The 72,089-nt window shown below is 25.6% G+C and overlaps 3 protein-coding genes across 3 annotated transcripts; 2 read left to right on the forward strand and 1 right to left on the reverse strand.

Moving 5' to 3' along the window:
* Positions 1 to 8,955: 8,955 nt before the first annotated feature.
* Positions 8,956 to 15,834, reverse strand: LOC105364153 (carbohydrate sulfotransferase 11). The gene is made up of 5 exons (XM_011502017.1): positions 15,514 to 15,834; positions 11,210 to 11,584; positions 10,119 to 10,406; positions 9,525 to 9,760; positions 8,956 to 9,202 (listed from the first exon to the last, which is right to left on the reverse strand). Exons 2-5 carry the CDS (start codon positions 11,531 to 11,533, stop codon positions 9,037 to 9,039), a joined length of 1,014 nt encoding a protein of 337 aa, XP_011500319.1. The 5' UTR covers positions 11,534 to 11,584; positions 15,514 to 15,834; the 3' UTR covers positions 8,956 to 9,036.
* Positions 15,835 to 29,995: 14,161 nt separating this feature from the next.
* LOC105364154 (inactive hydroxysteroid dehydrogenase-like protein 1) lies at positions 29,996 to 35,104 on the forward strand. The gene is made up of 4 exons (XM_011502018.1): positions 29,996 to 30,201; positions 32,907 to 33,143; positions 33,862 to 34,205; positions 34,780 to 35,104. The coding sequence occupies exons 1-4, from the start codon at positions 30,042 to 30,044 to the stop codon at positions 34,984 to 34,986; spliced, it is 948 nt and encodes a 315-aa protein (XP_011500320.1). The 5' UTR covers positions 29,996 to 30,041; the 3' UTR covers positions 34,987 to 35,104.
* A 7,235-nt stretch (positions 35,105 to 42,339) lies between these two features.
* On the forward strand, positions 42,340 to 45,745 carry LOC105364240 (hydroxysteroid dehydrogenase-like protein 1). The gene is made up of 5 exons (XM_011502126.1): positions 42,340 to 42,353; positions 43,266 to 43,330; positions 43,423 to 43,659; positions 45,046 to 45,389; positions 45,533 to 45,745. Exons 1-5 carry the CDS (start codon positions 42,340 to 42,342, stop codon positions 45,743 to 45,745), a joined length of 873 nt encoding a protein of 290 aa, XP_011500428.1.
* The last annotated feature ends 26,344 nt before the right edge of the window (positions 45,746 to 72,089 follow it).

Here is a 72,089-nt window from a genome sequence, read left to right on the forward strand (position 1 = left end):
GCGGCAGCTCGATTTTCGATTTTTACCGAGGACGCATTTTCATTATAATATTAAAATTTATTAAAAAATGTTTGTAAACATATTTCCTTATTTAAAATGTATATTTTCAGAGCTTGTTTTGCATTTAAGACTTTATATAGTATTTTACTATTAAAAATTAAATAAATGAAATCTTCCCTTATCTGTATTTTTTTAGTATTGTGAATATAAACGAATTGTAGCCTAAGTTACTCCAAAAATTTTCTTATTGAATATTAATGATCTTTATTATTGCTTATTTTATGTACATAGGATTCAGAATATTATTTAGGATCAATGGACAAATATATAAGTACAATGTAGTAACTAAATGTTTAATATTAGGGGTTGATTGTTACTCGTGTGATTAATTGCGAAAATATGAAAATTGGAGGGAAACGATACTCAATCGCTCCAAAGGAGTGAAATATTCGGTATAAACCCAAATATGGAACTCTGAGGAACAGAATGAGAGAATATACTTGATAGATTTTGGATGGATTGAAATTATATTTCCAGCCATTTATAATGTTTATCTATTTCCATCTAGCTTTCCTTAATATCAAATGTATAAAAATTATCACGTTTATAATTATTATATGGTATTTTATCATAAAAACGGGATGTTCGTCAATTAATTGAGTTGAGAAGAAAATTTCAAGATAATTAGCCACACTCGCAATGCCATCAAACGTACCATATTAATCATAGACTAAGTTCGCATTAGATAGTAATTCAAATGTTGTCGTTATTCTCTATCGCGAGTAGTAAAGAATACGAATACAAATTCTAAAGTAAATTGAAATGTTTACGATTTTATCGAGAAAAGTCGCAAGACATATCATTGAAATAAACCCTAGAGACAAATAAAGAATTTGGCATTCTGAATCAAAGATTATAAACTGATGACAATATTTGTCCGGCAAAGGATATACCGGAAATTTTTACTGATCTCATTGGCACTGGACCAGTTAAAGCTGCAATCATCGTCCAATAAGTACTCATTTTCCCATATCATTTTTTCTACTGATTGGAAATCACTAATTTTACGAGTATGATCATTGACAGACCAGCCGTGCACAAAAACATTTATTAGAAACGTAGATTTTCAGTCTAATTGTTACTTACTTAAATTACTTAAAAAAAAAAAAAAAAAAAAAATGCAAAAAAAAAAATAAATAAATAAATATGCACACAATTAATAAAATATACTGAATAATGATAGGGTTACAAGGTTAATTATCATCAAATAATATATAGCCTTGGACTAAAGAAATATAATTTTTGCCTTTTTGATTTAACATAATAATATAACATATATTTTTATATATTTTTACATACAAATATATCAGTAAGAATAATACATTTTCAGATTTATATTATGTCGTATATACAATAAACATAAAGTGAATCTTAATTAATTTATAATACTATTTAAAAAATTAATATAAATTATTTATTACAATTTTATAAATTTATCTTTTGCTCCATTAATTTTTGTTAGTTTAGCTAAAAATTCTTGTTTAGAATTTGGCAGTCTGTTGTTTAATTGTCACAGATACTATTGTTTATTGAATACCAAATTGATAAAAGTCAGATTTTACCCATATTGTCGCATATTTAAAAGAGAGTGTTAGCTATTTTTCCAATAAGTTAGGTTATTTATCTCTCAAAAATGATTCAAAAACGAGTTTATTATTAAATAACGAGTAAATATTTATAAGGTGATGCACATTTATTGTAGAGCATAAGTTTAAATTTTAATATCTGAAATACATAGGGTAAATATATATTTATTATATATTTTTCATCTTTTAATGTATACAATTATTTTTAATTGTAATATTTCTATTAAAATTGAACGACAATTTAATACGTCTAAATTACGATTAAATGTATTTTAATATTTGTTAAGTAACATTTGAATGTATAACAATTTAATTCATTAAAAATTCCTGTCTCATACTATATACGAAAATAGTTAATTATGACGATTATGTTTAATTTTTAGAGATTGTTGTTTTATTGTACAACTGTGTATATATATATATTATTGTAATGTAACTGTGTATATATATATTATTGTAACTGTATATATATATATATATATATATATTATTTGTTAATAATATGAAGTAGATATTACATAAATTTTTGTATTAACTTTTTACATAGTACACAAATTGAAAAAAAAAATTTTTTTGTCTATTGAAATAGATCATTATTACTAATCTTTATGATACTGATAATTAAATTTTTTATTTACAATTAATTTTAGAAGTAACGTAAAAATATATATTAATTGAAATATAACAAATTAAACATTGTAATAAAATTTGATAAAATTTGAACAAAGAATAGTAGATCTATACATATTGATAACATCGATATTATCAAATACATGAACATTTTCATAGTTGAGAAATAGCAGATATAACTACATGCGTTTATTTATTTACCTTACGACGGTTCTATTTCAAACTATTTATGATATAAGAGTTTTTTTTTTCGACGTTTTGCAGTTTTTAATCCTCTATATCCGTAGAGTGTATTTACGAAGAAGTAAAATTAAAACGAAACTGAAGAAGTTAAATTTACGAATAAATAATGTAATTCACTGATTGTTAAATTATTATTAATGAATTAATTAATGAATTATATACAGTGAAATTTATCAGTTAATACTTACAAATATGCTGTAATTTATACTGTATACAGTTTCAAAAAATTTAAAATATTCACATTAAATATTAGTACGACATAGATTAAGGATATTTATTATAAATATGCGTAGAAAGAAATTGTTTCTTATTTTTAATACATACAACATATATATTTAACGTCGTTAGAAACAAAAAATTAATAAATCGAATAAAATATTAATGAAAATTTATAATATAACGTTGCTATTAATAATAAAAATTTGTACATAATAGTCTACTAACATTATGAGGATAATAAAATCATTTATAAATTGAATTACTAAGATCTCATACATACACACTCAATCATCCACGCAGTCTAACATTTACTAAGATAGAATAGTTTATTTCAAATCATTTAGGTGTTGCTAGATATATATTGTTATTATATAATGATGTTTAGATAAGAATATGAGATGTCGGAAGACAAAAGTGGAGAAGGAAAAATGAAAGATGGGGGGGGGGGAGTGAGAACAACATTTTCAGTTTCTTAAACGAATTCCACTAAATGAAATTTAATTTGTAATTGTTAAATAAAGTTTTTATCAAATAATTCTTTATTTGACAATCGACATTAATTCAAATCAGAACTTGTAAATTTACATGTGCGAGAATATTATTTTTGTAATAGACAATTTTATCTGCATAAATTAAGAAACAATCGTTTTTGCAATTAATTTTTAATTATTATAATTAGTTGTAATATTTATTTTAATGTTATTTCAACGCGTAATTCTATGTAATGCAATGATGCAAGTACATTTCTAAACTTCATTTATAACTTTGTAAAATTTATAATTTCAGTTATAAAATTTTGAAATAAGAGATAATAAATTTTTTAAAAATTATAATTTTTTTTATTAAAATCTCATAAAATATGCATTAAAATGTAGTCTCAAAGCATTTATGACAATATTTGAAAGTAATAATAAAAAGGAATGCAAATAATAATTATTTTTTTATTTTTTAAAATATAGTTACTATGTTGGTGGCGCCAATAACCACTTCATTGTTGTTAAAATTACTAATTTTTTTGAGTAGCAAATTGACGGTAAATAACATGCACCATGCATCCATGCACGAGGAAAATAAAGACAATGTTTTATCAACTACTTGGATGTCAAAAACAATAATAAAAGCACAAGTCTAAGTGAAATATGGAGGACAGATATGTTTTTTTTTTTTTTTAATTTTGTTATTTGAAGTATTTAGTGTTACAAATACAGGAGACTCATAAATAAGCTGGGTTAATGGCTTGTCAAACATGAATTTAAAAAAAAAAACTTCTGATTAATTGATTGAGTTATTCGGTTCAATGTATTTTTGGAAATAAATAATACTAAACTACAAGTTATTAATTAATGAAAAAATTCCAAGATTTTATAAAAACATAACCTTTGATGGATTTTGGGCTTATAATTATAAACGTTTGTAATATTTACAAATTTCATTTCAGTCTCGTATTTTAAAGTAAAGGGATACATAATGAAAAATCCAGTCTTACATGCCAGTAGCTTTATATAATCCTAGTGTTTCCATATTATTTATTATATAAATATATTTTATAATTTATTGATATTAATTGTGCAGTAGAATATATTTTCGCCGAGTTAACACAATAGAAGACTATAATTTTAAATGAATGAAGTATTATAATGAAGTATTATTATTCTATCCATAGAGTCAAATGTACCATGAAATAGATTAATTATATTATTAAATAATAATTTATCATCAAATATTCATAATAATCGTATTAAATATATATTTATATGATTTATAGAAACATAATTTACAGAAAGTTTTTCAATTTTTTATAAAAAAAAAAATTGTGATATTAATTGTGATATAAATTAATTATAAAATTTTATATACATATACACATATATACTTGTATTGCTTATTACTACATACTATATATAATGAATTCTACGTACTATAATTTTTAATTCCTGAAAAATATGATAATTCATGTACGTATAATATATTTATAATGAATTTTATGTTTCATTTCTATATAGAACAACATATTGATACCACATAAATCAAGGAAAATATAATTTTTTTTAATTCCTTATATTCGTAATATGATATATTTTTAGTAGTTTCTCACTATATGAAAAATAAAGCACATTGTAACAAAATGCTATTAACAATTTATGCTATTAATCATTATGCTATTAACAATTTTTTACTTTTATAACATACATAAAAGATTGATAATTGCTGTATTCAAGAATAATACTTAGAAAATATAAAATTTATATTTAATAAATTAATATAGGTATATGTTAACAGACGAATTTTTTTCTTTTTCATTATTTTTTTTTTAATAAAACTATTGATATATTTATTCATATTAATTTATATACTTGCATATATGAGATACATATTTTATGTAAAAGTTTGCTAAAAGTATTTAATTAGCGCAATATATATGTTATGTAGAATCAAATAGTGTATTAAAAATAAAAAAAATTAAACTACCTTTTTGAAGAAAATCTATAAAATCTATTATAATTATTTGAATATAAAATTATTATAATCTATGTTATTTATATTTCTTACTATAAAATGACTTAATTTTATTCTATTTTCAATCAATTTTCTTTACTAACTACGCTATTTTATTAAAAATATTTCTCTTTTGTAGAGAGGAGTTACTTATGTGCTTAGTTTAATATAAAAAATAAGTAGCTTTAGTATAATAAAATTTCCATTATATGAAATTAAAATATAATAAAGAAATATCGTGAAATTTAATAATTAAATAATACTTGCATTAAAATTACAATGTATGAATAAAGCGTAAAGAATTATTTATTTCATACATACAGAAACTATGTAAATACTTTGTGAAGTAAGAATTTAAAAAATATATTCTAATTGATTCTGCGCAAAAAATTAAAAAAAAAAAAAATTCTTTATTTTTCAACTAGGTAATTCAACTGTGATTAATGAAGATTTTGAATTAGAATTGAAACATGTATTATATAATTCAATATAAACAATATAATCATATTAACGGAGCCTATTGATGAACTCTGTTTCGTTAATTTGAAATGCTGTACATATAATTATAAACACGAGCAATTTATTTAACATATACAAACGTTCGATAATTTGTAATTACACTTTGTCGATTGTCTTGAATATTGATTTGAAATTGTATTAAAATTTAAAAATAAGAGAAAAAACTTGGATATATTTTGATAGAACTGTTAATGCAGTCTCTAATAATAATAAAATACTCACTTTAAGCACCCATTATTAGATTCTAATCGCTGAATAAGAAAATCATTCCTAGGAATAAAACAAAAATTCATTATTTATTTCCAAAATAAATCTGATGAGGTTGTTAGAATTCGGTGCACTCCTCTTTTTTAGATTTTGAAAGATCAAACAAAGAAAGGCTCAGGAAATATGTTGCATAATTACGAATTCCAACATGTTATAGGATATAAGGAAAATAGCTGGCGCCATTGCCGATGACGGGCTACACCCCCGCCATTTGCTAAACTCCGACTAAATGCGAATTTTAGTCGGTGAATTCAAGTCGTGCGACCTTCGGAGAGAATTTCACAACGGCGTACATTTGCAATTCGCGAACTTAGGAGGCGTCTTTCAACGGCCGTGACGTTAGCGCTTCCGCACTCGAACAATAAATAAGTTCAATCGACGTACTTGCCACAGCTGGTGTTCATTTTGAAATCGAAAGCACGTTTGTATAACCATCTAAATTGATGGATGATGGACCGACGTAGGAGCACGTGCTCGTCTTTTATTTCGGTTCTGCCTCGGTTATTTACTCTCTCTCTCTCTCTCTCTCTCTCTCTCTCTCTCTTCCGCTCTGGTTTACTCCATGTCATTCTCGTAATAGTGAAAATTTAGGTTGGCTCATGGTTAGATACGTATACACACGTCATTTGCTATCTTCACCTTAGTGCTATTAACGTCCATCGTTCTCAGTCGCTGCATTCGGTTTTTCAAATAATTTCACGCTCGTGGATTCCTTGTTCGAATTCGCGATCGTTAGTACATCGGTACTTCCTTGGAAATATTGGAATTTCATGCGAATAATTTAAATTTTCGTGGCAGCTGTGCCTCTAAAACCATATCATATCGCTTGAAATTGGCTAACAGGAGTATGATATCGCCATTGAATATTCAATATTTCAATATTTTTATATTCATTTCAATATGTAAGTCAAGTCAAGTTCCGTAAGAATTTATCTCCGTTATTTCTCTTATATTTAATAGATCGCAGTATTTTTGAAATTACGCAAAATTTTTTCTTTCAATGTTATTACGTTTTCTCCGTATTCTTCTCTTGCTAAAAGCTAAGAATCCATTTACATTAGACGTTATTTAACCACTGCGAACTAATTTTAGTGAAACGATCTCATATAAATATTCGACATTTTATTCTAATTCTGCAATACTTGCTTAAAATTAAATATAAAATATTCATTGCATGTACTAATTTTTGTTGTCCAAACATAAAAACACTATCAATTACTTTTTACCGCATTTTATTCGAAAATTAATGGCACTTATATGAGGCAGAATTTCGGAATGTTAGTATCGATAATTATGTAAATATTAGTTTAAAATTGAATAAAAAATAAATAAAATTCATTAATCAATTAGAGATTCTTTATTATACTTATTTTCATTCATAATGAAGCAATAATACATTTATCTAATAAATTGTAAATTATACTAACTGAATAAAAGTCTCAAAGTATTTGTAATATATTAACATAAAGATTTTATCGCTTAATGACTAAAGTGATTGTTTTGACTGGATGTATAAAATAAATTTTCACACATTTATGCGCACGTTTTCATTTTACAAACTATAAAGTAATTCAAGTAAGTTATAAATTCTGTCGGGCGTAATGCTGTACGTACGTCCTAATCACACTTAGGAATACAATAGCGATTTGTGGGAAAGTTTTCGAGAATCTCAAATTCAAAATTGAGGAAGCGAAGATACAGATCTTGGATTTTAAGTATGAATATCCTGTTACTTCACTTCTACTGAATACGGCTACTTTACTAATTTCATACCTGGATTTAATTCGTACTCAATTATTTTATGTTTTTTTTTTTTTAAACAATAAAATTTTGTTAATTTTAACTGTATTAAACAAAATTCTTTGGATGTTAAAATATTAAACATTATCTCTTATTACTAATCTTTTATATTACTAATCTTTTGATACTTTTAACATACTTGGAAATTATATAGTATAGTGATAAAATATGTAGAAATAATAAAAAATACACTAATAATCTTTAACCTAATCGTCAAATCAGATGTGTAATTACATAATGACGGTAGAAATTGTTGATTAAAAAACCTACAAACTTGCCAATAACAAACTTTAATGCTTAAAATTCATTTCCCATATTAATTTGTAGTAACATTGAGAAAATCTCATTCCAAAATAAAATGAATGCTGAAAATGAATGAAAGAATAAAATGAATAAAATGAATATATATATATATAAATAAAAATAATGAAAATTTATTCTGAATTATATAGTTCTATATGATTCTTATCTTATATAAATAATGCATATAGAATTAAATAATCATAATAAAATTAATTGAGCTAATCATATAAAATCATTAGCTACACAGAAATGAATAAATAATTTTTAATACAAATCCTAATTTAAAAATGAAGTTATTAATTTAAATATCAAATTGATAAAAATTAAATATAAAATTATTATTTATTCATTACTTATGAATTGTTTGAATTTGTATTAGTAATTTAATAAGAAAAAAAAAAAGAAGGAAATAATCTCAAAATTGCTTAAAAACTGCACGATTGTTGTAAATTTAATAAATTAACATACAATAGGCAATTATTCAATTATTTATTAAAATTTTGTACAATGATCATAAATATTATACAATTTTATATCTAAATTATGAAGTAGTATATTAAGTCATTGACCTTTCCGTAATATTTAATTCTAATGAATTGTCTTTCACATAAAACAGTAATATTTCCTTTCGGTATATTCATTTAAGTAATAAAATCTGCAATAGACTATTCAGTTAAATACATTATGACTAGTTTTAATCTGTAAACAGATAGTAATGTGAGCTTATGCATATATCGTTATTTTTTGTAATTAAAAAAAAAAAAGAAAGAAGGAATTACATTTGAAATTTAATTTTGACTTTCATATAATCAATAAATGATGTATGAAATAAGTATACGCGCGCGCACGCACACACGCACACGCGCAAGCACATATAAATATATTCTTAAGCAAAGTTGACTGCATATTTGCTTTAAGCTATTGAAAAGCCGAGAACATCTTCTAAAGAATAATCAAATAAATAAAAATCTAACCGATAAAACTTAGATAAATTACGTAATTGGTTCAAACTTAATGTTGAATAATACTTGTCCAATATTTTTGCCGTTGGTTCACTATTCTGTGGTCGTATCGGAAATCTGTCAATAAAATCATGTAATGTATAGTATTTTCTTCATATTATTTATGAGATATTTACTTAAAAAATATATTTTACAATATTAATACTTATCGTTAGTTAATTAGTATTTATTTACCAATTTCACACTTAACATATAAGTCTTAATTATAGTAAAAAGTACAATAAATTTTTCTTTTCATATAATTAACATGTTTAAACATGAGATATTTCTTAGATAAATAATAGCAATCGAAAAATCAATAGCTACGATTATTTTACTACGAAATTTCGTCCGATTGCAATATTATTAGTAAACAACAAATATTACATTTTTTACTTACAATATTGAACTTGCGTTAATTCGTTCCAAAATTTCCGTTGCATCTTCCATTAAAGTTTCGTATTTACTAACAAGATTATAATTTACAAGACAAGGATGGCACAATTCCGAAATAGATTTCCAATGTTCATTTCGTATAAAATTTTCATTATTATCCGTTATGAAATCAATAAATTCTCCAAATGTAACATCGTCTCCTTTTAGTAATGATTCTTCAGTGGCATTGTTTCTATATTTCTATAAGTAATTGTAAAATTAATAATATTAATATTGCATTATAAATCATAAATATGGCAATAATAATTGAATGTAGTCGCCCATCTATTTCCTGCATTACCATTTTATTTTTTATTTATTTTTTTTTTTTTTATAAATTATCAATTTAATGTTAATCGATTTCATTTCATTTAAAATGAAATTCGAATTTTTGATCTTTTATTGGCGCAATAAGCATTTCATCCAACGAAATTTCCAAATAAAGTAACAAATCATCAATTAGAAAATTAACTTTCATTCGAGTAAGGCAATTACTTCAATTATTATTCTTGCGAATAAAAGAATATATTATATGAAAATAATAAATATAAGACGAAACCTTAATTATTTTTCTGCCGAAACGCGACTGAAAGTACATGGAGCTCTTTTCATTTTTAGCTTCAAATTTATTCCTGTAAGCGGAAACGAGTCGTTCTAGTGGATGTCTAACAACTATGAGTTTATTGTATGCTATCAGTTTTTTTTCTATCTCCGGCATTGTGTAGTTGCTTAGGCGTTTGAAAGTTCCCGAGGAATGAGCCAAATCTGCTGGAATATCCAATGGTGAACTTCCTTTCCATATGCCTGTTGCGACCATTAATACACGCTTCCAGTTTGTGCAGGCCACCTGTAACAGGGCCGGTTTAATAAATTAGTCATAGTATTGCATAAAACGAGAGAAAGTTAATTTGAAAAGTTAAATATTACTTTTTGACGATATTAGATTGGAATTTAGGAGAGTAAAATAATGTTATTTGCATGGCCAACATATTTTCATTCACAAGCTATTATTATATTATTGAACGTACCCGTTGTAGAGTTTATTTCTTAAACATTTTGTTTGCCCAATATATTTAACAATCAATGTATTTGTTAACATAGTGAATGAAATATAAATATTTATGATTTGAGGTGAGGCTAAGTTATATTTGCTTATTAATTTTAAGTTCTTTAAAATATGTGTTAAATATGTGTGATCTATTTATTTACGGACATTACGTTTCTCGATGGGGAATAAGTGCGTCGCAACTCTTTAATAATAACGCATCAAATGTTAATGTAATCTTATTTTTATATATTACTATGAATAAATAACAATTAATAGCGATTAGGTTTTTTCATTAAACAAATGATTTGGCGTGAATTATAATAATTTTCAATACGATACTATCAATAAATGTATAAATAATCAAGGAATAATGTAATTTACTAAAATTATTTTGAAATAATTTTCTCGTTGATTATTTATTTAACAATAATGAACTGCGTATTATCGAATGAATGTAATTTATCGCTGAATTGCATCTGAACTTCATAAACCCTTAAAGTTCCTAATCTGAAAATCTGCAATTTTATCCAATGAAGAATAATAGATTGGATTAATAGTACAAGCTCGCGAGACATTTAAAGCAACATTTCGCAACCAAATACCTTTGGTACGTAACAATAAAGTAATTTATGCTTCTCATCGACTAGAAGATTACGGAATGCTTCGGGATCTTGGATCTTTTCCAGTATCTTATCCTTCGTCATTTGATCACATTTATACTGGAGCTGCTCTTGGCGTTCGAGTAGTGTTGATCTAGCCAATGCATTAGGTCCAGACCAAGAGTAAAACGATTCATCGAGAATCGATTTATCGGCTGCCTCTGTATCACCGCCATTTCCAATGGCGTTCCAGACTTTCTGAGCAGAGACACCCGTGAACCATAGGAGGACGCAGATCGCGATAACCGCACGAATCCATCCTTTCATCCTTGAATGCCGTTCAATATGGTCATTGAGGCTAATTTGTTTGAAGGAAATCTGCAAGAATAGAAATTAATTTACGACACATTTAAATCTGCATTCTATCAATTATTCATTATTAGAAAATATTTAAATAGGAGATGGGCTACGTGTTTGTTATTCGTATCGGAAACTCTATTTTCAACGTGTTACTTTAACCAAATGCCTTCAATACGACAAGCTTCTAAAAATTAATATTACAACTTGTTAACTATTAATTGATTTAATATGGATTCGCGAAGGAAAATAATCTCATATTATTGAATTGAGAAGTAACGTTAGAAAGAACGTGCAAAAGGAATTGCTTGGATTCGGCACAATGTACAATTTACAATTCCATTGTTAATTTTCATTATATTTGCCAAAAATTGGAAGATAATTCAAAAGATCCAATATCTTGGACAATTGAATTTTCGATAAAATTAATAATCAATGATTTATATTAAAATTAAAGTCAAATAATTGTGAATTTCATGGAGAAAAAAGATTTACTACTCTATTTCTTTTCTTATCCATTATTTTTGCCCTCATCGTTCAACCAATTTTCTTGGATTATAGAAAAAAACATGCATTAAAATGTTTTTATTCTTCAAACTAGTAAATAAAATAATTCTTCTAAATCAGTAGAAATGGTAAAAAAAAAAAAAAAAGAAAAATTATTTTATGCCCTAACATTAATACGCCTTGCCCAATAATTTGAAATTTGTAAAAGTTTTTCACTTATAACTTCATAAATACACAAAATATATTCACATTATTATATATTTCATTATATACTTAATATTATAATTATAAATAAGATCAAGATATTTGATAGTAGTATTATTTTAATTTTAAACTCACTTATGAATAATGAAATATTTTTACGAATTGTCAAAATTTAAAAACATACTTCTAACAATCTTGCTTATTATAAAAATAGTAAAGTAGTAACAGGGTTTTTTTTTTCTTTTTTTTTTCTTTACCTAATGAGTGTTACTATATTATACTTCTTCCGTGACAGTATTTTATATTTTATTTTATTATTTTGTCATTGTATATGCTCAACCATTCGAGAAATCATAAACCGCGAATTTTAATTAATGAGGGTCACCAAAGTTTGGATAGAGACATCCCATTAAGAACATCCGTCTTCTAAAAACACACTGGACTTGACTTAAAGAAGTGGGTCGACAGTTACTTGTCGACATTTGTAGAATAACATCGTTTTGCCTCGTATTATTTACTTCGTTTAATAATAAAATGCCAGGTATTTTTGAAATAATACATTGAATTTTATGATCAGCAAAAAAATCTTTCTTAATTTATATATCAGTACAAGTATTAAACAAAATCATGTACATTTAGAGATGATTACATACGACTAATTATGTATTAAATATCATGATATTTTCAAATCATACTCCTAAATATAAATATTTAATATACAGTTTTCTTAGTTTGAAACAAAAAATTTGACATTCTAATAAATATTCTATATTATACCGTATTATCATATAAACAGTGCATTTAAAGTTAATAAAGTTGCATTACTTTCAATAGAAAATACTTCTAATAACTATTGATAAATATAATTTGTCGGTAATCATTTAGTCATATTATATATGTATTATAAACAGATGCACCTATAGTTATTATATTTGTTTAAATTAATAAGCAATTTTTGAAATTTTTAATTTGAAAGCGTATATTCTAATATAATAGATACATGAATATACAATATTATTAAGGAGATAATAATTATGTATTAATTTATACTTATTATTATAACCAAATTTTTAGCATGAAACTAAAATTTTGTAGTAAAATGATAATTAAAAATGTATTAAAAAATTCACTACATGTACATTTATATATTGACACATTCAGTATTTAATAGTCATACGTATATTATTGCCTGACCTAATTATATTTAGAAAATACTAATTATAAAGTATAATTCGTATAATGTGACTATTAAATCAATGTATGCATTGGCATTCGTAAACTAATTTAATAAAATGAATATCTTCGTACGTAGGCCTAAATCGGTTTATTTTCTTAATTAAGTATACAGGCACACACACGCGCACACGCTTATATATATATATATATATATATATATATATATATGAGTATTCTATGATAATCAATTCTTAGTTATGAATATTATTTAAATATTTTAAAAGCTATAATGTTTTTTAAAAAGATATATTATATGTGACGTTGTATCATTTCAGGTTACTTCAACCTTAAACGTATGGATACATAAAAAATGCATAAACTTATATTTATCCGAACATACGGTAACGATTCGTTTAACTGCACATGATACATACAAAGTTTGTGATCGCCTAGTGCAAAGAAATTAGCAAATAAAAATCATAAGTCAAAATATTTATAATTTGCATAAGCAAGAAACGTGACAGAAGACAATATGTATATGCATGGATGTGATGGTGGATGTAAAATATTTATAATTTTTGTATAAATTTCTAAATATATATATATATATATATATATATATATATATGTATACACATGGTAAATAAAAGAAGCATTTTATGTTGAAATTTTAGAATTCAATATGCGAGCTACCACCGTTGTCATAAACAAGACTATTCTAATATACTATTGAAATTTCAATTAATTTGTCGCAATATCATGTTGGGAATACTTAATTATGTAATTTAATTAAATTGCTAGAAAATATAAAATTTGTATGAGAATTTTTTAATATTATGAGTAATTTAATAAAATAGATATTATCGTTCAAAATATCAAGAGTTGTACGAAATATCATGTTAAACTTTATGTTTTTGTCAATTTTCCAATTTTATTATTTTTAGATTTAAAACATAAAACATTTTTTCAATATGAGAAAAAAAATATGAAAAACTAAACTTGGCTTTACGATGTCTTATATAAACGTCATTATATTAAAATTTTACTTGTGAATTCATACAGTTTAAAAGAGTATATATATATTTATAATATGAAAGAAACAATATTGAAGAATTAAAATTTTTTTATTGTTCCAGCTATTGTTATGCTAAAAATTTCAATATATTATTGTAAATATTTATAGCTTTTCAACATTTTACGTATTTTAAGCAAATAATAATGAATAATTGATCGGCTCATTGAAGTGAATTATAACAGTTGTTAAATTATCAATTAGTGATAATTATTAATATTTAACATATTAATTAGATATTAATATTTAAATTATTGAAATTTTTCGTCTAATGGGATAATTTTTGATATTGTAAAATTGAATATCCTCTGATACGGAATTTTCATGACAAATTAAGCATTCGATTATGCTTATCATATAATATAAATAATCTACAGGGCTACCTGTAATCCCTTGACGGAGCAACAATTACTTATATTAAATTTTACATATAAAAATATTAAACGTGCATGCTTTTCATGTCATTCTCTGTATTTGGAATTTTTCCTAATAAATATATTAAATAAAGCATATAATATTGGAAAGAAAATTTTTTTATTTTATTCGGTAATTACGTATTTAGAATTACGGGTATTTTAGAACCGTTTTTAATAGCTATTTGTGTTGTTGTAATATGTATAAAGTTCAGAAAGAAATGAACTTGTGATATTAAAAAAAAAAAAAAAAAAACAATATTTTACATATCACGCTAGTAATGCTTATTACGCTCATTGTCAGATTCCATTAGTAACGTATTAAGTATAATTTTTAATCTATTATATCTTTTAATTCGTGCACTACTGATTGCTAAATTTTCGATTCTCTGAATTTAAAATACGAGCTTCAGCGCCTCATTAGGACAGTATTAAGACATTATCTTCGTATGTAATTCTCATAAGAAATCGCTGGAAAATGTCCGAGAGATAACGTGAAAAGCTCTCACACGCTTTTGCACACATATTTCTAATGCAGCCTGCCAATGGGTAGGCAAAGGTGTATCGGCGTTACTTACCTTGAACTTGGAATGCGGCGGCCAGAACTGTCAGATATTTCAAACACTTCCAAGGCGCAGCGGTCGGACAATCATCCGTGCGCCGCTATTCGGCAGTTTATCGGCTCGACCTGGCATTCCGCCAGCGCTCGAGCCTCCCGTCGGACGACAAGCGCATCCTCGTCTATTTGCATTCGGACGCGACGCGCGTGACGGCGCCTCGTAAAAGCGCGCAAGCTCTTGTCGCTCGAGTAGCGAGAAAAGGACGAAGGCGCAACGGGCGATTTAAATGCGTGCGAGATGAGGAGAGCGGCGACTCGGTCAGCAGAGCGGTCGACGATCGTCTTGCCAGGAGGACATTGATGCGAGGCTGCGAGAAAAGGTGTGCGCAACCAACCCCTCCCTCCTGCCTCCGCGTTCTTGCCTCCTTCCTCTCGCTGCCGTTAGCGCGCTCGCTCGTTCCCGCGCACACACACTCGCTCACTCGCGCTCTCTCTCTCTCTCTATATATATATATATCTCTCTCTCTCTCTCTCTCTCTCACTCGCACGCTCTCGCTTCATGTACAAGTGTCTCCCTCCAGCTTGCAGTGAATCAACGACTTCGCGACGTTGCCGTCGACTCCTTCACTCGGGCCTCGAGAGGCGAGGCCTCGTTTACGATGCGCTTGGCGCGTGCTCCGAGACCCTGGCCCTGATCCTGTGCTCGTCGCGATAAGAGCGAGCTGCTGTTATTTCGCGAGCCTGCCTTTTTACGAGTCCTCCAAGCATCCAAGCATCGGCCCGAGCTTTCCTTTAGAAAGTACAGTTCCTCGCGCGCTCCGTTTTTATCCCTTTTTCTCCCGGTTTTTTTTTTCGAGGAAACCAGCTGAGCCAACAGCGCCAAGTTCTTCCTATGATTTCGTCCTTGGATATTGCAGCCGACGGCGGAAATGCGCTTTCGGCTTTTTCATAGCGAGCATCACACGACCTTCGCACGTTTACGCTACGAAAATAGCGTTTTATCGTGGTCGCGAGAGAGACGCGGGATTCGCCCAGTTCGACGAACAACATTGGAAAAGGTTTTTACACGGCGACAATATTATTCCTCGAGCTCTTTTCATCTTTTGCAAGATGTTTGCGATACTCGCGCAATACACTTAGTATACCATACGTTTGTGTCATGAAAATATTCAAGCTCATCACTTGCCACTAGCCTCCCCCCATTCCCTAACGAAACAAATTCTCAATAAGAACGATTAAATTTTACGGACAAGATCTATAATATTGATATTTATATCGTATGATGCGTCAGATATTTTTTCAACGATGTTATTTGCAAACTGTGCTTGCGTGGTGAGATATTTTCTTTGAATAAATGACCCAATTATAATTATAAAATAAGGTAGGACATTTTGGTTATTTTAATGAATTTTACTTAAAGTATTTCAAAAGTGAATAGAACCGAGATACGGTATGTACATAGAACCCATATATATATATATATATATATATATATATATATATATATATATATATAATAAAAAAAAAAATATATATATAATACACCATCTATTAAAATAATATTCTTAATCACAAAATAATTCAGAACATATGTGATTACATAAGAGTAACGATTCTTTCAATGGAGTGCCACTACAAACATTGCAAATTATTGCAATGTGAATGATATCTTTTGTTACATAGGAATCGTAAATAATAGTTTAGTAAAAACGATTTTTTCATTCAAATAATCTAGTTTGGTATTCTTATTTACTTACTTACGAAGCAGAAACAGTTATTTTCAATGAACCATTAATTTATTTTAATTATGTCAATCCTTCTTATATGTTTTACTTAATTAATATTATTATTATCAGATTTATTCAATTTTGATTATTTATAAAATGTAAGAGAAATACTATTACAATATATTTATCTAGAATAATAGCTCATGTCTTACAATTTATAATTTAATTATAAATTTATAAACCCTACGATTACAATAAATTATATCAAAATTTATTACTCTTTCTCGAAAGTATTTTTATTGGTATTTATGTAGACATATATATATATATGTATTTTTTCATTTATTTATTTCATAAAATATGTTCAATATTAATGCAACAAATCCTTATGACAAATCATACCTGAAAAATCAAAGTATCATAATCATATCAAATATTTCACAACTTGATAATAGGTTTACTATTAGACTAATAATAATTTCTTTAATATATAAGAATTAATAATACCTTTTAAAAAAGGATATCGTTGTATGTATTTGATCATATATATTTTAAAAAACATATTTTATATTTATTAAAAACTCCCACAAGACTAGATAATAAATTCTCAATAATATGGTAAAACGTAATTTATTTTTTTTTTTTAATGTAATTATAAATTTTATTAATCTAATATATAACTAATATGTGATTTATATAGATTCATTAAATATGATTAATATTGTATGTTATTAAATTGTATTTTGATTATTATATGCATTAATTGATTATGAAATTATGCTCATTCGCATATATAAATTCGCATAAATAAATCTCATATAAACATCAGTTCTATATATCGTATAGCAATTGTATAAACATTATTTTTTTGTCATATCGTGTTGAAATAATTTGTTAATTTTTTATAAAATATAAAATATCTTATTATAAATAACAATAAAGAAATTTTATTATTAAACAGAAAATTACTAGATTTCATGTATATTGAACATTGAAATAATTATTTATATATTTAGTAATTTGTTATATTACCTTAAAACTCTTCATATGCTTTATATGTATCTTTTTCATATTAGAGATCGTGAAAAATAGAATAATTAGGACAGCAAACTCATGAAAAGTCATAATAGCATTTGCAAATTTAATTGTATTTCTTCGGTCTACGTGTGGTGGTATAATTACCTAAGCCAAACCGTACTCAATTTTATTCTAGTAAAGCAATGCGCTATCTAAGTGTCAATTTTGTGGTCAGAATTATAATAAATATGAATTTTCATCCATCGAAGATAATCTTCGACACTGTATTAAATTTTAAATATTTGGAAAATCAACAGTTTTTCTGTCATCGTGATTTTTGAGTCGTTAGGGGTTAATGAAGCGTTGTACAATAATTTATGAGAATTTATTTTACATTCAATAAATTATTATGTAGATTACAATTTTATAATGCAGGCACATAATCTGCACCACAAGTTTCTATTTAATTTATCTTATAATATAAAGAAATAGAAAAAATTAAAATTAAATTAGGAATTATGAAAGTTGATTTCGTATAATAACACGAGTAGTGATTATATTTAAACTTGATTAAAATTGATGAAATATGCAATAAGCTAAACTACAAAATATATATATATATATATATGTGTGTGTGTGTGTGTGTGTGTGTGATATTATATATATTTATATATGCAAGAAAGCATTATACCATTATTAAAAAATAATTCTAAATAAATTTATATAGTGAAAAATATTTACAAACTTTTTTTCTAAATTTAATATAAATATTTTTTATTTTCTTGTTTAAAATATCGATTAAATTTTAAAGATATGGAATCATATAAATACGTGTGAATATATTGTCAAAATATCGGCAAGTTTCTTGTTTTATTTTAATCATGTTAAATATATTTCATTTATACTGAGTAAATGCAGAAGCGATCTTTTTGAATGTTATTTACACTATAAATAATAACTATTATTTAATATGTATAATTAATTTATAAATGAATGTCGATTGAATATAACATTATAACTTTTAGATAAAAAATACCTTATTTTATAAGAATAATATTTGTAAAAGATAATAAACAATAAAATATTAGATACAAGTATAATAATTTATTAAAGCACATTTAAAAAAATAATATATCATATGAAAAATATTTTGTCATATATTTCAAATAACAAATGACAATTTAACATCATTCAGCAGGGAATCATTTAATAAAAGTGGAATCTGTTCTACATCAATACATTTTGGAAATATAATAAATTTTTCAGTATTATTGAATATTGTAAAATCTTCAAATTTGGAAAAATTTTTTTATTTTATTACTGTTATGAGCGTTAAATTTAAGAAATTGGGAAAAATAATTTTTTGTAGTTTAATGAAAATATTAAAGAAAATATTTTCTAATAATAATACGTATTGATTTTTATACTATTTCCTTTTTTAATTTATTCAATATTTCCATCACAATACAAAAATTACTGTACAATTTAAAATTAAAAGCAGCAATCATAATTTAAAAATTCTAACAGATTATTCGATATTTATTTATATATTTATTAATAAATTATATTATATAAAAAGATATTAACTACTGTATAATTTATAATTTTATAATTTATAATATTATTTATAATAGAAAGTAGATTCGTTTTAAATTTAATATCATAATGAACTTTTATTGAATTTAATACTTTTTTTTTTACTATCCGAAGGATATAAACGTTTACATGTTTGCGTAAAGAATACTTTTAATAAAAAATGACTCTTAGAACAGGTTTAATGGGTACGTAGGTATAATATACGGATAAATGTAAATATATCGATTGTTTCATATACTTTTGAAATTAAATTATATTATATTGATCAAACATTATGACAAAATAATTATAAAAGTATATTTTATCATTGACAATATGTAATTATACCTCGGTACTTACAGTATCATATAATGAATTATTTGCAAATAAATTATTTTTATTACTTTTTCTCCTTTATTATATGGTATAAATAAAGTCTAAATAATATATTTCAAAGTTGAATTTTGTTATTTTAATTTTATTTAAATGTAAATATCAAAACCAACATTAAGATGTCACTGTTTTAAAATAAAAATTTTAAATATATTTATAATCCTATACGTTAAATATAAAAATAACAAAATTATTAAAATTTTTCATCATATTTATATTGACAGAATAATGTATTAAAATATTAGTTTAAAATAATTGTATTTATTAAATGTATCTGAATTTAATATAATTTTTTAAATAAAAAAAAATAGATATTGATTTAAAATTGAAAAAAAAAACACTTATAATTTACATAATATAATTTGAACAAAATCTATTTTCTTCTCGAAGTTTTAGTTAAATATATTTACTAAGCAATAATAAAAATATTTAAAGTTTTAAAAATTCAGAAAAATATTTCAATATCTTCGAATATTTAACAGTGGCATGTAGTGTATTTTCTATAATATTTAATTGATTTCGTTGCAACTTTGGTATAATCATATGTTTATCTTAATAAGCGACCGAAAATGTACGAAAAAATTGTATGTATTCATGGCAATTCGTTCGGTTAATAAGATTTTTAATGAGAAATCAGGTGTATGTTGGATTAATGTCGCTCAAGGACAAAATAAAAAGTGGAGTAAAGTTAATTTTTACGTCGTATAAACACGTTTTGAAACACATAACTTGTTTTTCGTCAGTGCAACGATCATTTTTAAAAGACAGAAGAAGGAAAAAAATCTTTTCTGGTGCATAGAGCATCACGAATAGAGTTCATCATGCACTATATTCGGTGATAAATCATTCCTACGATTTTTCGATATCATCGCTTAAAACTACTTGTACAATACTTAATCTCGTTGCTCTTTCATCATACAATTAATGATCCATGACTTGCAGTTTTGAGTTACATAACTATCAGTTGCTGTTAGATAGTTGAAAGTAGCAAGACTTGAAATTAATTAGCATTCCGTATATGTACTTTGTTTATTTTTATGATTCCATTATTATATAAAACCTGTCGTTAAACTATTCAATAAAACAATTAATAATGAAATTATATTAAACCCTATAGAAAATATTTTAATATATACAAGCATAATTAATAAAACCTGTTAGATAATCTATTTTGACTCCTCAACTGTTACTACTAATTATTATTTTAAAATTACATCCTTGCTATAACAAATATTATAAATGTACTTTTAGCTATTACATTATTATTTAGTTAATATACTTTAAAATTATATTTCAAAGAATTTCACAACAACAATTTTCATTAGATTATTTATATTTGTAGATGTAAAGATAAACTACGTATCAGAAACAGGCTTGTTATAATTTTTTGTTTTCATATAAATTTTTGTTCATATAATAGCAAAACTTGCTTAGATAATTATTAAGCACAGTATTTTTAGCAGACAAGCGTATAGATTTTTCGTAGTAAATTTGATACCGATTTACTAGTCGATACACAGTTGCTATATAAATATAAATATAAAAAATGTTTGTTACCTTAACTTGATTGTAATTAAATTCTATTGAATTTCAAATAAATATTCGAATAATTTTATTTTCATTACGTAAGAGAACCGTTTATTCTTATCCAGGATTAAATGTAATTATTTTATCGTTCGTTAATTAGTAGCATTGATTTTAAATATTTTTCCAAATTAAAATTCAAAGCATTTCAATGCGTAAAACCTATTTTTGCGATACTCAGCTACGAAAATAACCTATTAATATCATTATATTCTAATTTTATTTCTATATAAATTTAATAAAGTTTTATTTTTATATCGTATTATTGTAATTTATTTATAGAGAAGTCAGAATAAACTTTAATACGAGAGAATGCCACGCATATTTGGAGGTAAATATGATGATCTAATAATAATAGTTTTAGACAAATTTGACTTTCGTAAATGGAAAACGAAAAAGGTCAAAATTTTGTATCAAATAAGGATAATACAATTTAATTTAATTTATTCCTTTAATAAAGAAAATACTTTAAGTTGCAGTAAATGTTACAACAAATATAAATAAATAAATATAAAATATAAACAAATATAAATATAAATATAAATATAAATCTATATATATATATCTATAATATAAATATAAATAAAATATAAATATAAATCTAATGTAAAATAAGTATAAATAAATAAATAATAATAACAAATTTAATAAAGAATAGTACATTAAATTTCATTGATAAAAAGAAAATTAGAAATATGTATGAAAAATATTTGAATTATAAACACATAAGAAAAGAATTTTGTCATTCGTTCTATTATTAACCATTTATTGACATACTATTATAGAAAATTCTAATTCTAATGTAGATTTCAAGTACATTTTAAAGCTACTGACAAAATATAAAAAGAATGTAGTGAATCTTGCATACATTTGGAGGAGCATTATTTTCTCAAAGTATATCATTGGGCAAAGATGGAAGAGTTAAGAAATTAAAAAAATCTTAGCTGTTATCTATACATAACGCAAATTAACTCTCGTTGGCGTAAATGTAAATTTTTCTATAAAAAAAAAATATCGCATTGATATATAATATAAAGTATATTGTGGATTAAATGAAAGATTTTACAAAATCTGAAAAAACGTTTTTATTTACAGAGTTAAGTGAATAGAGTTTTAAAATAAACAATACTTGAAGGTCATAATACTTTTCACATTACTTAGAACCGATATTATTGATGTAATAATATCAATACTTAATCCAAGTTTAAATTACATAAAAACATAGTTTAATTATTTAATGAATAATAAATAATTTCAACTATTTGTAAAACGATACTGTAAAGTAAATAATTTAGTTTATATCGACGATAGGGTGTGTAATTTTTAATAAATCCTTATAAAAACTGAATTCACTCGTGTAATTTTAATAATTAAAGAGAGTAATTTATAAAGTGATGAAATTTTTTATCTATAGAAAAAATTATTAATCAATAGAAAATATATGCATTGTACAAATATAAGCAATATATGCTATTTATATTCAGCGGAGAATATAAATAGTAATCTTAAAAGAGAGATAGAATCAGAGAAATATTAAACCAGCGTATATATGTGTATGCATAAGTGAATGCATAAAATATTTTTTAATCTCTTTCAAGCACTTATCACTTAACATTTTTCAAGCAAAAATAAAAAAGTTGCTAAATCAAAATCAAATGAAGGTACTGTATGCAGTAGAAGGAAAATTTATAATTGATCTTAAGGTACTAGAAAATTGAATGTATTAAATTAATCTCCATACTTCTATATATCATAAAGTATCGTAACAATTTAGGAAATGTATCATAAACGAAAAATTTATATGAAGGTAATAAGATCTAATAGTATGTTTATATCCATAAATACTGTAGAAGAAGAAGACAAAAAGAATATTGAATGGGAAAAGATAGGGATAAATAAATAATGCGAATGAAGAGAGAAATGATTCCCGTTTCAGAAGCCCGTAATGTCCGCATGGACTTTTTGTTACCGCTGTGGACCTTCTCTGCAATCTTCTTTTTACGGTAACGGCAATTAACGCATTATCTCGGTCACTTGCTCAAGTGACTCTCTTGGTTATTCCCTGTTGGTACCCAACCCATGCTATTCTCTCTATTTATTATTTACTGTTTATTTTTCGTCTTCTTTCTACCTTCCGCCGCTTATTTTCACGCTTATACGTTGCGCCCCATTCATATTACTCTACTAATCATTATCCGATGATTGACAGATTTTCCGACAACTCGTCAAACTTATTGGTAAAATAACTAAGGGTTATAGAATATTGTAACATTATTTCGTAAATTGTATAAGCCAATATAATACGTAAAAGATTAGAATAATAGTGACAAAATTAATAATTATTATAGATTTAAATTAAAAGCTGGATAGCATCTTATATACATTTTTTATTTATTATGTATCATTCGACTTTTCTTATAAAAATAAAATAATAATACAGTTGGAAAATAATGATTATCTATGAAATTGAAAAAATTCACTTTATTATTAATTCTTAGCATAATTAGTAGAAAAATAAATGATTACGCATAATATACTGTTTTGAAAGTTGCTATTACGTCTAACGAACATCACATACTTGATAATTACGTTAGATTTTAAAACTAATCAAGTTAAATAAAATTGAAAGTTAGGTAATGAAGTGTCGTTAAATTCTAATTGTATATATTTGTCAGATTAATAATAATACGTCCATCTGAAATTGAAAATATGTAACGCACAAAATATACTATTTTAATCTCGATTAAATGTTATATATATATATATATATATATATATAATAATTAATGAATAATGAAATGGGAATAAACATTTCATCCATTTATGTCATAATTCAGTTACTTTTATTTATTAGATAATTCTGTCAAGGAAATAAACTTATCAATAAAGATAACTCGAATAAGGGGGTTAAATATTTTTAAAAATGTAAAGTGTCATGTTAAGTTTACTTCTTTTTACATAATTACATGCAGTCTGAAATAAACTTCTCTTTTAAAATTTATATAGTTTTTCTTTTGTTTAAAGCAATTGCTGATATTTGCATGAATGGTAAATCAAATTAGTTGTTTATCTAATAATTAATATCATTTAATAACGAAATATTTAAGCTAAAAATAATTTACATTAAAAACAGCAATGATTAATTTATTTTATCAGGGTTTTTTTTCGAATTTTATTTAGTCACTTTTCATTTTCTTCTCTTCTCCTGCTCGAATACTATATTATTATACCTGATTATAGAAAATTTTAATATTTTTGTTCTCTAGCTTATATAATATGGAATAGCGTGTATAATCATTCACCTGAATTATAATTACATTGACATTCGTTATTTGAAATAATATTGTATCGATAATCTTCAGATTCTTCAATTTAACTAATATAAATTTAAATAAATATTGTATATTACAAGTGTGTAGATATATGCGAATAATCATAAATTTGATAAAAATTAAAAAACTCTAAGTTGAAAAATATATGATTTTTTTTTCTAGATCAAAATGTCGATTAATTTATGGTATCAGATTATTTATAAATATAAATAAATTTTTCTGAAAAATTATTTACCGTTTTGAAATGGAAATATTAAATCATTTAATGTATTATTTAAAGTTATATTGAAAATAAATAAATGAATTAAGTAAATTATATTACGCATTTATACTATTTATAAATCTTATTATGCTTAATGATTTAAATATTTTCTGTATCTTATCTATCATTTTAATCTAGATCAACGTTGCTTAAACTAGATAGATTATTTTCTATAAACCTATTTTTATGTTATTCGATACTTTTCACGTCAATATTTACCGGACTTTTCAGTGTTTTTTCTATAACCACTTACTTTTCCGATTAATGTATTAAAAAATCCGTGATTAATAATTAAATGTACGATTTAAAAAATGAAATTGTTTTTATTTTGTTTTTGTTTCAAGGAAATAGCAAAATTTATTATTATTTCATCTGATTCTATTATATATAATTATTAGGCCAGTTATAATTGTAAATTTTTATAAATTTTTATACAAGTAAAATTTACCCTTAAATTAATTCAAATATAGAATTAAAGGCAAAAATTTATAATACGTTTTGACATTAAATAATATCATTCTGCTCATTATGATGAGGAAAATCGTTATTATTACTATATCACATATTCACGTATTGCTAAAATTAAAAACTCGAGCAATTTATAGATATTGTTATCAATTTTATTATCATGACAGGTTGATCAACAGTGATTATATACCAATAATTTACTAAATTAAATATATGACAATCAACATTACATAACTTAGATATTCAAATTATTTAAACTTTTTTTTTTTTTTTTTTGAATTTAAATTATTGAATTCTCTCTATTAATACTAATTTCAATCATCAAATTGTACACGAAATTAAATAAGTCATCATATTTGTCTAACTTTAGACAATTATTTGTACTTGCGCGTTTTGATACAAGACAGATTCATCTGCAGAGTACAGATGTAATCGCTTTAGCCTCCTCTCATGTACAAGATCAGTGTCGACTGATTTTAAGCTAAAGCTACGTAACGATTCCCGGACATATTTATTGAGAAATTAATTATATTCCATAGGGAATAGTTATTATATTATACGTATTTTATAAATAAATAATAATTTTAAAATAGATTAATAAATTATATTTTAATTAGGTTATTTAACCAATACTATATTTGTCAATATTATTAAAATATTTATAATTTTTATAAAATGATAAAATCGTATGTTACTTACATTACAGTAGTAAGTTAACTGAACGATGTTTATAATGTCTATAGTAAATCCTGTAATGCATCTTCTATAATAATAAATTATATTAAATTTTCCTATTAAACGCCGTAATTTTCATAATTAAAGAAAGTTCCTTGAAAACAGGAATAGTCTAATTAGTTTGTTTTAATAACAATTGCCAATAATTTTCTTCATTCAATTTTAATTTAAATATCTATTTATTACAACTTATATTTAACATATTTTTCATTAGATTCGATTGATTATTATAATTTTTACTATTGTAATCTTCGTAAGAAATTAATGATTATTTTTGCGTCAGTAAACGCTAGAAATGAAAATAACCCAAGATGGAGCGAATTTGAAGAATCTCAAACACAACTTTATTTACATCATATTTATTAATCTAACAATCAATTTTATTAAAGGTACATCTTTTGGTGCAAATTTATCGTTGTATTTGAATATTTAATTTGTTAATTATGTTAATTACAACTTATATTAAAAGTGAATTATATTAATTAAAAAAATTGAAATTTATAATATGCATCTGTATGTGGTAACAACCTTCCAAGTTTTTTTTTTTTTTTTTTTTTTTGCAATTTATACAGAAAATTTAATACATTAAGTAAGGTAAATTTTAGTTATCAAATGAAAAGTTACGAGTTATGTTAAAGTTAACTTTAATATGAATGTCTATTTATTTGAATACCAAATTATAGAATATATTTAATCAAATGATGTAATATTTTAGTAATAAATAAGTTTTTTTTATATTTAAGGAAACTCTTCGATAAAATTTAGTAAATATTGTTTGTTAATTAATTATTATTACTAATGCGTTGAATCATCAATTATTATCTGTCTGAATTATATATAAATTAGCATATTTTTTAATGCTCTTTATAATCTTAAAATGGTTTATAAATATATTATAAGACAACATGAAAATTATTTATGAACTTATAATGCTCGTCTCTTAAAGATAGAATAATTAATTTTTTATTATTATAATTAATGGCATTGTAAATATTATTCATTCAGTCTAATTAAATAATTGCAATATAATTTTTTATTATATTTTTAATTGCACTTCATTTTAAAATAATTAACAGATATAGGGAATAAAATATGATAAATAATTTAATATATGATTAAGACGAATATGTAAAATTTTTATTATGAAATTATTTCGAGAAACGAAATTAGATTATATCATAAAATATATATTAGATGCAATATTGTATATTTTAACGATGGGACTTCCTGTAATTTTAACAATATTATGCACTTTGTAATAAAAATGGGATCATCCATCCCATCAAAGAGATATGAAATCGCATTATAAATAATATTACGAAAAAAATGTTCAATCGCTGAAGTAGGAACGGATATCATATAAATCGTCATCTAGCTTTAAAATAAATTTATCATTGAATGATTTCATTGAAATATTGGTATGTATTAAATGTTCAAGCATTGCAACTCAAAGAGATGGATGGCGCAATCGAGCCGTTTGACGGCTCACCAATATATACAAGAGTTAATCTCTGAAAAACAAGTTAGGTGATGATCCAAAATATGCGATAGTCAAGGAGACAAAATATATTCCCCCTTGCTTAAATTAATACATTATTATACTGACTTTTTATTTGGTGATATGCAAAATAATATGTTATATGTTTTTTATGTGAAATACTCGATAAGTATTTAAATATATATCTGGTTTTGTACATATAATATTATAATACTATCATAACAAATAAATTTGTTCATAACATAAAACATAGCAAGTAGATATGTAATATTATATTGGAGATTTCTATTTGTCTTTGACGAATCTTAATAAAAACCGAATTTAAAATTTGCATGTTTCGTTTGAAATTTACTAATTTACGTCACATTATAAAAACAATAGCATAAACAGCATTGCATAATAAATATAAATTCATATATACTTAAATTATAATACTACGGCTCGTGTAAAAAAATATTTTTTTCACATATCAGGTTTTTTGAATGTAATAATTTCTGATCAGACACATTAGAAGGAATCATTTTTACTAAAGGACTGCAATACTTAAAAATCAGTTTCATGAATAATGGATTCGCTTTCTTCCAAGCCCATTCAAAACTTTGAATCTTAACATAGCTGCATTGGATTTAGAAAGGTAAGCATATCCGTCAATATAAAAAGTTGCTTATCTTAGAGGCAGTTTAAATATTTCATTTTATGTGTATTTTAACTATATTATTATTATTATTTAGTTATTATTATTGTTGCTGCTGCTGTTGTTGTTGTTGTTGTTGTTGTTGTTGTTGTTGTTGTTATTATTTGTTTTTTATATTAATCACAGGATTAATTAATTGCAATGTTTAATTTCAACGGAAAAAGCATGTCTATTTGTTACTTTCAATTATTACTTTATTCGTTAAATATTACGTCTTATCGTTAGTAGTTGGATTCGTTCAATATATAAACCGTGTCGTTACATAAATAAATAAATAAATAAATTTTACAACCATAAATTGCAATTACTTATTTGAATTTTTGTTCATTAATGTCAAAAATATATTTCAACGAAAATCGAAACGCACATGTATACCTAAATTATTTAATATTGCACTAATTAATCTGCAATTTCTATAACAGTAAACAGATCTTCATTCCGCACAAGGTTCACGAACGAGAGATGCTCACTTCCACGTATAACTGAATGCCCTTTATAAATATCACTACTCATGCAGTATCGTCAACTAGACCGATACCTAGCAATGATCTTCATAAGAGCATAATGCATAAACGCGGTACGAGCAACGAAAGCGTCCAGACCTTTCGTTAAATATTGAAGGAAATTGATCGGTGAGTCGGTGCTCTGAAGCAACACGTGTCTTTCATCCGATTTCCTCAATCGATTCCAGCGGTCGCTTTCCCCCTTCGTCGGTCAGGAGCGTAAACGTGAAAAGAGCTTTGAACGGGCACACGACACGCGCGCCCGAATGCGCGGCCGAATGGCCTTTTAGCTGCGGAGCCCTGGACGGCGAACGCAGCGGCACACTCTCGAAGGAAGTGGCACGCGCGCGAGAAAGTGACTCGCCTTCGTGCTGTCGTCACTTGGCTCTCGTGGCGTACTGGAATCGCCGACCTCCGTCGGCCAATCGGCAAAATCGTAGCTCCCGGCCCCGTAGGCCGAGAGGGTCCAAGGCCCGAACTACGTGGAGCGATCTCGCGCCCGTCGATTACTCGCTGCGAGAGGTCACGACGACGACGTCGCGCACTTGCTCGCACACTTGTATTCATTCGCTCCGCTCCACTGATCCATCGGGGCTGCAGCTTACCAGCCTCGAGGAGACGAATTTTCTTTCGACTCGCATCTCGCGCTTCTCCTCCTTTCACTCGCTGCACCTGACTCGCATTCACGAGCGCCCGTGCCATGGAGCACTACTAATGCGCGCTGTCGGTGGTGCCGAGGTTGTGATATCCCTGTGAAACATGTGGCTGGAAGTTATACTGTGGTTGATATGTGGACTGATCGTTGTCTGGGCGCTGCTGGATCCAATCAGCCGAGTTGCGAGTGCTGCTTGGGAAATACTCGTTCCGATTGTCAATTCGAAACCGGTGGACTTACGGAGCGAGTTTGGAGACTGGGCTGGTAAATATTATTTTTTCTTCACGAAACGTACCAAAGTCCCCCCCCCCTCTCTCTCTCACTCTCACTCTCACTCTATCTCTCTCTCTCTCTCTCTCTCTATCTCTCTCTCTCTCTATCTCTCTATCTCTCTGTCTCTCTGTCTCTCTCTCTCTCTCCTCTCTCTCTCTCTCCTTTCTCTCTCTATGTCTCCTCTCTCTCTCTCTCTCTCTCCTCTCTCTCTCTCTCCTTTCTCTCTCTATGTCTCCTCTCTCTCTCTCTCTCTCTCCTCTCTCTCTCTCTCCTTTCTCTCTCTATGTCTCCTCTCTCTCTCTCTCTCTCTCCTCTCTCTCTCTCTCCTTTCTCTCTCTATGTCTCCTCTCTCTCTCTCTCTCTCTCCTCTCTCTCTCTCTCCTTTCTCTCTCTATGTCTCCTCTCTCTCTCTCTCTCTCTCTCCTCTCTCTCTCTCTCCTTTCTCTCTCTATGTCTCCTCTCTCTCTCTCTCTCTCTCTCCTCTCTCTCTCTCTCCTTTCTCTCTCTATGTCTCCTCTCTCTCTCTCTCTCTCTCTCCTCTCTCTCTCTCTCCTTTCTCTCTCTATGTCTCCTCTCTCTCTCTCTCTCTCTCTCCTCTCTCTCTCTCTCCTTTCTCTCTCTATGTCTCCTCTCTCTCTCTCTCTCTCTCTCCTCTCTCTCTCTCTCCTTTCTCTCTCTATGTCTCCTCTCTCTCTCTCTCTCTCTCTCCTCTCTCTCTCTCTCCTTTCTCTCTCTATGTCTCCTCTCTCTCTCTCTCTCTCTCTCCTCTCTCTCTCTCTCCTTTCTCTCTCTATGTCTCCTCTCTCTCTCTCTCTCTCTCTCCTCTCTCTCTCTCTCCTTTCTCTCTCTATGTCTCCTCTCTCTCTCTCTCTCTCTCTCCTCTCTCTCTCTCTGTCTCATCCTCGTCGTCGTCCTCCCGATATGACTCGGTGACTCTTCAAGTGCTATTTTATCATTATCTCATTTTTCATTATAAAATTATTTCTAAAGATGAGTAAAAATTATTTTATCTTGCAAGCTGCGCGCAATGGAAATTTAAAGTTATATGATTTTTGTATTTTACAAAGGCTCTGTCGGAATGTCATGAATGTCATTTATGCACGCGAGCCCATTAGGCTCTCTGCAACTCTAGCGAAGAATATTATTTAGCAAATATGTTTATTTCAAGGAATGATGCATTTCTCAAATATTACTCCGCTGTGTTTAAATGTTGTTTAAAAGATAGTCGATGTTGAATAAATGTTAGGGGACTATTATTATTTATTTGGCTATTATTACCAGCATACTTTTGTACGCTAATTAATTTATTGAATTTTGTATAAGACATAATATATATCATTGCAATATTTATATATGGTTTATCGACTATTTCCAAAATAAATTTAACCAGTAAATATCGTACTTACTAGCACTATCGAACTTATATTATACTTAAACATTATATTTAAAAGAAATATCATATGTTTCGTCATCAAATATTTAAATTAAAATAATATAACAATCTTTTGGAATTGCCTATTATGTAATATTAATGTTTAATAATAATATTATAATAATTAATATTATATAATAATATAATATTTTACTACATTTTTAGCTTTATTACTATAAAGTGCAAATATTATCTCGATTTTGAATACCAATTTCACATTTATAGGAAGAAATGTTAATGTATTTTTATGCAACTAATAAGAGAGCGTTATTTAATATTTTGCTTATAAATGTTTTAAGTATTTTATATACGAGTCGACACTTTATTGAAATATGAGATAGGTATTACAATTACAGAATTTTTAGTTATATATTATGTTTGAAATGTTAATCTCGAGTTGCAAGATATATTTTTAAAAATTTATTTAAAAAAAATTTTTCTATGCCTCTAAAATGATTATTGTAAGTAAAAAATTTTAACGAATAAATAATAATTCATTAATTTAAACTTATCGTTAATGCTGTTACTTAATTATGAAATTACAGTAAAATGAAAAATACGCCATAAAAATTTTAAAGTACAATATTTATTAATTTTGCATTGTAATGAAAGATAATTAAAGATTATTGTCGAGATCATTTTAAGAGAATGATTTTTTAAAAAAAAAAAAAAAAGACGAAATTAATTGACATAATGACATTATACACAAAAAAAAAGAATGCAAATTATTTTTTAATTTAGTTATTTTTTCATATTCTTGTGATATAATAAAAATATATTTAATATCATATTTAACTGAATTGAATGATCCACCTAATGTACGAATACTTGGATATAAGTAAGATGATACCATGCAATCACAACCATTAAGATAGCAATCGTATTGGGTTATTAAAATAACTAAAGTGATAAATATGATGAATTGAAAAACAAATTTTATTGAAAAATACGACCTCGCCAGAATATAAAGTAAAGTGTTCGCAATATAATTATTATTATATTCCAATTATTGCTTATGCGGAACGATAATATTGTTTCTATTACTTTATGGTTACTTAATACTTATTTTATACCGAAACATTTTACAGAGTTAATACGTTAAATTAGCCATGCGAAAATATTCAGTTACAATTTCAAATAAATTGTTATATTAATCAAATTAGCAGATATACATGAGAAATTAATTGATAAATTTTAAATCAACAAGATCTTTCTCGTCATTTACATGTCCTATGTTATTGATTATAAAAGTTTATTGTTGTAGTGGTAACCGGTTCTACCGATGGTATTGGCAAAGCTTATGCTAATGAATTAGCATCAAGAAACATTAATTTGATTCTTATAAGCAGAACATTGGAAAAGCTGGAAGCAACAAAAAAGGAAATTTTACAAATTAATCCAAATATCCAAGTAAAAATTATTGTTGCCGATTTCAGTAAAGGAAAAGAGAGTTTATGCAATATTGAGACTGAATTAAAAGATTTTCCAATTGGTATATTAGGTAAGCAGAATGTAATTCAACAATTTTTTTTCATTTACTGTTGAAAAATTATATGTTTTCTATATTACTTTATCGAATTAAGAAGAGAAACAGTATTATTATATAAATAAATGACGGTTATTATAATGATATTATTATTGCTAATTGCATATAACATTTCAAACAAAAATTTCAAGTGCTTAGTGATTTTTATCTATATATATATATATATATATATATATATATATATATGTATATATTTCAAATACTTTCGATATCTTAAAATAAATATACATATAAAGAATTTACTATTAATTAATTTCATCCACGTTTCTATTATTAAAAAAATATCATAAAGTAATATATATTATTGAATAATTATTATAAAATTTATTTTGGACTTTACATCGTTGTATATATTTAATCAAATGGAAAAAATTGTGTTTTTTATTAAGTACGACCCGCGGACTAATAGAAATACTAGATGGAGGATAAAAAAATATATCAAATTTTAATTTAAATTTTAGTTTACGATAAATTATGGTTTTATAGCACAAGTATTTAGGTATTGTTGCACCGATTTGCACTGAGTCTCTGCTGTATTATAATTAATACGTCTATTCGACATGATTAACAATTGATTAGAGAAGGAATCTTAATTCAATTTATTCAATCAATCCTTTAAGCCTGATGACATAGTATGAAAAGGGCTCTAAAGGACTATAACGGATCGTTTCAGTTAATAATGTCGGCAAGCAATATGAGTATCCAATGTATTTGGGGGAAGTACCGGAAAACGAGCTCTGGGACATCATTAACGTGAATGTCGGGGCGACGACGCTGATGACGCGTCTCGTGATCAACGGCATGAAGAACCGTGGCAAGGGCGCCGTCGTGAATATATCGTCGGGTTCGGAGCTTCAGCCTCTACCTCTGATGACCGTCTACGCGGCTACCAAAGTCTACGTGGGCAGCTTCTCCGAGGCTTTGCGCGCCGAATATTCGAAATTCGGCCTCACTATTCAGCACCTCACGCCGCTCTTTGTCAATACGAAAATGAACGCATTTAGCCAGCGACTTCAGGTAAGTCGAGAAAGCTCACTTTTGCCGACAACAAAGAAATCAGGGTTGGTCCCAATGGCCTTGCTTTGTTGTTTCAGCGTTCAAACGTTGCTCTGAACAAAATAACAAAATAAGCCCATCGGTACATTTCCATTTCCATTGGAAATTCTTTTAATTTTTGAGCGAATAGCCACACTACAATTGAATTTATTAACTGATAATGTAATTTCACTAATCGTAATTTAAGAGCTTAAACGTATGACTAATTTAATTGCCCGATAAATTTAAGTAAGAGTTAATAAATATGATTCTATTTTATCTTTTAATTTATACATGTTTTTCTCTCTCCCCCCCCCCTCATTAATTTATCGTATTATGTAAATCCAAAGTAAATAAAAGGAGACCATAACTTTTCGATTTTAGTACTTGAGACTATTATTATGTTAATCGTCGAGCACTATGTTTTATCATAGCTGCTTATTTTTTGGTTGATATCCCATTAAACAAAAATATTCCTACTACATAATTTATGTAATATATTTTATAAGAAAGAAATTTTCAAATAAGGAAATTGCAAAATTAATTAACTTTTAAGGTGTCGACGATCTTTGTTCCAAATGCAGCTACCTATGCTAAAAATGCCATTTCAACGCTGGGTAAAGTAAATACAAGTACAGGTTATTGGGCCCATGGCATACAGAATTTTTTTACCTTGATACCACCGGTTTGGATACGTATGAAGATTGGCCAGATTATGAATCAAATTCTGCGAAACGATTATTTCAAAGAGAAAAAGCAATAAAAATACTATTTCTACCTAATATGTAATATGCTTTTGCTTTGATTAATTTAATCAATACACATATGCAACAATATGTTATGAATTATGACAATAAATATAATTATTATGCATTCTATAATCAATTTTTATTTTTTTATTTTTTTTCATTTTTATGATTGGACAATTTTAGTGTCCAAATCTTGTTAAACACATTATAATATTAACTATTTTGAGAATTTTCTCCCTCTATCGTCTATTTCTAAAAATGTAATCCCTAATATTTTTAATACCTTTCATAATATTCTGTATTAAATATTACTTTGATGCATCAATATTATATATTATATATGTCAGTATTGTTAGTAGAGTCTCTAATAAGATAATAAAAAATAATATGTATTGTAAAATATATTTAAGTTAATATAGTTGTATGAATTTTATGTTTTACATACTGTAAAATAAAACAATATCTTATAATAGAAATTTCTCACTCTTTGTTAATTACTTTCGTATTAGAAAATCAATATTGAAATAAATACTAATACAGAATTTCATTATTTCTATAATAAAGATAATAAAATTTTAATATTTCTTTTCTTTTTGTAATACAATTATAATTTTTTTTTTCAAATAGATATTTCTTATACTAATGCAAACTATATGTATATTAATTGATTTTAATTTTTGGATGGGATTTTTATCTATTTTATCTGTTAAATTATTATCGTTAGTATACAAAAATAATAATGTAAAAGAATTCATACAGAATGTTCAAATATACATTTGCATTAATCTAGCGAATTAGCATGGAATTAAATAATTATTATGATTTTTGTTATACTATAAAAGTAAAATAAAGTTTCTATATTTTTTATTTATTATTTTATGAAGTTAAAAATAATATACTTTATTATATAATTTTAAAAAATTATAACGGAATAATATCAATATTCGATAAATAAGTGAATATATATATATATATATATTCATATATTCATATATATATATTTATATATTATAATATGGAAAAATACCTTTTGATGATAATACGATAGAGAACATATAGTGAGAAATAGTAAATGATTCAGAAAAAAATCCTATAAATTATTCAATTAATTATTAGTATATAAATAATGTATTATACTTTTTAAACAGATTAATAATTATACGAGAAATATAAAAATAATGCTATTTGATTATTATGAATTAAGACTGAAATTACAAAGATTATTTCTACTTCTAACTATTATAACAATTTATATATAATAAGATAAACGATACATATAATAAAGCCAATTGTTTATAGTTCAATTTTCTTTTGTAGAAGACATAAAAATAATTCAAACCTTAAAAAATAAAAATAACAAAAAAATAAAAGAAAATATGTATGCATATAAAAAATATTAAAAAAAAATATAACAAGAGTTAAAAATTTTAAATATAGTAATGATTATTATTCTGAAAATTTATTATTTCTATACTATTATTATCCACGAATAAAAAAGATGTCTTAAGTGATAAAAGTATTATTTCGTCCACATTATAATCAAACATGTACTATATGAAAGCATATAACGTAAAGTTTTTCATGGAATTATTACTATTTTATAATAATATTGTAAAATATTCAATCAATATTGTATAAAAACTAATTGTAAAAATATAATACTGTGTTTTAAGTATCAAATTGTTAAATTGTCGCTTAATAATGTACAACTCACGATGCACGAAATGTTGTGCTTGTGAATAATTGAATATTCTTAAATACGTTGAAATTATACAAATGTAAATATATAGATAAATATATGTTAATTTTATTATTCAATATATAAAAGATATTCAGCAATATATTTATAAAGAATTTTGTTTTAAGTAACCGTAATAATTAAGTAAGTTTAGACATTATAATCAATCATTTATAGGTATAAATGTGTATAATATTTGCTTTTAACATAAACTGATAAGTTTAAGAGATAATAAAAGTAGGATTATATTAAAAAAATCTTGAGAAATATTAAAAATTAACATAATTAATATATTTAAAAATTATAGATTTGTAAATTTTTAATTTTAATAAAAAATATTTTATCGGATACAGAATAGATTGACATGATAAATTTCATATTTTGTCATGTGTTGTCATTTTTCGTATATCTACAATTTAATAGCAATAATTAGTGATGGAACGACGGGTCATGAAAATTCTGGAATATCATATAGTGAGAATCGGTGTTAAGGCACTTAGGATTCACTTCCGATCTTCTCGCGAATATTAAAAGTCGTGATGTTCATAGGTGAGGATGCATGGGAGTTTCAGTTGTCTCTTAGGATGCGAGGAGCGTTTTATCTCTCGAAACATAGGATGCGATCCCGAATTTTTCTTTAGTTATTTTATTTTCGTTGCTACTGAGACGAATAGGGGAAAAGTTAATTGCACTCATGACGGTTATTCTGTCTCTCACAGTACTTACTCATGCCAATTATTATAATTGTAAGTTTTTAAGGATTGACAAACCGGTCGTTGGCATTTAATTGATGCTTGAGCTCATGATATCAAGTTTACTAATATTTATCGGGATACCAATATTGATCGTATTAATAATTCCTTCGGACTTTCCATTCATTTCAAACATGTAATATTATTTTATAAAAATTAAATAAAAACAAAATTCATATAAATAAATAGAGGCGCTACATAAAAGTGATTTTCAAAATTCATTTAATGTATTTATTTCAATATTAGTAATATATAACTTTATACTAGATAATTATATATGCAAGAGTCATAATTATTGTATCCATCATAGATTATTTGGAAGACGTATTTATTTTGTTTTTTACTCGAATATTTGCAATTATATATTCAAATATATTTTAAAATGTATATAAATTATGTTTATTTATGTTTAATATCAACATAATGTTAATTAGTGCTATCCAGCGTAGAAATAAAATATACAAAAATATCAGTTATTAATGAAATATCCTTTAATAATATTCTACTAAATTCAATGATTGATAAAATAACATTATTAACATTAGAATATTATTTGCAAATATGGAAATGATCGATTATTTTATAGATATATCGATTATTTGCGGGCATAAAACCTAAATAAAGTACATAATATATACGTGACAATGTAGCTATTAATCATCAAGAATGTCTAAGAAGTTTGTGGAAACAATCTTGAAGACCAAGTAGAAAATAATACTTATAATTAGCTAAACTATTTTAATAGTTGAGATATATAAATTATTCGCACTTATATTATAATTTGTAAATATAATAATAATAATAATAATTATATGTAATATAAATATAAGAATTTGTAAGATATTTAATAGTACATACAAATGATTCATTCATTATCCTCAGAGTCGCGCCGTAAAAGATTTTTTTTAAGACAATTAAATTAATAATAACAATATTATTATTACATTATTTTAAGATTATTTTTAATTTATAAAGTTATAAATCTGAGTAAAAGTAGAATGGTAAATTATAAAATAGTAATTTCTAAGAGTAAAAGTAACATATTTAATTTTACTTATAAAAAAAAAAAAAATAAAAACCTTTTAAAATAACTTTTAGAAGAGATTCCAGATGATTTTTAAGTAAATATATTTTTTTCCAACAAATGCGTTCTTAACAAATAATTGGTCATGAAAAGGAATATATATGGCTTAGGATGATTCGAATTGATTGAAAATACCAATTAGATCGTCTTTATTTATAGATTGGTCTAAAAATTTTCATAATGATTATTCTTTTATTCGACAGTTGAAACTGCTCGATTAGACTAGTAAATGTTTCCAAATAATCAAAAAAAAGTCACAGATAATAGTGTATATTTATATAATTATGTGGAAATTATTTATAATATACCATCGCATCCGGAAATAATAATGTACGTATATATTTTACATTCTTTTTTATTTTTCTTGTAATATTCTTTTTTATCGAATTAACAATCACAATAAATATACTGTTGCAGTTACATTGGTGGGCGAGGAGAAAAGGACATATTGTATTAATAATGATTTTTTTTTTTTATCAAAGTCGTGTTGTTATTTTGAAAAAATTTGAATATAAATATATGTGAATGAATAAAATCCCATAACAACAAGTAATAAATAATTTAAAGTCGCAAAATAATATTACAGGAATTCGCTTGTTAAATTGTTTAATTTAATTATTTTTCAAATTAATTATAATTCATTTATTTACCATTCATTCAGTGAAAATATATTAAATATTTAAATTTTGTATTAATTACTTATGATTATTATCAGATAATTAATATTGATTATAAATTTGATTACCGAAATACCACAAATTTGTTAGTAAAATAATTTACATAATTATTAATAGAATTATTTATTTGATTTTAAGTTATAAGCTGAAATGAATCTTGAAAGTTAATAATCTAATTTTGCATAAAATCGTACAATCTGAAGATAAAATTTTTCCAATTTGTAGATAAATTTTTTCAATAATTAGATGAATGTTCGAAAGCTATAAATTTCTAAACCTATGAGTATTACGACTCTCGATAGTGTAATAAAAATGATTATTTATAGCTCAAGTGTTTAATGAAAGAGCTTAATTATAGCGTAGAAAAGTGTAATGTCAAAATATTTATGACGACTGTAGAAAACGTTAAATTGTTTCTAATCTCAATATGTTATTAATTGTTTGCGTACCTTTTGAATTTTGAATCTTGAATTCTGAATTGCATACAAAAATAATTCATATTCGATTAATTTCTTTAACTTGCTATTTAAAACTTTACTAACTATTTAAACACTATCAGAGATTCACGATTATTTAGAAAATTTCAGAAAATTTTAAAACGCTGATAAAATGATTTTTTTAACTAATATTCCCACATTGAAAAAGGTTATGAAAAAGTTGAGAAAATTTAAGATTTAAGATGGATCATCTGACATAAATATAAGAATAAAAAAATAATGTATTAAAATAAACATCAATAAACTTAAATATATTTTTCCAGCGTTAAAATACAATATTTAAAAAATTATTGTCGATGAATGTCTTTTATAAAGATATTAAGAATTATATGTTTCAATATTACAAATATCATACTCATTATTTTCATTTTGTTATTCTATAAGTTTAGATATTTCGATCAATTTTTTATAACTCATCTGTAACGTAATTGATTATTAGAAATTGCTGTTTTTTTTTTTTTTTTTTTTTTTACCTATGACACATCTGTCATAAAACGTATTTTTCATATTTACTGTCTAGATAATTTATAAAAATAATGTTTAAAATCAAATTATGAAAATAAGTTGGTTTAAAGTTTATAATAAAATAATGAAATCGAATTATTTTTATATTATGATTTTTAGAATTAGTCTTACATCACAATTTATAGGATCAACTATAAGTCTAAGTGTATAAAATATAAAATATGTAAGCTAGTTTGCTTAATAGTAAGAAAAAATTCCGTTGGCCATCTTATGAAAATGTTTATTAAGCACTATGGGGAATTTACTGCTAGGAGGAAATGTTATGTGGTCTTAAGAAACCTGAATACATTTGATTATCCTTTCATCTTTTGCTCATTATTTTATCATTTATTTGTTATTGAGCATACTCAAATTTATTTATTTATTGAGTTTAGATGCACTAACGACGCTTAGTTTACTCCTACTCTTTGTTATATTACTATTCTTCAGTCGTCTATTTCTCTCTCTCTCTCTCTCTCTCTCTCTCTCTCTCTCTCTCTCTCTATCTATCTATCTATCTATCTATCTATCTATCTATCCATGTGTGTATCTATCTATCTATCTATCTATCTATTTATCTATCTGTATCTATCTCTGTCTTTATCTATCAATCTACCTATCTCTATCTATAGATCTATCTATCAATTCATCTGCCTCTACTTATGTACCTATCTATGTGTCTCTATGTTTCTCTCTGTGTACATAAGCCGGAACAAAATAAGTTCATTTCAAGACCGCATATTTTCGACGTACGTCAATAATTTTTTAATAAACACTGCAAAAATATTCTACAGTAATATTACAATATGATTGTAACGGCATTATTTATTGCCTTTTATAATTGATCTATAAAAATTTTAAATTGTATATTTGTCCGTATAATGTGATGATCAATGTTAAATAGAAAAATTTTCTAAAATCAATTAAGATAAATGTGAAATCGTGAACTATTTTATAGTAAAAATATTTTCAAATGAATAATAAGATATGTGCTATCATTGTTGTGAGAAAATTTCATAAATACAGAATTTTTCTAATTCTCCAATACTTATGTAAAACATGTGCATATGTACATATGTTACATTCTATAAATACCGAATTGCGTAATTGTGACGGATCATTATAATTTAGTTGTATAAATTCTCACATAGGTATCGGAATAATTTGATCTATATTTGATCTATATTATTATATTATTTGGTAATAAAATCGCTCTATTACAAAATGAATTCTATATAACATATTATTTTTAAGTAATTTTCTTATATATAAAAAATATGGATTTATTCTATTGCATAAGTTCACAATAAAAAATTATTATTGGAATGCACAACTATAAACAAATATAGCTAGTATGACGAAACTGAAGGTTTTATCGTTTGCATAGAAGCAAATGTGTCAACATTATTAATATTTATTTAATTATCATAACTTGCTCAAATAAAATAATTTATGTAGAATATAGTCTAGTAGGATTGTAGTCGTTGTTAAATATTTTTTTCTAATACTTATCTGCATTAATCATCGAACAAAATTCCTCGGTATAATCGAGCTTCACATGTTTTTATGAACATTATCGTTGTATTAATCGTTCTGATTTATATTTAAATGCATAAAATCATATGTATAAACTAGTGACTACTAAATGTTATTCTTCGAGCGAAAGCTTCGAATACGAACTAATCGCATCGATCCGATACTTATCATCTTAAATACACTTCTTTTAGTTTAATTTTCTGTGAATTTTAAAAAAAGCATTGTGAACGGTTTTCTCAGTATATCAGTTTTTTAATTTAATTAAACGTTACATATTTGTATCAACAATCCTAGTGATGGTATGATGGCTTTATGCAATCAAATTTAATTACGTAGTTTGTAATATGATGACAGTCATATATAGTTAAACAGTTTATAAAAATTTGAATTATCCGCCACTTTTTTATTATGAAATTATCATTGTACCTTGGTTTTTTTTTTTTTTTTTTTTTTTTTTTTTTTTTTAATAATATTTTTTATATAATATTATATAATATACGTATATGATGTATCATAATTTCGAAGTAATATTGTAAATGCAAATTATATTATTAACATAAATAATTTTTTTCATATAAAATGTGTTTAATCAAGTTAGTGTTATCGAATACTTTGAGCGCTGTAATTTTCATTAATATTAATATGAGAATTTATTGCTATTTAAATTTAGTTAACTCACGAATAATTATTTAATTTAAATATTTAATTATATATTAATGATCAATGAAAGAAATTTTCAACGTAAGAAAGAAAAGAAGTAAATACTCGTGTTAAAAGACTCGCAGACAACTCATAACTCATTGATTCTCCTATCACTCTGACCTTCATTATAATTATCCTCGTGACCCTATTAATATTCACCCCCCCCCTCCACTTTCTTTGATGTTCGGTCCGATATTTTTATTACTGCAGTGCTATGCCATATTCCAATCCACATCAGTATTGTCCACATCAAATAGTGAATTAGCAGACCAATGTAAAGTTTCCCTTGTGTCTTCTTCATTCATTCTAACTTGCTGACTTCGCTTCAATTTTTCAAAAGAGTTTAGTGCGGTGTTACAACTTCGAACCACTTTCGCTAAGTAATAATACATAAATATATTTTGACACATTTCTCCACGTGCATCTGATTATTCTTCACCCAGTTATTACACTTTTTAAGAATAAATTATTCCGACAAATAACAAATATAATTTGTTATTAAAATAAAAAACATTGTTATTAAATGTTTTGTTAAAGCTAATTAAATTATATGAATTAATATGTAAGAAATATATTTAAATTTTTATTTAACTTTAAGTAATATCTATATATTAGGTCATATAAGTTTTAAGCAACGTAAATTATTATATGCTTAAACGATCAAATACTAAGTCTGATTTATTATTTGGTATGTTTCAGGAAGAAATTTTGAAATAAAATATGTTGCTAAATTCAATTCTTATATTTTTAATACTTTTGTTTGCTTTGAAATATCTTATTGCATTTATTCAATTAATTTTAAGATTCTCGATTACATTGTTGAAATTGAAACCATTAGATTTCAAAGAAAAATATGGCAATTGGGCAGGTGAGTTCAATTTATTCTAGTACAATATAAAAATAATTATATATATATGTACATATTTAGTCATGATATATTTATATTTTTATGTTTTTCAGTTGTAACAGGCTCAACCGATGGTATTGGAAAAGAATATGCAAAAGAATTAGCTAGAAAGAATTTAAATATTGTTCTTATTAGTAGAAATTTAGTCAAATTAAATAAAACAAAAGATGAAATTCTTACATTAAATCCATCAATAACTGTTAAAATTATTCAAGTTGACTTTAGTATGGGTAAAGACGTATTCGATTATATTCAGACAGAATTACAAGATTTACCTATAGGTATATTAGGTAAATATCAAAATATATTATTAAATATCAAAATATATTATTAAATATCAAAATATATTCTTTAAGAAACATTAACAATTAAGGATATGCACTAATTTGAACAATTTCTATAATTGTATTAAAATTGTAATTATATTAAATGAACTTATAACAAAAATTGCATAAATGCGATATAAATCATAATTTTTACCAAGACTGGCTTTTATTTTTTAACTATTTTATTTATAATCTTTTGATTTATTCACTCATCAATATTAATGGGGAATTAATAGTAATATTAGCGTGAAAATATTATTATCTAATATTGATAAATTCAAAAAAATTATAGTATAATAAGAGATAGTCATTTTGTATTCTTTTGTTAAAATAATGGCTCATTTACTTATTGGATTATAAGATATTTAATTATATATATATGCTGTAATTACTAAATTATACGTATTGTTATTCGATATAGGAAGCTTTTCTTAAAATTATTAATTTAAAATTTCTTATACATATATGATTTTCATATTCTTTCTTGATTGAATATTTTCCTATCATACGAGATTAACATAATTATATCGCAAATGATTTGACGCTATCATGCTGTCGTTGTAAAATTCAACATTATCAGTGTTCGAAAAATTCGAATCAGTAACGAAAAATAAAACATAATTATGTTTTCCTTTTTCATCTATTAAAGTTTGATTAAAGGTGACATATTCTAATTATGCTAATATGGTTTTTTTACTTTCGATTTATTAACTAATATTATTTAATTTATTGAGAGTAAGAAATTTTTCTTGACAGAGTATTGTTCTAAAGATTATGAAAATTCTTTAACCTATTTCTTGTTTTTTTTTTCTTTTGTGTTTTTTTTTTTTTTTTGTTTGTTTTTGCAATTATTAACGCCAATCAGAAAATTGCTATGAATTAGTATGAAATTGTATTTCAAATTTTTAAGTTTCAAAAAAATATCTATCGGTATACGGGTCAAATTTTTATTAGAAAATAGGAAGACAGTTCAGGTTCTATCGCAGTTTATGCTTTGATGATTATAAATAATACACACAATTTAACATAGTAGTTACTAGAAGCTTTAAAAAAATTTATATTTATATTTCGAATAGAATAAATTAATGACGTAAAATTAATTCAAACGTTTTATAATAAGTTTCTAAATTTAATACTTTATTTAGATTATTAATATAATAATAATTAATTTATGGTACAAGAAAAATATGAGTAAATTCATAAATATTTTTTAAATTTATAATTTTTTTTTTAATATAAAATAGTTATCCGAAATTAAGTTTTCGTAAAAATTGATTCGATTATTTTGCAACTATTATTAACTTAACTATAAGCGTATAAATAATAAATTGTTTGTAATTTCTAATACAGTTAACAACGTTGGAATACTGACCGAATACCCAATGTATTTTGATGAAATATCGGAAAAGGATCTATGGAACATCATGAATATAAACATTGCCAGTCTAACGATAATGACTCGTATGATTATCGTACAAATGTTGAAAAGAAATAAAGGAGCTATTGTTAATATTTCATCAGCATCAAACCTTTTACCAGTACCATTAATGTCTGTTTACTCGGCTTCTAAAATTTATGTACGATATTTTTCCGATGCTATTCGCAGTGAATATAAGAAAACGAAATTGACGATACAATGTCTTTCGCCCAGTTATATTAATACAAATTTGATTAACTTTGATGTTTCATTCAAGGTAATGATCGTCGTAAGACTTTTTAATTATTTCTTCGGAGAATGTTTATCACGATATTGTTACATTATATAGTCATTACACACACACATATATATATATATATATATATATATATATATATATAAGAATTCTTTATTATTTAGAATCGATACTTCTTCCCTGATGCCATTACATATGTAAAAAGTGCTATTGCAACCTTGGGACGAATTGATTCAACTACTGGATATTGGGCACATGATTTACAGGAATTTATCCTTTTATTTATACCTGCAGGTTTAATTACAAATTTCGTTTTTTTTAAGCATAAAGCTGCACGAAAAAACTATATAAAATTAAAAGGAAAGAATATTGATTAGGTAAGAATTATAATTTATTATAAATATATCATACGTTATCATAAATATCAAGTAAATTTTCATTATAAAATATAGGTAATATTATCGTAGGATATTTTTAATTTTATCAAAAAGACATTATTTTTATTATCATTTTGTTCATATGTAATTTATCACTTGAAATTTATTTATATACATTTAATTTACTTAAGATCATTTACAACGTTATTAATAAAATGTAATTATTTATTATTTACATAAATAAAAAAAATTTTTTTCTTCAACATTAAAATATATGGATTTATTATCCTTTATATTTAGTTGTAAATTCAAATTTATGATCTCTATCGTACTTGATCATAAAACAATTTTAAAAATTGCATATACAAAAACTTTATTGAATTTGTTATTATTATATTGATTGCATAATATTAATTTTGTCTCAGATCAAAAACATATTTTTCATTTTTTATTTAACAAAATTTACTTTATATTATTCTATCATAGCCAAACTGTAGAATGATAATGAAATTAAATTCAAATAAATATCTATTGATCTTTAGAATTCTTATGCAATCAAAATTTAGAATAGAAATATAAATATTAAAGAATCTAATTCTAAAATGTTATGCCATGCATAATTTTGTTTTCGTCAATTTATTATCACCTTTTTAAAATAATACAAGCTTTAATGTTATCTGAAATGCTTACTCAATCTAGTTCATTTTAAAGAATTTGTTTTCCTCGAATAATGTACTTTATTTATCATTAGAGAAATGCGATAGAAAATTGTAGTTTTTTATTTTATAATAGTTTGATTTATTGCTTATCTACAAACGTTTAAACATCTTAAAAAATTATCAATTTTCGTTAACTTTCTCTTTATCTCACTCGAACATCTTTCTTTATTTCGTTCTTTTATTTTACTCGCTTTTTGTACGTACATCTCCATGAGTTTAAATTGCATTAAAAAGCATATTAAAATGATCTTGTATACTATAATTAAAAGTATGAAAATATATTCTTAAGTATTTAATTCATAGAAATTAATAATTCTATTGTATTTTTTATTAAAAAAAACTTGAATTATTTCCATTCTTTCAAATAAATGTTTCATTTTTAAGAATTTAAGTTTAAGAATTTTATTCGGTTTTCTCCAACGAGTTGAGAATAGTTTGATAATTACAATCATCTTGGTTAGATACTTTTATAATGCATAAAAACAATTGTATTTGTCGTTAACGTTATTAATTTGCTTTATAAAATTGAAATATCTTCTCGACATATTTATAATGAAAGTTATTTATAATAAGAAAGTCTGAAATAAAAATTTTAAGTCTGTATAAAATTTATTTCTTATAAATGTCGAAATGTCGAAATGAAAGTAAACTTTTCTAAATAGAAATTTAATGTATATTCCATGTCATCAATAATTATATTTTCAATACTAATAGTAATATTCGTGTAATAAATTAAGTAATGTTTAATAGCAGTTATTGATTGAAATTTATAAAATGAATATATATATATATATATATATATAATATTATCTATTAATTTCTATATGTAAAATATAAAATCTTTTAAAAGGTAATATAAAAAGTTGTATTATAAAAGTATACTCTTAAATGAAGTTGAGATAAAATTAATATTTACAAAAATGAAAAATTTTTAAATGCACAATAATATCCATAAATTTATAAAATTTATTTGCTATTCTAATAACATTCAAAGCACAAAATGTATAATTTGAATAGATTCACTATGTTAAGTGTAGCACCTATTGATTACATTAAACGAAATTCCTTGAATATATATTCTAATTACTATACAGCAACATCTCTTATTATTATTTAATTATCAGACATCAATCAAGTATATTTTACCGATATAGACAGATAAAACAAAAAATCGTTCTTATCGACAGAGTATTTTTAGATCGCTATTTGATGCCGATAGAGAGAGCTACAGTCAATGTTTTTTAAGATTAATAAATTTATTTATTTATTTATTTATTTATATATGATTAATAGTACATTTGGTATTAAAAGTAACATATTTATCATGAGCTAATCGATGATTATAACTAACATTTATATAAATATTGTAAAAATATGATAAATAATTTTAATGAAACAATTGCATGGATTATTATTAATTTATATGATATTAATGTGATTGTCAATAAAATCTTAAAAATAGAAGTTTCTAGTAAATAAAGTTTATGTCTTTTTTTTATTCATATATAAATATTTTACAGTTAAATATAGATTTTAATGTAATTATTAGAAACATTAATAATAATCGATTGAAGCAATTAATATTAAGTAACTTATTTTTCTTAGCAAGTAATAAAAGTCAATCTAAATGAATGTATTGCAATAATGATTAATAATAATGATTGATTCGGTATTTTTAAATATTGAATTTAGAATAAATTAATATTCTGCTTAATGTACTTACTCCAATTACTGTATTTCCATATTATCATAAACTAATAATTTTTATAACATTAAATCATGGAATAATAATTTTTATCTTTTCTTTGTAATAAAATTCATAATTAGTTTTAAATATTTTAAACTGTCGAATAAATGATGCATACATGAAATAAACTTATTTGCATATTATATTATAAACGCAGACATTTGGCAACAGACATATTACAGTTGGGTAACAAAACCCTATAATGCACTGTTTTCTACAAAGTATGAATTAGGATTTGTCTTTCTTTTAGCAAAATAGACAGATAGATTTGGCTTAGAGGGGGCAAACTAATAATGTAAATGCCAACTCGAGTTGGTAAGATCATTAACTGCACGGACTATGGAGCCGAATGGAATTGATGTTTAAGTTAAGGTGAAACTCGTTGAACTTTAGTTAATCTTTCGTGGCACTTGGCTAATTGTTAACAAGGTGAAAATTTTATTTGACAAGCGTAAAACTCATTTTCAATAAACACTTTAATAATGTTAAAATTTAAATAACGTCTTAATTTAAAATCTCTATCATTTCATGTTTTTCATAGGATTTTATTTGCCACTGAGAGGAAAAAATAAATACCAAACCATAATAATGATTAAAAATTTTCTGAATTCAGTTAGATAGTAACATCGGCTAAAATAATAACTTTGACGTTCGAATTCACGATTATTGATATATTCCAATATAACTATGAGAAATAAATACTAGATGTAAATCAGAATATTATTAAGTAAATACGATGCACTGTATAATAAATCTTAGTATTGGTTTGTAATTTTATTACTAGCTTTTAATTAATTGTCGAAATAACTTGCTTTTTGCAAGTATAATCGTAATAAGACCAATAATACTAATTGAACATTATAATTGTAAGAGTTTAAATATTTTTTTATGACATTATCTTATAGACTGGAATTTCAGGATATCATAACTATTTTTTATCTTCATTTAATGTTAATGAATAATTTATGCTTATAAATATTAATCAGCTTTAACAAACTTATTAGAACTCAATGCAGCAATTATTAAACGAAACCTTATATATTTAATGTGTACACATCTTTTGTCAAATGCCAAACAAAATTTCAAACTACTGTTGTAGCTTTTTATTACTGTACATTTACTTATATATTACAGTTTTATTTCTAATATATACATAAGACATTTTAAAATCCTTAATAATAGCAGTGATTTAAACGTTGAATATTTAATAGTTTACTTAATATTATAGATAAAACTTTATTATTGTATAACACCATCTGAAGTTTCTATTAACAGAAACGAGTTCTAAGAAGTTAGGTAATAAACGCTAGGCTGTTTGTATTTTACAAACTTAAAGCTTGTTTTACTCTATAAATCATCGGATATTTTGCAAATATAATAATTAATGGTGGGAACATATATTGTTTGATAAGATATTATAAGCTCCAGTTTTATTTGAACGATGCGAATCTTCTGTTTTCTGCCTTTCAGAATGTCGACGATTCCTGAATAGCCTGAGAGACACTTGATAGCACCAAAATTTTCGTACATCAACTGCTTGACAGACCTTATCCTCAGAACGAAGTTTTATCCGGACGTGGGCATGCTACATAGATGCTTCGCGACAACTATAAAGTAGATGATTTCTTGTGGTTCTACCATAAGATAAATTGAAATTACAGTTTTATCTGTGTATACTTATTATGGCGATTCGTTTTGTATGGAGGAAGCTCAGTCAACGCAGAATAATAATCACAGAAAATGCTGCTTCAAAGATAAAATTTTTATTTCATTTTGTAATGATTAATTCATATATTAATATAGTATTATTAACATTATACTTATTCTGCTACGATTTTATTATTTCTATGTTACATAATTAGAAAATAGCGATGAGACAGTGAAAAAAAAATAAAATAAAATTTGTTTCTTTAATAAAATTAGATTGTCAAGTGAAACATATCGATATACAAAACAATTTACAAACATATAACAAATAATTTATATTGAAAAATTTATATTTTACTATAATCTATAAACAATGTCAATTTTAATGCAATTACGTTATTGTAATATGTTATGAAATAATTACCAAGAGATTCACCATAGATTGCATAAAGGGAGATGTTTATTTGCTTATAATAATTAATTACTTTTCGATAAATGCGAGCATTGTAAATTTATGATTTCTTAAAAGCAGTTCTGAAAAAGAAAGAATAAATTCAGGCCTTCGTTAATGGGTGTCGAAATTAAGAATAAAAGTTTTAAATAATCATTCGTATTAAAGAGAATAAGCAGATCGAGCAAAGCGTGTGACAGAATTTCAGAATTTATGAAATAATTCGGCACAAACTCCAGCAAATAGGAATGAGTTAAAGTTTCGTCTAGTTAAAAAGCATTCACTTACAACTTTTCCAATTTCCAAATCGTCCAAATAAATAAATCCATGATTAATAAGCGTCAATAAATATGCGTTCGGTAAATTATATCCTGCTTGGTCTGCCAGATTCTAATATAGATGATCGTACATGGCTTAGACGGCAATAACTCGTATGCAGGTCAATGGCTGTTTAGTCATAGTTTAGTATTCGTACAAGTTTATAATATGTGTAATATAGAGGTACGAAGCGAATTCGGGTCAGTAAGTTTCAAGAGCTTATTTGGCTTGTCCCATCAAAATTTTTCACCTGTCCCTCTGTCTTTTCTCTCTGTCAATTTATCTTAAAATATTAAATAAATTTATATTAAGCTAAAGTTTATATTGAAATGCACAAATATACGTTACGCGGTAGAATTCAATAGTTAAATTGTCCAATGTAAATGAAACTTCACAGTGTTTAACTTAAACGTATAACAAACAAAAAAAAAATATATATATATATATATATATATATATATATATATATATATATAAGCATGATGCCAAGGAAATTTTCCCTAGCAAAATGTAGGCAGCTCGTTGACTGCGCTGCTATTGTTTAAACGAGAATTTTCTTATCTAAACGACTATCCCCGTATTTTCACATAAATATTTGCGTCTATTTCATTGTTTCGTGCCTATCAACGGGACAGCTTGCTTGTAACATAGAGACTAAATAAACGTTTAAGTAATAGATTTAAATTGCTAACACGTAATACTTAAACGGGAGATTTGAGGAAACTGAGATGCGAGGAAATTGCGCGTTTCGTTGCGGCTGAACTCTGGCTTTTAGATATAGGGCATCTGGAGAAGCCCTAGGATGTAGAAAGGGTATGGCAGAATGAATTGAAATAATCTGAGTGCCACTGCGAGATCGGCAAAGGATATATCTTGAGTTAACAAGTAGTAGTAATGACAAAAAAGCTTTATCTTTATTACACAAACTAGATAAGTTAAAAGTGCCAGTTTCTTTTCTAATATTCTATGCAAATTTTTCAACCAGATGCTTTATAAGATTACTTCTCAATTAAAAAATTAGTAATTTTATAACAACAAATTGTATTATAAATTAGCTTGCCAGAATATATAATATGATAAATGATTCGTATATATATATATATATATATATATATATATATATATATATATATATACGAATATATAAATACGAAGTTAGTCGAAATTTGACATCATCTATTTTGTATTTATAATTAAAAATTATAGCTGCAATAATAGACTGAACGATACAATAATAATTTATTCATTATTTTTATATTATCCATTAAAGTGAACAATTACAAAGTATAAAAAAAAAAAAAAAAGTTATAAGTATCATAATAATGATACGAAAATGGATTCATAAATAACGCAAAGATTTCAGTATAAAATCTCAAAATAATGCAGATTATTTCATTGCTTTGCGATTATGTATTTTTTTAAGTATACTACGGATAAAACTTGTGTGCCAGTTGTTTCATTAATTTATGGTAAATGTAAACTATCTTATAAATTGACGGGAATTAGATTATCATTTGCCTACTTCAATATAGGTATTTTTATAAAGTTCTATCGGGTATTAAAATTCAATTTGACAATCAAATGTATAGAACAATGCTATATAAATTTATTAAATAACGAACATAAATTGAAACCGAGATAATATTAAAGTTTATTTTCTAAAAAATGAATGTATATTATTCAGAATTCGTCCTTTTCATGTTTTCGTTCCATTGAATTGCTAATATTAACTGGAAAAATACTAATGAAGAACTAAGTAACTAAGTAACAGAAAATAGTATTATGAAAATATTGTTATTAACAAAGAAAGAAAATTTAAATATTATTCAAAGAAAACCCTTTTTATTATCATGTTACTAATATATAACATTTTAATAAGGAATTATTTATAATACTTATCGATATAAATTAAAAAATAAGTTATTAAATTACCAATATTAATTACTTAATACATACATATTTACTTGTATCGCTTGGTAAAAGTTTAAAAATTTCTTTTCTTTAATAAAACTTCTTTTTAGCATTTTTTAGTATAATGCTATTATGAAGAATATACCGCTCAGCGAGAAAACTAGTAAAAACAATATAAACTCGTGTGGCAGTTAAAAAAAAAATTGAGAACTTGTTATCCTAATATTTATTTTTTTATAAAAGTACACTAATTTATATTAGTAAGGCTAGATTTTTAATTCCGGAAAATAATTTATTAATATTTGTTCGAGATTGAGAGAATTTTTCGTGTATTAATTTGGGGAAAAATAGCAAGAGTCATAATTATTATAAAAATTCTTCCAGGGTCATTGGAGGCTCGGAAAGCGCAGTAAACGACCGTTGGTTTTAGCTAGCAAGAGCGCGCCGAGTCTGTTTATACGAGAATATGTCAAGAGTGAGAGAAATATATAAACAATCGAGTTGAAAAATATTTCCTAAAATTCGTTTGTAACGAGAAACTCGGCTGGTGCGACATCGGCCAATCCTCGTGTGTCCTCGATGCCATCAATGTCACGGGACATCACTTACGCATACATTGTTGCCGTTTGCATATCCACGCGTTGCCACTTGCATAGGCCAAACGAAGACGTTTTACCAACAACACCTCCCTACCTCCCCTACCACCAAGCCCCAATAACCCCTCCCGCCCGACCACCGGCAACGTCGCCAAGTCCCGGAAAGGGGTGAGCCTCCCCACAATCGAAGGCGCTGCTGCCAAAGTTACTTTTTACGACGTTGTCATTGTTTAAAGCCTAATTTCTTCGAAAGTGGTTAAAAAAGTTAAAAAAAAATGGGTTAAAATTCAATCGTGCCGCCTAAAAGCGGCGCACCCTGATTGGAAAACTAGGACCAGGAGCTCCTTGATTCTTACACAATGAACAACAACATTACGATCTCAAGGATCATTTATCGTACATTTAAGCATTTAAGCAATAAAGCATTAAAACAGATATTTTCTACAGCCCTTGCACGTCCTCTCCTGAACTCCTTCCCGAGCATTTGCCAGGGCGTGCGGCAGAAATAAGCTATTCAAACATTGGCAGTTCGATCCAAGAAAACTATGTCGTTTTCGATCAATATACAAAAATTAAAAGTACTATAAAAATATTAATAAAAAAATTAAATTATTCTTCTAATTATGTTTTAACTATACAAAGATTTTTATACAAATCTATTGAAAATTATATGCTGTTACATTAATAATATTTTTTAATAATAAAACCATAAACGTAAATTTTTAAAACAGTCAAATGCAATTGAATAATTGCAATAATTGGCTTTTAGATTTCTTTTATATTATCAAATTTATATATGAAAAGATTTATTCATTGACAACAGTTAGTTCCCTCTTAACAAATACAATTCTTAAAAGTATTGTAATTATATGAATAAACTCCGTAAGACATGTATCCCTCGAAATTTACATTTTTAACTACATAATATATTAATTTGTTCGTAGCATTATATTGAAGTAATAATAATGCCTAGCAAGAATAAATAAAAGAACTGTTAAATAAATTTTATTGAAAAGGAAAATTTTGTTGAATATTTGAACGGTTTTCGTTATTAAAGAGTTAGACGAAATTTTAAAAATTAAAATTTTATCCTTTTAAAACCCACTGAATTAGATTGCAATTATATAAAATAAAAAAATTCGTTATTTTATAAATAGTTACTAATTATATTTTAAAACGAATAATCATACAAACAAACATTCAATTAACTAAGTAAATACATTTTACGATTCATAAATAATACTCTGGAGTTATGTTATTAGAGTTATCTTATTTGCCTTAAGGATATTAATTAAACTTTATAATTATTTATCAAGTATTGAACTAAATTTTATTATGATAGTATTACAAGTAATTTTTAAGTGAAATACAAATCAATTAAATATTTTTTCGTTTATATTATTAATCCTATTAAAAATTTTTTTTGTATTTTACACTATAAATACATACATAATGATTAATTTTTTTTTTTTTCCTGATATATATACAAATCTTATTTTAAGTCTAATTTTTAGAATAATGAAACAATTCATTGGTAATTTAAACTCAAAATCTTCATAAAAGCAGTTTATGAAAGCGGTTTATTACAATATTGTTTAAATTCATAGTGAAAAAAAAGTTTGAACAAGAGATAGATGCTTACTTATAAAATATTAATAAAATATCGTATATAATTATATTTGTTAAAGTTCGCCTTATAATTGTACGTTGAGAATATCTAATTTAATATCTTTTAATTTAGTTAAGACTACTTGCCATAATTATCATTAACACAATGAGAGTCTTAGTGTGACGTCAAACAATTTTGGAATATAATGGGATAATTTCCTATCGAATCATGTTTTTCTTTTTGTCATAAGAGGAGATTCGTAGAGAATTTCATAAATTTATATTTAGAAAATTGAAAATTTCAAGTCAGTATCCCGTAAGGAAAATTTATTTAAATATAATTGATATTTATTCTTAGTTTTTATATCTATTGGTATTCTATTTAAAGCATATAATTCTATTAATTACTTTTAATAAAAAAACTTTATTGATATTGCAATGTAAATAAATGCTAATTATTACCTAAATATAAAATAATTATACAAAATAATACGTATTCCATCTAAAATATCTGAAGTGTTAAATTATAATTTTTAGTACTTGAATGAACATAGTAAGAAAAATTGTTAAATTCTGTTTTATATTAAAATTTTATGTTTTCTTGAAGACTTTTGAAGTAATTATTCTGAACACAATTTTATTTTATTATTATTATTATTATTATTATTATATATATATATAAATATATATATATATATATATATTCATATACATACATGCATATTGTCGTATTTTTAACAACTAAAACGATAATTGTAATTACATTGAGAATACAATCTGAATAATACTGATAAATATATATGATAAATGAAAATTATTACTTTTATCCACACAGATGAATTTATTATTTATTAAAAAATACATATTACATTAAAATTTACATTAAATTAAAATACTTTAATTCATAAATATATATATATATATATATATTATTTTAAGATGATTTTGCGTATACCAGCTAAATTTCACAAATAATTCTTGTACGATATAAGATATTTTTTCTCTAATTTTAATTTTTTTTTTTTATAATTTTATAATTAATTTTTATATTATGTTAAATATATATTTATTATTAAATTTTTTAAATTGTTTTGAATTTTTTAATCTTGATTACATGCTTTGTAATCACTTTATTCTTATCGGCATTTTTATTTTAATCTTCATAAACTCGTTAAATATTATGAATTTACACATTCTAGTTCTGTCTACGGAGCAAGAATATCTTTATCGGTGTCCTGACTATCTGGGTTGACTGTCAACTAGGAAAATAGAGACTTGAACCTCTTAGCTTGAACTCATACATAAAGGTGAGGTTAACTTAAAAAAAATTTTTTAATTAAACAAAGTGCTATTAGTTTAAAATTTGTGCTTGAAAATTGATGCTTTTGTATCTTGAATTTTTCAGGAAAAGAACTTATAAATTATACAGGCGCACGCACACACAAAAATATATTATGTTTCACTAGACTTGTTCATCAATTAAGAATAGTCAATGCTCGTTTATTATATATTGTAACGCCTGTCAATATACATATAATTTATAAATTATGTTTGACTTTTGTTAGTTATTTCACTTTGATTTACTATTATTTATTTGATTTTTAAACATTATAATTCATTTCTACTTACTTATTTTACAAAAAAAATTTTAACACAAACATATTTAAGTTTTTTTAAATTAATCACAGTATGATTATTTTTATTGTTATTTCACAATTATTATTAGTATTTTTACTGTCTATTTAATCTTGTCATCGCTATTCAATCTTGTATCTTTATTATTTTTAAACATTATGCTTTTCTTAAAAAAAAGAAAAAATTTTACTTTACAAAATCTCTGAATTTGCATTTAAAAATCAATTTATATTTACATTTCTATTAATGTAAAATACGAATGTATTACGATTTCTTAGAATCGATATTTCATACGTTTCTCTATTCCTTAAGATACTTAATAATTATAATACAGTTATTTGTTCCATGAAAATCGGTTATTCAAAGAATAATTGATTGCATTATGTAGTGATCCAACGTATAATTTAGTACGAGAAACTAGTCAAAAGAATCCTACTTTGTACTGCCTTGTATAAACTGTGATAATTAAAAATTACTTTTTAGTGATATATTTCAAAGATAAAGAAAGCTAATAACTAAAAAATAATTGTGAATTTTCGTAAGTCTTTTTGGACAATAATAATAGTGATACATAAGCGTGTTTCAAATTGATATTTACGATAATTTTATTTTGATTTTCCTTTTAGTGATACTATTAATTGAAACATTTATTGTAAGCTACATTAATATGATATATTATTATTATTATTTATAATGAATTATATAAAATAGAACTACTTTATTGTAAAGAAAATATATTTTTGTGTGTTATCATGATTTAATGTTTGTTTTTAATAATGAATTGATATTTCAGCTTTTTTTCCAAATGAGCATGAGCGTTGAACTTCACCACTTTCGAAATAATTCAATGACTTTCTATTAATACAATATTTACATTTTTTTTTTTGCAAACATTTTTCATTGCAAGATTCTCTTACATTACCATTGTGTTATTAAAGTCAAGATTAGCAAAAGAAATTGGAATTTAGTTGTCGACATTGTGCAACATTATTTTGAAAAAATTCTTTAAATATCGTACAATAATTAAACAAAATTAACTGTATTAACATTAATATGATTATTAGATGAAATAGAATAATTACAAAGACATTGGAAATTATAGATTTTAATTTTGGATAATTTTGATAATGTCAAAATCTTGATGGGAACAAGGAGCAATTTTTATTTATAGAACGATCGATTTACTTACCAATGCGAAGTCCATAAAAATCGGCGTCATTGAGCCGTGAAAAAAGTAGTTTTGGCGAGCGAATGAGACGATTTCCTTATTTAGAAGTCATTAATTAAAATGAATTTGAATTATTCGTGCTTCTATAGAGATCTTCCTTGCGACAATTCTGAAGCTTGTGGACTCAAAGTATTCGATCATTTCATTAGCGTCGACAATTTCAAATAAGATTGATCTTTATAAATTTTTGTTGAGAGATTGATCAAACTTTTCTTGACTTTAATGGAGCATAAGTTATAATATTCGTTTAATAAATGTTTAATATTGTTTGATACTTTTGATTGAATAAAGTAATTAATGAAAGAGAAACAAATTAAACATCCTTATACTATAATTACATTTATATTTCGTATGTAAGATTATATCATAATAATAATATAATTATGACATTTAAAATTTACTTTTTATATATGCAAAATAAATTGTAATAAAAAATATGATGAATCTATATTGCAACCGAAATAGCTCACCTCACCTTGCAATAATTGTAAGCTTTTCATAACGAATTATAATATTGGAATAAATAAAATTCATATTTAATCATTTTGTATAGATAATACACAGACGGCATTAAAATTGATAATTTTTTACTAAAATTTAATATTACAAATTTTATTTATTTATATATCATTTTTAGAAACTAATTTAAAGTTATAATGAACATATAACTCTGTTGAAGAAAGTAATCACTAATAAATTTATATATATATATATATATATATATATATAATAATAATAATAATAATAATAAATTGTACAATCCATATTTTAATAAATTAATAAATCATACGTGAAATAATCGTTTCGAAAGATACAAAATTCATGTATTTTTCTTTTTAATACGAAAATACTTGTGAAAGGTGAAAATAGTTAAATCTTCAACAGGGGATGAGTACATATATATATATATATATATATATATATATATATACAATTACTTAATTATATTCCATTTTGATATATTTTATAAACGTTGATACTTAATATTGATAATTTAGTTTTAATAATTACTTTTTTATTTTGTTAAACAAATATTTTTAAATAATCAATCAGTTATTTTTACTATATTTATATTTATGATAAATGATTAAATAATTTAAATCATGGATATTACAAATTTAACAAACAAATAAAATTTAATTCTCAGAAATTTTAATACTTTTATAAATTTTTAGATATTATTTTAATACAATTTTTCTACATATTTTGTCATCTTCTGATAATATATGATACAGTACAGTGGTTTCACTTAACAAGTTCAACAAACATTTTTTGATGAAAAGTGATTTCATAAAAACTTCCTTATTAAGGTGCCATATTTCTCGGAAAATCAGTATTTCGTTCTCAAATGCATTAACTTAATTTTATATAGAATTTTAGATATATATTGACGTTGTTCCTACATTGGACTACTTTCGCCGACTACTTGCTGGGATCAAATAGATCGATAAATTGATCAGCAGGAGGCACTTAATAAAACTAGAACTAGTATAGTAGTAAATCAACAAGATGTTCCCCCTAACATGAGTAGTATGTGCTATTGTTTAAAGAGGTGATGGAATTGTATTTCGATTGATTTTCCGCATTTTCTGATGGTCAATTTATCGTGTCCCATTTTTATTATATTTTTAAAAAATTGTATGCATGCATAAATTTTTTTTTCCGCTTTAATTGGCAGTTAGCGAATTCGAGGATACGAGAATGAGTATTAGGCTGTGCATAACGCATATGCAGAAATCTGCTATTAAAGGCCCTTATAGGGTCAAGAAAGAATAAACGCGCGTCGAGTTTACGAGATTGTAAGTCATCTACTTGACTTATATTTATCTAATAACAACGATTTTTATATTTATGGTTTTTTAATGAAAAAATATTTGCTTTTATTATTAAGCAATCACTCTTCTTATCACAATATATAAATATATTGTAAATACTTAAGAATTTTATAAGGATTATAGATTTTAGTTTACTTCATATTCATACAATTTTAAATTATGTTTGTCGAAATATAATAATTAAATCTAAAATAACAAACACTTTCCTTTTATTTTATACAAATACTAAATAAATAAATGTATTATATTATTAATTTTAAAGCAAGTTTAATGAATTTAATGTTTTAATATGCATTTTACTATCTTCTGGTTTGTATTTTATAAATTGATTTTTGGTTATTTAATTCATAAAATGTGATGTGACTAATCAAATTTTTAAATATTTTGTTTATTTCAGAAGAACTGTCAATTTAAGAACATTCTGACTATTGAATCTCTAACGGTAATGTATGTGCAGGAAATTATAGGGGGAAAGTCGAAAAAATAATGCAAAAAGCCGGTACCTAAGGGCTCTGAGGTATCAATGCGAAGCTGGAGAGATTTCGACTTTCAAGAGATCAAATTGTATCTAATATGAAATATGGCAAAAGCCGAAGAGAAAATGAGAGAGAGACGGAGAGAGAGAGAGAGACGGAGAGAGAGAGAGAGAGAGAGAGAGAGAGAGAGAGACAGAGCGAAAATACCGCACTATACAGGATAGGACTGGATAGGATTCAATGTAGATTTCGGTTGGCCTTATGTCGGTGTGGGATCAGTTCGTACTACAATTCTCGCTTGGTTTATTCGAATTTCTTGAGCTTGTTCTTTCTCACAGTATCTGCGAATGTTGGTCTTCAAGAGCACAACCGAGATGTGTTGACTCCACCTTAAGTTTAGAGTAATCATCAAGTGACTCCTACCTACTTTGGAAATTAGGTAATAAAATTAAGGCTGTAATGTAGTTTCTTCTGCGTTTTAATCAAAATAATATATATATATATATATATATATATATATATATATATATATATATATATACACCAGAAAAAGATATAAAAAAAAAAGAAAAAGTTATAAAAAAAATTACACAAGTTATAGGCAAATTAAACATTCATAATTCACGAGATGCGGAAATGACTGTGAGTGATTCGTCCATTAAGCTGCTCTTGAAACTTTACGGTAAACAATAGATATTACACACGAACTACTATGTGCATAATAATAGATTCAAAACATGTTTAACTTAATAACGAATTATTCTAATGTAAATGCAACGATGAAATATATTACTTAATTTTTTAAAAGTATTATGAAAATTACGGTGTCACAGACAATAATAAAGTACCTTCGTAAGTAATACAAAGTGTACAAATTCTCGTTCAAAGACTCAAGAAAGACAACTGATTAAGCATTTAAAAAATCATAATACTTAATACAATTTATTTTCAAGATTGTTAATTATTTATTAAACATGATCGTGGAAACATATGGAAACGGAGTTTGCATAAGTAGAGTTTGAATATGTATAATTTAAATATCTTTTACGTCGATATATTTAAATAAATGTCATTATGATAAAGTAAATTTTAATAATTAGTATGGTTGAGAAGAAAGATATCAGGAATAACTTTATAGATATTCCATGATCATAATACTAATATAATTATAAGTGTATTATTAAAAATAAATATTATTATAATAAATTCAAAAAAAAAAATAGATTATCTTAAAATCAGATAAATATTTATCACTACATGGTAACATGTTATTACGGAATTTATCGTCAGAAGTTCGGATTTATTTCAAAAAGAGTTTTCAATTTATCGCGATCCCTATTTTCCGAATTAGAAAATTTCAATATGCGTAAAAATCTTAATCGTGGGTGGGTGTGAATGTGCGCGTTCAAGTGCGTGTATACGCGTGCATCCATTCCTTTTAATTTAATGAAAATATGTCACGTACATTCTCTAAAGGAAATAATCATTATTTTCTGATTATCTATAAAATTAATATAATATACGGTTATTATTCTATAAGGAAAATAGATATTTACAAAATAAACCTTTTGCAAAAATTTAAACATCTGGTATACTAAGATGCTATACATCTCCCTTTTTGTCGTCTCTTTCTCTATCTTTCGTGAGTGAGCGTTACATACTTCGTGGGCTATAGGCTGTAGTACGTAAGTACGTCCCTCATACCTTGGCTCTCCGTACTTTGGCCTTGAATGGAATACGTTGACCCCGACGTTCCGATCGGAGCGTAACCAGTCACGAGGTTCTTAGCGTCTGTCGTTTATATATAAATTGTAGGTAAACGTTCTCAATTTTATTGCTAGTAATATTTAAAGCAATGCACGAGGGGCGTAAATACAATTTGGATCTCTTAAGAAAAGAAAATATAGTAACGGTGCATTTCTTCTTTACGAACATTACGAAATGATGTTAATAGGTATCTTATTGTAAATCTATTTTTGTTTTTACTTTCGTAATGTTAACTGCATGAAAAATACATCCATTGGCTTAAGAAGATTTCAATTTCAATTTATAATAGAGAAAAAATTCATTTTATTCTTAGTTTGAAGACATACCTGCATATTTTTACAGAATTGATCCTTATTGATCGATGGATATCAGTTTATAACTATAAATAAGATAAACATCTATCCGATAATTCTTAAGGACATTGTTAAGTTAAATAATACATTAATTTTATATAAACATTAAACATTTTGTATTTATTTCATGAAACAATTAATTATATAATTATACATCATTGAGTGCATAAGGATCATTAAAAATGAAAAAATGATTACTTAGTCTTATTAATAATTTAACATTACATATCATAGTATAGTAATGCAGTATTATTAAAATTTAATTATATTTTTCAATTTATGATATATTCAAATTATATAGTGAATTAAAAATTTAAATTCAGAAATTATGTAACTATAAAAGATATTTAATTTAAACATATATTAATATATTTTTAATTATTTAAATAGATTTGTAAAAATGTATTTTCCTAAATTATATGAATTAAAATAAAATGACTGTTAATATATGAAATGTTATCAAATAAAATCTTTGAAATCATTGTAGCAATATAAGATAATAAATAAATAATTTCTATCTGTGCAGTTATATTTTTTAACGTTAACTTAATTATTTATAATAGAAATGTTTAAGGCTTTGTATATAAAATTTTATTAGTCGATAATCAATCGTGAATTATTTATTACTTTTTTTTTGTGGTTGAATTATTAAAATTAATTGTTATTAACTCTGAAAAGCCTAATATTTTCATAACTTTATTCGTATTGTTAATTTTATTAATCTGTATTTTTGCAACTACAATTTCTATTTCTTCTTAATCCTAATGAAAAAAACATCGAAATTGTAATTAAAAAAATTGAAGATTCCCATTATGGACAATCATATGATGATTGTATAAACAAATACATTTTTTACACTTTGAAAAAAAATTCATTTCAAATTACATAACATATTTTTATTATTTTAATTTTTATCGATAAATTTAAAAACAGTGTCTTACATATTTAAATGAAGAACAAAATTTTCTAATAGTAAACAACATATAAGATATCTGTTTTATAATCATCATTATTATTTCCTGACTTGTCATTTTGAAAATAAAAAAATCTTATTTATAATATTAATTTAGATCAATAGCAATGCACATATAGGCACGCACGCGTTATATACGGGATCGACCACTCTGGCCTGCCACTTAACTCCATAAGTACAATCTTCCCTTAAACACACGGAGAAAGTCCGCAAAGCCGATCCTCCTGTATATGACATCTTTCTAGTCCCCTGTTCCATATATTTTCTAAAATTAAATACGTATACCGTATCGTGGCAGTTGGGTGTGGCCACCTGGCGGTACAGACTATGTACTAACCATGTAACGTCATTCTTCCCTGTATTATGCAATCCATTCCACATCCTCCGTGTTCATGCACGTGTACACACATGCGCTAATCGCCTAATCCTCGTTCGTTAGGCAAAATAAATTTCAATAAACAGAAAGCGATCCAATGAACAGAGAGCTCTGGGAGTGAGATGAAATTTGATGTTTTGTAATAAAGACGATGGTTATATTGAATTCGGAGAGGGCGGTAATTAGGTCGACACAGCCTTTGGGATTTGTAATACAAATACGACATGTGGACGAACGGATACTGTGCGGTGAATCGAGGCGAACAGAACGTGAAATAAGCTTGAGAGAGGTTGAATGGATACGACAACGAAGCGGAGATCGGTCATTTGGCGAGGACTACGCACGCACTCCACAATTATTCGACAGTACATGTTGTATTGCAGTAGTGCCCCTGTGCCGCAACACATACGTCTCTGCTAAGTAAACCATTAAGCAAGCAAATAATCATACAAAAGTTTTATTTTACTACTGCTTTAATGAGTAGTGGAAGTGTGAGTTTTGCATTTTCCATATATATTTGTTTTACTAGATACTTCGTTTTACCATAAACCATTTTATCTACTTTAATCCTAATGTTGTACGTGCGTCTATGATATATGAATAATTGGTGAAAAATATAATAAATAGGAACGAATAGATCGTGTTAAAATTATGGAATAAAATATAATTTAACTATTCAGGTGGAATTAAAAATATATGATTCTACGAAAATTTAATCAACGATAGTAACATAAAGAAACAATTAAAAACTTTTACTCTTCTTGGTCATTATATCTTTTAAAATTATATCCATTTAAAGTGTTGTAGTTAATCATTCACAGCAGTTATACGATAGTTGTTAATACGACAGCCCTGTAGTATTAAAAATTAAAACCAATATTTACCTTAATTCGTTATATACACATTAATGTTAGATAAATAAATAATAATATATATAATAAATGAACAAATAATGACCAGTTAAGATTAAATCGCAATGAACACTATGAATAAATCGAAGAGGTATATTATTTCGTCTGCCTGTTATATAATATAATAGTGAAATACTATAAATTTGTTCCCCAGTTAAATTATGTAGGATTTGCTAATTTCCTTTAAAACGTTTTTTAAAGAATATTGTTATACGACGATAAAAACTTTTATAAAGTTTATGTACTATGTTTATTTAAGTACAATCGGTATATATCATTAGATAAAATTCAAAACACAGAAACTGATGTAATGAAAATTGATTAAATTCGTATTATAAGACAAACAATTTTACGTAAAACATTATTAAGGATAATATGCGTAATAACTATTCTAATGTTCAATAATCATAAAATCCTGTACAAATCTCAAAACTTTACAATATATATCAATACACATTCTTTCTTACTTCATCAAATGTTATTTCTTAAAATTATAGTTTATTTCCAGCATAAATTATAAATAATTATTATCACTTAATATTATTTATTTCATTCGTTCGTGTCACATGTACTGTTGAAAAAAATGAAATTGTATATATGTACTAAGATATTTAAGAAATTTTTTAATTTTCTTACAAATTATACGTATATTAAAAAATTATACTTAGGTAGTTATATGTACGAGGTGTGTTTGCGCGCGCGTGTAGGCGTGTGCGTATACGTGTATATTAAAAATTTATTTAATCGTGATGATTTATTTGAAGTATTTGTTCAAAATTTTACTTAATGAAATAGAATATTTGGTATTGTAGCATCGTAGTTGATAAATCTAAAATTTTAATGTAAAATAATAATAATTTAAATTCATATAATATTGCAATAATATTAGGTTAATCTCTTATATTGTTTGCATATATAATAAATGTATTTTTTACTACTCCCGCAAATGATATAAAAATTTCTTTAATCCATTTTTTTCTTGCCACATACAATGTTGATAATGCTTTAATGGAACATCAACTTTAAAGAGCAGCAATTTTGTTAGATAAGCCTGTAACGGGAACTGCTATACACGCAAAATTAAATTTCATTTAAAAATATGCGTTTACTTCTTGACGATGGCGTGTAATAAATTCTTGTTTTAAAGTAGATGCTCGTAACGATAATATTCGTTGTAATATGATATTCTTAAGTTATTTATTAAATCGTGGTTTCTTCCAATAATCACCTGGTCCAATTAATATGTATAGAGTAATACGATCACCAATTGATTATCGATAATATATAAAAACTTTATTGTCACGTAATTTGATACGTCATCAGTATTGGCGCAATAAAAATGAAAAAATTCATACTTAAATAGAATTAATTCATATTAATATTAGCATTATCGTTATGTTTTATCAAATTTCCAGCTCTAACCGATATGTTAATATTAATGCTGGAAAAGGGAAAACAATGAAAGCCAACTTCAATTATAAGAAATTCTTTGGGCGAGTTCATCAAAGTAAACTTTACTCACGTCTGACGCGATAACAAAATGAATGAAAATTTTCGCGAGGGGCACGTGCCCGCCGATTCGGATTTTCATCCGAGGATGCTTATATGTATACCATCCAATTAACACTGATGACAAATGGAAATTAAGTCTGAAGGAAGCTCCGCGCCTTTCTGAATTTGTTCGCTACGTTCCCGCGCTACGCGTTGCCCGAATAAGTGAACTAATTAAGCAAAATTGAGTTTCGGGAAGGCTCGAGGGCCGAGAGAATGGGAGAGGAGTGGCGTTATTTCGATCGAATTCGCCGACTTTCTACAATCGTGAACTTAGCTTTTTGATTACATTTTTCCTCGGTACTCTAACTTCACTCGACGGATCCCAATGAGATGCTGCTAACTTTGATTTATTTTTCAAGAAACTTTTTGTACGCGAGATATATTCTTGTTGATTTCTTGTGATTTTTCAATTACTTCGCAGTGTTTAATATCATCCCGCTCGGTCACTTATCACATAGAATAAATAATACAGAACTGTACGTCATTTTACTTAATTGAAAGTCGAAAATTATGTTTGATATCCGTAGCAAGACGAAGAGCTACGTAAGACTAAACTATATTGATCTCGAATAATTTTTACAAAAAGCTATCCGAAAACTCGCGGATTAATATATAATTCTGTAATAGAACAACTCTAGGGTGAGCAATGTCAGTTGAAATTTGACAAACGTTTTTATGGATTTGTTGTTTGTGAATAACGAATGTTTGGAAGACGGGCATGCGTAACGCTGCTTTATCGGTGATTTAGGTAATACATTTAAAAATATTTACTTTCAATGAATTTACATTAAAGCCAGGAGTAAAAACAATAAGAAAATCTTGCATCTCATTTTGTCGATAGAAGGGATAGCTGAAACGTCATGATTGATAAAAGCAAATATAACATATACAATAATATTATAAATTTATGACGATTCAAACTTTATGATCAAATAATGAAATAAATCGATAATATGTATGTAATAAAATCAATCGATCAAACAAAATAATTATAAATTGAAAAACCATCCTGATTTTTCAACGCTTATTAATTAAAACGCTTTAGCATTGTTAATTTATGTGGTGCAACGAATCTGCTTACTCTATTAAAATTATCAGTTTTCCATTTCTTTCCCTCTCCTGTAATCTATGATGCAGCATTAATGAAAGAATTGTACAATAAATTGCCAACCCTAACGAATTCATAAGTATAATGCAGCATTAATCGTTACTCTTAATCATACACGAAGAATTTAATTGAATATTTTTAACTGTGAGGATCCAAGAACATAAAGCAACTCCAACGTTCTATGAAAATGGCCTTGGTATTATCGTAAGATTCTTAAAGAATTCGGTCTCGTTCGTCGAGGCATTTAGTCGACTAAGGAAGAAAGACTGGCAACAATTACGCATAGGTTCGGGAACGGGTTGAACGGAGTTTTTTTCAGCAACGAGTTCGCATAAATGAAAATAATCGATGGAACGTTTTGTGCTGCTTACAAAAGCTTTAATTCTAAAAAAAAAAAAAAAAAAAAAAAAAAAAAATAAAAAAAAAGATGGCCAGCGGGCCAGCGGGCCAGAATACGCGCCATGCGCCTTTGTTTACAACTTTAGTGCAACGCCGTTGTACAACGGAGTGGAAAGATCACGGAAACTATCGTCAGCTAACAGCTGCCTTGGTCCGATTGTATTTCGAATTCAATTTTACATATTTGTATTATTAATTCATTTGTTGTATTTGCACGCGATCGTGTTCATTTGTTTTTGCCTTTTTTTTTTTTTTTTTTTTTTAATTGATTATCAAAGTGGATGTAAGGGAAGTAAATTTTATCAATAAATTCATTCGTTCTTTTATTCATTGTCTATGTTTGCTTACAGCATTGGCTGGAAATAAAGGAAAAAGATCTTTTCGACAACGCTCCGTTCATCGGTATTCAATGTAAATTGCCGTTATGGATAAGCGTCCCAGTCGTATTCAACCCATCTAAATCAATGTTTGTCAAATACACTAAACTTATATAATAAAGACGCATTGGTGAGCGGGCGTTATACAAAGTTTTGGCGCTACTCTTTATTATTTATTAATCTGTCCGTATTTTTCATACGAATTTTCGTAAGGCTAAGCCGTTGTCCTTAAAAAGGCCTAATTGATCGATATTTTAAATAAGCTTTGTTGTTGGCTATGAAAAGCGGCGGTCTGGTGATAAAAGTCGGGCGCAAAATGAGAAAAACCAAGCAGCATAACAGGCAGCTACACGAAATGTAATTATTGATAAAATGTCAAGAGCTCGAATCGAAGTTACTGGCACGTGGCTCTTTGATACGATGATTAACGAGGTTGGCGAAGCGCCGCGAATGCAGGGACTCGAGCCGAATGGAGTGCGTTCGAACAAACCTCGACAGCGGTCGACTCATTGGCCCTTAGTTCACTAGCAACGCCTTTAGTACTGGATGACACGATAAAATAGGGACACAGGAGTTTCCGGGTAAGGACCTCGTCCAGGATCTCGAGATGCTCGATTGGACGGACCCGAGGCACGAGCCCGCTTCTCTAATGGAGCAGACACCTAATTTCGAGAACACTGAAGCTCGGAGGACAGAACTCGAGTGTTAAGAGTCAATAGCGACTGAAGCTTTACAAGGGTCAACTTTTCATGGTCATTCGAGCGGGAATGGTAGTCACGTGTGTGAACCGTTGTTAATGGCCGTCTGCAAATCCTGAGAAGCTTTGTCTCGCGAAGAGACGAGGAATAGCCCATTTCCCAGACCGTAGAAGGAGTGTAAAAGGAGTGTGGGAGGGTAATCTAGTGAAAAAAAAAATTGAAGCATCGACAAGTTATGTAGATCGCGGTGCCTGGCATTATATTGAAAATGATATTAAAAATAAATTAGGCCGTGATAGTAGAGGCCTCTCAATGGGTAAGAACTGGATAAAGTCAGCTTTGAGGCGACGGATCTGCCACCTTACTGGTCTTACGTTTTTTCCTTAAACCAATCAGCCATCTGATGTTGGTAATGAAGAGCTCTGCTGATTATATGCGATTTGTTAAGGCTGGAATCATTATGCCTCGCACGAAATTTATACAATTAAAGAAGGAACAGCAGAGTCTTTATAAACGGCTTTTATATTAATAATCATTCAATTAAATATTATTAAAATTTAATTATACCAAATATGATTTATTAAATTCTATCATGTCATCGATACTTTAAGTAGCTTAGTGTATTTTTCGCTCAACCTGTCCATTATTCATCACTTTCAATCACTTTCATAATCAATTTCATTTATAAATATCTTATTATATTATTTAGAAAGAATAGATTAAATGAATTTTGAATGAAATGAAATATTGTCGCTTATACAATTCGATAGTATGCACTAGTTTTTCAATGGTAAAAATTATATATTTTTAAATTTTTTATTTTCTATATAACTTAAAATGATTACTATTAAAACAATAACAATCAATGTATGTCCACATTTATCAACTTTATCAACTCTATTCGCTTTTTTTTTTTTTTTACATTTATTTAAATAAACTCAAAGTTTTATTTTATCGAACAAAAAGTTTCATATATTCCGATATGCAAAAAGAATGTGACAAATTTTTTCTCTATATTTATTTTTAATTTAGACTCATTCATAGAATTGTATTACAATTATATTTATAATTAATTATTGACGTGTACGAATACAAATTACTATTGAAATTGAAAAGCATGTTTACATTTAACTAGATAGAAGCATTCTACATCGATACTTATTCATTCAAATGATATTAATATTATTCCTTTCGATCCCCATGCATAATCTATGAATCACTTCTTATTAAAATATTAATAAACTTTTCAAATAAATTTTCCTTTATTATATATTCATAGAATTTTGTCTTGATAAACTTGAATATATTAAGTTCACTATAAATCGGCTATGTCAATTGCCAAAATATCATAAATTTTTATATTCTCATGTGTTACGTGGGAGATAGAAAACATTTTAGAATTTTTCAAAAAATAATGAATAGTAGAGTAACTTACACTTATACTTATAGTACAAATTTGGATGGCGTAGTATCAGTTTTTAAAACTGCTTAAGTTTAACGTTACATATGCTCTATAGGTGAGATCCAATGTGACGACCATTAGATAAAGAAAAATGTTAATAGTAAAACAGATTGTATGATGAAGTAAGGTTAAGAAAAGGATAGTGTTGAAAAAGATATGAGAGAAAGGAACAGAAGAAATACAAATAGACAGACAGATAATGAAAATATAAGTGTAAATAAAATTGAAAGAATGAAACTTGGCACAATTGTTTTAATTAAAATTCACACCAAATTTTCTAATAACTACTTGATAATGAATAAAGTTCTATTTATATTTTTACAGTTACTAATATATAATAAGTTTTTGGTATTTATTCAATATTCTTCATTGCATTCCTTTTCATATGTTCTGATCGATCAAGTAATAATGAAATATATAAATTGTTCGTTAATCCTAAAATTTCAAAATCAAATTTCAAAATCAATGATGTAGCTATACTTTTTCTTTTGTTAAAGCATCATTTCTTTTTAGTTACGATATTACTGTACGTTTATAAAGTTTTATTAACTAAATCACTTGGAATTGTATAAAACTTTGTCCTCTTTTATAAATACACTTAATCATATTTACCATAATAGATAATTATAATAAAAATTGTATTTTTTACGAAATCGATTTCAGAATAAAAAATACATTATTTTTATATAAATTTCATAATAATACAATATCGTTAAAAAATATTTATTCAAAAGGGCAACATAATAGTTTCGAAATTCGATTCCGTAGGTTTAATATAATTCATTAATATTTAACTCATTTTTCGATATTTTTCAATAAACAGTTTTTCATTAGTATCTTTACATTAATTTATATGTTAAAAATAATATTAAATTTTATTTTACTTATTTATTTAACATTTAAAAATAAAAAATGTCGGGTAGAAAAGTAAATTTAGAATAAAATATTATTTGTATTTGTCTATGGTTAATAATATCATAAAAATCAACGATTAATTTAATATTCACCACATTGTATAGTTTGAAGTAATTTAAATTTCAAAAAATTAAATTTGTTTTTTTAGCTAAAAAATGGAAAAACCATGATGTTTATAAAGCATTAGAATAATTGATTAGAACGAAAATTTTATATAAAATCTCAGAATTTATATTTATTTTCTCAACAAAATATTATTTCCATGACCTATCTTAAAAAGAATACAAAACAGCGTATTCTATCGCTTTCGAATCATCTTTTTTTTTTTTAGCAATCTAACGAATATTGTCGAAATATGAACATAACTTTAGTCTACAAAAAAGATTTAATAATATATTGTCAATTATTTTAGTTATTATTATTTTATTATTTACCATTATTCTTTGTAAATAATATAGAAATTCATAGATAATATTAATTGTATATAACATTAATGTAATGACGGCACATTGAAAAAGTTATTTATAAATGTTATCTTCTATACGTAACTATTCTGTAAAAACATAAGCACGTTTACATTTATTATAAATTCGTCTATCGGTTACCTGGTTTCATTTGGTAAATCTCTCTCCTTGATGCGCAGTACTCGGTAGGAGAATTTCCTTCCTTTCACTCACTCATATTATTTGCGAACACAACAATCAAGCGCTTCTCCACTAGTAAGTACTAATTGGTTCTTTTATCCCTCTATTAATCCAGCTCTAATTGACATGATTGGTGTTTTATGTAAGTCATTCATTTTTTTTTTTTTTTTTTTGATATATAATAGAGCAATGAAAACTTGTATGTGTACATCTGCATCATCATTTATGCTAATCATGGTTCAGTATAATTTTGAAAATTTGGACACCCCTTATCGTTGCTGTATATTAATTTTTCAAGAGTCTTGTGCCAATGAAATACAAATATAATGCTAGAATATTTCATTGTACAATAAAAATAGTCATATAATTCAATTACTCGCTGTTAACAGAACGTAAAATTTTCTAATTTAATTTTAATATTAAAAACATAATATTTATTACTAATGATTTATACATATATATATATATATATATATATATATATATATTATAATTTGCTATATATTTTGGAACTGCCTTGTTTGATAATGAAATTTCTTATATATTTAGACAAATTTAAATATATATTCATCGGTAGTTCAAAAGTAAAATAATGAGCACCTTACAAATAGATTAAATTATTATATAAAATAGAGA

Source organism: Ceratosolen solmsi, unplaced genomic scaffold, assembly GCF_000503995.2.
Source record: "Ceratosolen solmsi marchali unplaced genomic scaffold, CerSol_1.0 scaffold43, whole genome shotgun sequence".
NCBI classification, from domain to species: Eukaryota; Metazoa; Arthropoda; class Insecta; order Hymenoptera; family Agaonidae; genus Ceratosolen; species Ceratosolen solmsi.

Coding starts and splice junctions, on each gene's coding strand:
- LOC105364240 (XM_011502126.1), top strand. Junction 43,331..43,422: donor AAAATATGGCAATTGGGCAG/GTGAGTTCAATT, acceptor TATGTTTTTCAG/TTGTAACAGGCTCAACCGAT. Junction 43,660..45,045: donor TTTACCTATAGGTATATTAG/GTAAATATCAAA, acceptor TTTCTAATACAG/TTAACAACGTTGGAATACTG.
- LOC105364153 (XM_011502017.1), bottom strand. CDS start 11,533: ATGAAAGGATGGATTCGTGCGGTTATCGCGATCTGCGTCCTCCTATGG. Junction 10,407..11,209: donor TTTATTGTTACGTACCAAAG/GTATTTGGTTGC, acceptor GCCCTGTTACAG/GTGGCCTGCACAAACTGGAA. Junction 9,761..10,118: donor TCGGCAGAAAAATAATTAAG/GTTTCGTCTTAT, acceptor AATTACTTATAG/AAATATAGAAACAATGCCAC.
- LOC105364154 (XM_011502018.1), top strand. CDS start 30,042: ATGTGGCTGGAAGTTATACTGTGGTTGATATGTGGACTGATCGTTGTC. Junction 30,202..32,906: donor CGAGTTTGGAGACTGGGCTG/GTAAATATTATT, acceptor TTATTGTTGTAG/TGGTAACCGGTTCTACCGAT. Junction 34,206..34,779: donor CATTTAGCCAGCGACTTCAG/GTAAGTCGAGAA, acceptor TTAACTTTTAAG/GTGTCGACGATCTTTGTTCC.